This window comes from Trachurus trachurus (genome assembly GCF_905171665.1).
Source record: "Trachurus trachurus genome assembly, chromosome: 7".
In the NCBI taxonomy this organism is placed as follows: domain Eukaryota; kingdom Metazoa; phylum Chordata; class Actinopteri; order Carangiformes; family Carangidae; genus Trachurus; species Trachurus trachurus.
Window position 1 is genome coordinate 15576016 of NC_139901.1, and position 72089 is coordinate 15648104.

The 72089-nt window shown below is 39.6% G+C and overlaps 5 protein-coding genes across 6 annotated transcripts in view; 1 reads left to right on the forward strand and 4 right to left on the reverse strand.

Moving 5' to 3' along the window:
- Window positions 1-6790: 6790 nt before the first annotated feature.
- On the forward strand, window positions 6791-24913 carry gpr153 (G protein-coupled receptor 153). Its single transcript, XM_083975029.1, has 5 exons — window positions 6791-7179; window positions 10761-11190; window positions 18333-18522; window positions 21390-21574; window positions 23702-24913. Exons 1-5 carry the CDS (start codon window positions 6806-6808, stop codon window positions 24533-24535), a joined length of 2013 nt encoding a protein of 670 aa, XP_083831155.1. The 5' UTR covers window positions 6791-6805; the 3' UTR covers window positions 24536-24913.
- Window positions 24914-31727: 6814 nt separating this feature from the next.
- Window positions 31728-32791, reverse strand: her3 (hairy-related 3; the record flags this gene model as incomplete). Its single annotated transcript, XM_083975832.1, has 4 exons — window positions 31728-32197; window positions 32322-32403; window positions 32525-32620; window positions 32738-32791. The coding sequence occupies 4 exons, from the start codon at window positions 32789-32791 to the stop codon at window positions 31728-31730; spliced, it is 702 nt and encodes a 233-aa protein (XP_083831958.1).
- Window positions 32792-39836: 7045 nt separating this feature from the next.
- LOC310988992 (taste receptor type 1 member 1-like) lies at window positions 39837-43323 on the reverse strand (the record flags this gene model as incomplete). Its single annotated transcript, XM_083975833.1, has 6 exons — window positions 39837-40765; window positions 41032-41152; window positions 41341-41544; window positions 41899-42618; window positions 42713-43028; window positions 43286-43323. The coding sequence occupies 6 exons, from the start codon at window positions 43321-43323 to the stop codon at window positions 39837-39839; spliced, it is 2328 nt and encodes a 775-aa protein (XP_083831959.1).
- A 3017-nt stretch (window positions 43324-46340) lies between these two features.
- Window positions 46341-58517, reverse strand: LOC310988993 (taste receptor type 1 member 1-like; the record flags this gene model as incomplete). The annotated part of the gene is made up of 6 exons (XM_083975834.1): window positions 46341-47269; window positions 47614-47734; window positions 47833-48039; window positions 48331-49053; window positions 49575-49881; window positions 58339-58517. 6 exons carry the CDS (start codon window positions 58515-58517, stop codon window positions 46341-46343), a joined length of 2466 nt encoding a protein of 821 aa, XP_083831960.1.
- An 870-nt stretch (window positions 58518-59387) lies between these two features.
- Window positions 59388-72089, reverse strand: part of rer1 (retention in endoplasmic reticulum sorting receptor 1) — a 12985-nt gene continuing 283 nt past the window's right edge. Inside the window, exons 2-8 of one of the 2 annotated variants that reach the window (XM_083976367.1) lie at window positions 70337-70418; window positions 69493-69597; window positions 66614-66710; window positions 66218-66296; window positions 61696-61831; window positions 61325-61379; window positions 59388-59885 (exon numbers count right to left, since the gene is read on the reverse strand). In XM_083976367.1, the coding sequence (XP_083832493.1) occupies window positions 59875-59885; window positions 61325-61379; window positions 61696-61831; window positions 66218-66296; window positions 66614-66710; window positions 69493-69597; window positions 70337-70417 (564 nt within the window). In that variant the 5' untranslated portion in view covers window position 70418 and the 3' untranslated portion in view covers window positions 59388-59874. Of the gene's footprint in view, window positions 61380-61695; window positions 61832-66217; window positions 66297-66613; window positions 66711-69492; window positions 69598-70336; window positions 70419-72089 lie in introns of both variants that reach the window. The other variant, XM_083976366.1, reaches the window with a different exon arrangement.

Here is a 72089-nt window from a genome sequence, read left to right on the forward strand (position 1 = left end):
ATAAGCAGTTTGTTTATTTACCTTCTTGTCTCTGTTTTATTCTTGCAGTATATCTGACTAATTTATTTCACTATAATGGAAAAGCCTAAACCATAAAACATTAATTAAGAACTGAAGCATTTGGAAGAATGCACCTTCTACACCACAGTCTCTTACACACAAAGGCATTATTAATATTTCAGGCTAAATTGATCCTTAAGAATAACCATATTATTTGGAATAAAGTCTTTATGTTTTGGTGTCATGGTTATTATGGTTGAAGAACAGAATATTTTTCCCTTGTTCCAAAACTAGATGGATGTTAACAGTTAATGTGTGATATGAGAAGTGAAAACAGCAATTATAAAATGCACGACACGTCATCCTTGTATCAACACCTCAGTGAATCCATGCACCTCTGTTAACATTCACTATCTTGATAATAGAGCTCAAGTCTTTAAAGCACGTGTGTAATTGTCGGTGCTGATTTCCCTTGTGTAGAGGACACATCGGGCTCGGAGGCCCAGGGGATTGTGGGTGATTTAGCTGTTAGTTCCACTATGGTTAGGAAGCCTGTCACTCAAGTGTTAAAATAAAACCATTGCAACTTACTACCACGATTATTTCTACGACAACTGCTCCACCGTAGCTACTATTTCTGCTAATACTGCATAGTATCATTCATACTGTACATGCTACGAGGAATACTACTTCCCTAAAGCTAATACTACTAGTGCTCAGATAATGTGTAACATTAGGTTTGTGATTTATTTAAGTAACCATCATTTTCTGAAGCTTTTACAAGTTATCGTGGACTGAAAGAAATTCCTAGTCATGGCACTGGGCTCTTAAAAAATATGCTAAAGATGCTTTATTCTCCTTTGCCTTCAGCTTATCTCAAATTGTGCACTTTTAGGAGATATACAGGTAATCTATTTTATAATCAGTGTTTTATATTTCATTGTTTTTTTTTGTGTTTTTACTTCTATTTTTATGCTTCCTGTAGTTCTGTTAAGCACATTGAATGACCTTGTCAATGTGCTATACTGTACAAATGAACTTGCCTTTAGGGGTCACTTTGAGTCTAAACAAACTCAAGTTGTTACTGCCAGTGTTTACAGTGTGTGTTCTCTTCTTGGACGAGAGGTGTTAGAATAAGCCAGACAATTGTCAGAGACATCGTACAGCCAAGCCAAAGGGAGGTATCATCCTCTTCTCCAAACTTTTTTGCTGTTCATAAAAGTAGTGGATTCTCCGAAATACATCAGTAGGTTCAGATCTACCCAGGAGAATTAATTTTTTATAGTAAAAGCTGACAGTTGGAGCAGCCTATTAGCCAGTCTGCTGTAGCTGAACCTAGTGTAATGTAGCTGTGTCCCAGCTTTTGGTTGAGGTGTAAGAAGATCCACTGTCCCCATCGAGATACATCCAACTATGACGCCTTTCAATCAGCTGCCTGAGGACGCTCTCCGGCTCGTGAATCATGTGCAGCGACCCTGGCCACTTTGCAAAAATGTCTACAATAGGCTGCATCAATGGGATGATTTTCTTTCCTGATAACAAATACATCTCCATGTACAATGGTACATAGTAGGTACAATAATTTTTTATGTACATTCGGTCTATGACACTGATTACGCCAGGTAGACTGGCAGTCGCCTGCTGCTCCCAGCAGTTGTTGAACACCTGAAGGAAATCGTGTGAATTGTCCTATGACGTTGGGTCAGAGTTGGTGGATAGATTGGCTTAGAGACAGCTGGAAGAGCTAAGCTGTCAGCATTGCAAATGTTCTCTGTTGCCAAGTAGCAGCAGGTTAGGAGCTACTTTTAGCCTCAAGATGTGTGAATGCAAGCCCTCTCCTTCTTTATAATTGTATGTGGGGTTGATTTTTTATATCTTTCACTCTCTATTTAAAGCCCCAGTATGTAACTTATTTGACTTTTTATTAGCAAAAATCAAATATTGCTTTCATAAATACATATTTCACTGAAGTCGAATCAGACCCGCATACAAATGAAAGCTTTCTCGTACCTTAGAATGAGTTGTTACAAGTCGTTACAAATACATAAGTGGGCGACGCACCGAACCGAGGCCGCCATGTTGCATCGCCATTTTTTACGTTCAGTGGCAGCGTGACCTTAGGTAACCATAGAAATTCACCGGAGCTGTTCGCTCGGGGAGAACGTTTTCAAGTAGCGCCTGTTAAAACTGTCACCACTGTATAGTGTGAGGAAGGACGGAGGCACTGGTGTTGTATTCAGGTGCAGTCAGGTAGACGGCCGTCGGCAAACCAACCGGATGTCATTTTACTCGACGAGAGAACGACGGTAAAACGTGGGTCAGGTAAACAATACGACATCACCATGACAACATACTGTCACGCCTGTATTGTTTTGCCTCGTGCTGGCGGACCACTTGTTTACATAGAGGCTTGTTTATCCTGTTACATGCAGCGTCGGTTGTCTGTCTGACGTCTGCCCGATTTCACGTGAATGCAACATCAAGAATACGTTCCGATATGCAACCGCACCGCTAGATGGGAGTAATTCCTACACATTATACCTTTAAGGCTTAAGATTTCACACGTGCTCCAACTCTTTGCCCATTTTTGGGGCAGCTGTGAGTAGAAGACCAGCTCATTCTGATCTTCAGTAGTTCTTTTCAGAAATCTGTGGGTGATGTCATAGAGGTTATTCCCAAGTATCTTTTGATAGGATAGTCAGAGAGAGACAGGTAATGGGGAGACAGAGAGGAGGAATCACACGCAGCAAAGGGCCGCAGGGGGATTCGAACGGGCCGGCTGCAGTGAGGACTATAGCCTCTGTATATGGGGCGCCTGCCTCACCACTGTCACTGGTCAAAGCTGATGAAGGAAAAATGTAAGATGATGACTGACTGACTGGCATCCAATTTCCAAAGTTTAAATTAACATTTGCCCTTTCACTTTTCCACATTGTTTTACCAACTATAACTATAGTTGCCATGCAAAGCTTAAATAAATATTGACACAGGATTTTTGTTGTGCAATAGTGATGATGATGTTGTTTTGGAATATGATTTATTTAATTGCTGTGTGGACCACTGTATATGTCAGTTGTCTCAGGGGCTTGACTGATTGAGAGCAATGTGTTGAAGTTTAAAATGTGACACTCAAATTTCATTTGGATGTTCATGACATGAAATAAGATTCTCCGGATCTAATTCATAGTCCAGTCTAGTGTTGTACTTGGGGTTGTTTTGCACAGTTTATCATATTGTAGACATAATAAACTGTGTCTGCGTTTTGTGTGTCTGATCTCTGAATATGCACTGTGCAAAAATCATTTTGAAGGCAGTGGAGCACAGCGCCATGCATTTTAATCGACTTCTCTCCCCTGCTTTGCCCTGGTTAGGTGCTGCTTGAGGACACTGTCTGATTTAATTGAATTTTAGTCAGAATGATTAAGAACTGCAACGTAAACATGCACAAACAAAACTGGTAACTTTCTGCAGACTGTGTACAGTCAGTGTTGGCATTAATGGGCCTGTAAACCTCCAGAAGTAATCTATGAATTATCAGTGGGGTCATAAGATACGCTAATGGCCATCAACTCAAAACATTAGATCAGAGATGTCACCAGTTAAAATACCATCCATCTGTTGTATGTTTTAAATCTCCTCACAAATATCTGAGCAGCTCTCAGAGGTAGAAAACTGCAGTTGCTCATAAACATCCTGGAATAATTTTGTTAGACTTCATTGCAATGTATTATATTTAATTGGGAATTGTCATTGTCCCTCTTGAGCGTCATGAATCACGCAAGAAGTTTGCTACCTGCATATGTTAGCTAATTGCAAACATTGCTAGATAAATCAAAGGAGGAACAACTTGTGGGTCAAGTGTTTTCTCTGTAGTGTCTGAATGACTATTATGACTGTTTATATTATAATATTATTATAAACAAATAAATATAAATAAATATTATGATTATTTCTAGCAAACCCCATGGAAGGCACAGGAAATTCAAATCAAGGTTAACATTAAACATTAAACATAGCAAATTTGTGACAGCTAAGTAAGTGATAAAAGTACAGAAAGAAACAGTAAAGGCATTGATGAAGTGATTTACAATACACACAGTGCAGTTACCTTGAGCCTTCAAGCAGAGGAATGTGAGGCTGGTTGGCTTCAGAGTCCATAGAAGGAAAGCACCACATTCTGTTTGTACTGGGGTTGAAGCGTGTCCAAAAGAGACACTCTTTTTATTTTTGCTCATCTATTGGTGTTCAATAACTTGCATTAGTATTATTCAATAATTAGAATTTGATTTGTTATAACTCTCTCAGTCATGAATGAGATCCTCTACAGTCAAAGAAAGTGAAGGGTTTCTTTTTCCTGACATACAAGGAGCTCTACACATCCACTAATATCACAAACTGTGCCTGTGGTGACTAACTTAGGAGCACAAAATTGATCATTTATTTGTTTGGCACCAAATAAGGCAATGTCATCTAAACTATGCCCAGTGGATAAGTTACTGCCCATGATGTAAAAATTGTAAATGATGATGATCACACTGTGCAGCGCTTTTTGTTTTGGTTTCAGCTTTAGGACTCTTCAGAGTCGTGCTGACGTACAAAGCATTAACATTAACAATGACATCATTCCGTTCAGGGTGTGAACAGCAGTGGATCACCTTAATGGAAAGCAGCCAGCATTGATATTACTTGAATGACATGCAGCGAGGTTTTAGATCTTTTTCACTGACAGTAACTGCCTGCTGTGGCTGCCACTGAAATGATGAGTGGTGACAGAGAAGATGTGGGCAGGAAGACCAAAACAATGAGCTGAGAGTTTCTGTAAGGCCTCTGTGGTGTTGAGCGTTGTTCCAGATTGTGTGACGCTTCTCTGGGGGTTCGTCACCGAGCGACCCCTTTCACATACAGTGTATGTAGCCGTCCAATGACTACCTGTATGTACTGAGGGGAAGATGGAGAGCAGGGGTTGGATTATCAACAGAGAGGTGAAGATGCCTTTATCGAATCATACCGCTGTGATGGAGGGGGGTCCTGGAAAGGTGGTAAATTGGAAATTTGACAGGTTTTGAGAGTGAAATTCTCCCCAAGAGAGAAACCATGACCAAACTTCAGTTCAACCTTCACTGTTCATTAAGAAATGCTTCTACTTTACCTGTGAATAATCAGTGGTCTTGATTTGACTTGACCCTCATCTGCCTTTGCTGCTTCTAAAAACATGGCACCAGTGTAAGTCGACTTGAAGTGAGATTCAGCCGAGCCAGTCCAGACTCTTCTCACCTTTCCAAGAACGAGACACCGGCTGGTTGGCATCATTTCCAGTAGGCGTTTGGTGATAGCTGGAGGTTAATTGGTGTTGCTCTCCCAAGTTTTTGAATTTTTTAAAAAATGTATTCATGTTTTGTTTATAAGTCAGCCCTCCTAATACACAGGCCACAGATGCAGGTTCATAGCTTCTTGCTTCCGAATCTGAACTGAATCAAATTGGCTGTTTAAGACACCATAGGAGGGAAGAGGGAGAGAGGAGGATTAGATCAGTGCAAGTGAGAGCAGGGTGATGATGACGTTGTTCTTGTCATTTCCAGTGTCCCCTCTCAGGGGTCTTGCCCACAGCACATCAGTGTTTGGACAAGCCAAAAGACAGGAAATAGATGTGACAACATGCTCCAGCTGTGCCAAGCATTTTTCACTCCACACTGGGGGAACCAAAGTCATCCTCTTCTGGTGATTCTCTGGCTGCAGCTGTGCTGTGCTGGAAATGGACCTCAACAAACTGACAAGCTTTTTTTTGTGTGTGTGTGTATTTTGTTGGGAGCTGTTTGTACGAAAACTGAATAAGATTCTGTTTTCATGTCAATGATTTTACAGGTTGAAGCACCGTAAAATCAGCAGCACACAATGCTGCCTAAAAGATGGTGTCAAATGAAAGCAACGCCTTTGTGACAGCATAAGTCTCTAATTCAGAATATGAATTATAGAAGAATGTATTGATTATGTAAGGACTAATAATTTTTTCTGCAAATTGTCTGCTGTCTAAGCAACGGGCACAAACCCAAAAGATATCCAATCAACGATGATATAAAAGCAGTACATTTTCAGCCCAAGAGCTGGAAACACTGTTTTAGCTTTTACATAGCTTCGCGATTGATAATGCACTATCAAATATCAAAATTATATTGAACATTTTAGTTATTTTAGGATATGTGATTTTATTGTCACATTTTATTTATAGCTCCCTGTTTAACATTAGAGCAGTTTGAATCCACTTCTGTGATCCACTGTTTTCTTTGAAACAGACGTTGCATGTGACTGTACATTTATATTATTCTCTGTCATTTTGCTCATAGTGTTTTTAAAATCAGCCCTGCTGACTGGTTACAGTTTAACCACGTGAAATGGATGGCTTTGTGTATTAACAGCAATAGTTAATGTCAGCCTGTTAGTCCTGGGATAAGGGATTATGACTGATTAGGAATTATTTGACATATAATTTTCTTTACATCCTCTCTCCATCTCTCTCTCTCTCTCCTCACCCCCCCCCCCCCCCCCCCTTCAGCCTCAGGCGTATAAAGGAACAGGCCCAGCGCTGTCATTCTCCCCCTCTAACGTCACCACAGTGTCACAGCACTTTGTCCTTTCCCCGCTGTGCCAAACCCATGGAGATTGCACGTCCACCCAGATAGGATGCCTGCTTTGCCCACCACCCTGCATCCCCTCCTGCCCATCACCACCTTCTCTTTCTCCTCGTGTGTACCTGCTCTTGCCAACCATTCCTTGAGGCGCCCAAGGCTCCACCCTGCCCCACTCCAACATGGTGGATGAGGCAACCGCCATGAAGGATGAGGTCATCAACGCCAACACGCTGCCTTGGCTGGTCTGCTCGGGCGTGTCCATCCTGGCCAATACTTGGAGCATCCTCAGCGTCAGCGCCAAGCAGAAGAAGTGGAAGCCGCTGGAATTCCTCATCTGCACACTGGCGGGCACGCACATCCTCAACATGGCCATCCCCATCACCATGTACTGTGTCATCATGCTGCGCCGTCAGCACTCCAACTACGAGTGGAACGAGGGTCTGTGCAAGGTGTTTGTCTCCACCTTCTACACTCTCACGCTGGTCACCTGCTTCTCCGTCACCTCGCTCTCTTATCACAGGATGTGGATGGTGCGCTGGCCTGTAAACTACAGGTAAGATAGTTTCTGATTCTTCTTGTTCTTCTTAAAAGTTATGTGCACAGTGCCATTTACAGAGTCCTTTCAGACACATGACAAACTTACCTCCTTGTAGTTTATCACACCAGTAGATGTCATCTTGGTTTTATTTGCCCAGGTTTAAGATATCTGTCCCTGTGATTTCTGCCTTGAAGATTTATTTTTATTTGTAGTCCTCCAAGGATTAAAACTTCTCCAGCAACATTTCTCTGCAACATAGACTGTGCTGTAAGAAGTTTCTATTGGGACCACATTTCAGTGAAGACGTGGTTGCCATGAAAACTGTTGTGCTCTGTGGATTATCTCTATGGCTTCATGCCGCAAGAGAGAAGTGAGAAAAAAAATGTTTGATGTTTATGTGAAACGAACCCTTAAAGATTTATCTGCACATTTCAACACACACAGTTCAACTTGTGTTGCCTTTCAATATGTGGCTTTTTCTTAAGTAAACTCACATCAAGGTGTTTTTCCCAGCAAGATCCTGCACAGACACTGATGTATTGAAAATGAAAGACTTTTTGTAGACTCTGATCTGGGGTCACAGATATTTTTGCCTTTTTTACACTTGACATTTTAATATTCCATCATCTTTCTAAAATACCTCCCAGCAGAATTTGTAAAATGACATTTTAACCCCTTGCATGGCTTCCCTTAAAGACACCAACCACAAAAGACACCTTGGAAGACACCATCGTGGCGTTAAAAATCTTGGGCCTCTCCCTGAATTTCTGAGTTGATTCCTCAGATGGGATGGGACTGCTGTTTAGATCACTGTCTCTTGTGTGACTGTTTATCCCAGGGTTTTAGAGGAATGCTCTGTATCAGGTGAAATCTCCCTCCTCCTGCCAACACATCTGCTGGTTGCAGCTATTTGGAGCAATACCATGTGAAACCCTCTTCACTGAGCATCTGCCAGCTCTAGCTTCATTTGGCTCCACACAACAAGTGCTATTACAAAGTAACACTGAATAATAAAGATCATGTTCAGCTCACATTCACAGTCAGCACAATGCTGCAGTAACACCATTTTGGTCCTGTTAGACTCCCCAAGACATCTGCTGTTCACACATAATCAGATGTTCTAAGCAACATTGCTGCTTCCTTCACAACAAGATTTTGATGCTATTTGTGTTTGTATTGAGGGATGCATTAGAGCTGCTTGAACACAACCTGTGCTAAAGATCATTAAACTGTAGCCACAAAGTAAAATTCTGACACACAATCCTTAAACACAATTCACAAGTGAAGTTTGGCATTTTCTCACGTCATTAACATGAAAAATAAATCAATCAATTTGGTTTGTTTTGATCTTGAACATTTTTACACTCTTTTCTATTTCAAAAGTAGTGAGTGACTGTATGTCTTTGATTTTAGTTTGATGTTGTCTGCAGTGACACATTATAATGGTAATTGCCCAGTAATACATCTAAGATATCTCAGCTTGGTGCAGTCCAGCTGTTATGCATGGCTGTCGATCACATCAAGCGCACAACAATCATTTGCAGATGAATGCACTTCTAGAGCAAATACTGTGGCAAAGGCAGGTTGAACACACATGAAAGCACTGTTCATATCTACTGAATACAAACACGCTCCTGTGTGTTATTAAAATGGTGCAGAAACTGGCGCTGTGGTCCATGTGGTGGGAATCAGTATTCTGTTGCCTCGCTCTGCTTTCTACCTTTCTGAAAAACAAAGAGCGATTGTACTTCCTGTGACATCCGGCCCGCAGATGCTCGGCTTACAGCTCGGCGCGGCCAATTTTGCAGTGCCGTGCAGATAAGCAGACATTCAAATAAGATATGCAAACTTTTAAATCTACGCTTGATCTTGCTATCTATATTGCTTGTGCAGCTGTCACTATTGGCAGTTTCCCCACATAGAGATATCAGGCTTTACACAAACGCTTTTATCTCCCTAATCTATTCTCTCATTCATCTGACTGTATTGTCTCATCTCCTGACTTTCCTCTCAGCAGCTCATCTACTTGTTTTCAAGTCACTTTAAACAACGATCCGGTACAGCGATAGCTCAGGTGATGCACCGTGTAATTGCTGTTCATCTTTGATTTAAATTGCTCCACATTTGCCCTGCTGAGCTAGCATGGCTGCCTTGTCTCTGACATTAACACATACCGAAGGCCTGAATTATGAATTCCAACCTTGTACTTCAGCAGCTGTTCTCATCACCCTGCGCTCGCTATCTCTTAGGAGCATTTTCCCTCGCAACGCTCTTTCTCTGGTAATAGATTCAAGCAGCTTGGTGATGTAACCTCCCCATCGTATGCACCTCAGGCACATTCAGGAAAGGCTAGCATTATTACTCACAGTGACAACAAGACCCACTTGTCTTTGCACACAGCCATAGTGCAAAGATGGAGGCTACCGCTGCTCCCTCTGTGCCACTCACATTGTGTCAGCTAATGCATTACTAACTATATATATTTTTTTACTCATTTTCAGTGTGAGTGTGTCTGTGGGGGGTATTTTCTATATGGAGTCTGTGCTCCTCCGGAGGATTTTAATGAGAGGAAGCTGAGGGTAGACTACATGCTCTGGTTCTCTTGAGGGTGACAGATTGGGTTTCCTGCAAAACTGCTCCAAGAAAACTGACACTTAACACGGAGAGAATTTACAGTCTTCTTCCGCAACCACAAATGGAACAGGAGAGGTTCATTTATGTGAACTGTAGTACTCTACATGCCACTTATTAACATATCCACGCTCAATAGATGGCAATTTATAGATGCTGTACTGGAATGACGGTATCTAAATATTCAACAAGCCCTAAAGAAGTGTATGACTTGTTGCTGATGCCTTCAACAGCTCAGCAGTACTTAAGGTGTAAATATCTTGACAGGATAGCAGCAGTCTTTTGTAAAGTTTTGGAAATGAAAACACCAGTCATCTCCTGCCATATTTTTAGACACGCGTGTGCCGCTACAAACCTTGAAAAGTGCCACACCGCGAGGGGACACATACACATTCAGCAAATTGCTCGACTGTAACAATTACTTGGAGGTGAGAGGAAATAGAAATCCCTTCGCACTGAAATAGACCTAGATGACAAATAGACCGAGGGATGTGAAAAGCAATCTTTTGCCATGAGCTAAAGCATTGATTTCCCTCCATTCAACCGCAGTTTATCAAAGTGATGACTGTGTGGGATGGTGCTTTTTTTTCAGCTTACAGTATATGTCTCAGGTGCTGACCTACCATTTTATGACATGTAGAGTAATTTACTGTAGCCTAGATGTGCTGTAGGTTTTTTTTATGCCAACATGATTCTTTATCATCTCTCTGTGAGTTGTGCTCAAACACCTCAGCATGTATTGTTATTATCAGTCCAAGCACCTCCATCGTTTGTGTTCCAAGTCTTAGAACCATGTATAAGTATTACCGTTTTTGAGACCCCACAGTATCTTTGTCATTGTCCACAAATTTAGGACTTTTCCAGGAAGAGCACAGCAGGAAAAAAAAAAGCCACAGCCAATTTCATTTGATAGTCTGAGAGCAGATCAAATTACTTTATGCTAAAATCTATGGTTCTGCTTCCAGGTTGAGTAACACCAAGAAGCAGGCGGTGCACACAGTCATGGGCATCTGGATGGTCTCCTTCATCCTGTCCACGCTCCCAGCAGTGGGCTGGCACGACACAATCAACCGCTTCTACACCTCTGACTGCAGATTCATTGTGACGGAGATTGGCCTGGGCTTTGGAGTGTGCTTTCTGCTGCTGATCGGCGGCAGCGTGGCCATGGGCGTGATCTGCATTGGCATCGCTCTCTTCCAGACTTTCTCCATTCAGGCGGGCCACAAAGCAGACAAGAACAAATTCAATGTCCCCACCATAGTTGTGGAGGATGCCCAGGGGAAGCGCAGATCCTCCATCGACGGATCGGAGCCTCTCAAGACATCACTGCAGATCACATACCTGATCAGTGGGATCGTCTTCATCTACGACTTCCTGACTGGCTTCCCCATCTTGGTGAGTCCACTGTCGAACCAATACTCAAGCAGTGAGCAGCAATAACTGTTGGAGTTGACTGAAAAAACTGTGCAGCCGTTTTCAAAGTGTGGGGCGCCAGAGAATTTCAGGGAGGAGGGTGTAGCATGTGAAAAAATTAACAAGAAAAAATAACCGCAACATCCGGTCAGCTAAACTAAGCCATGTGGCTAAATGGATAAACTTTTAGTAGCTACGGTGAGAGAGACAGAGGGGTGAGCAGAAAATGTCGGAAGTAGGATCCAGGCATGGTGCCAGGATTACATTTTGTGTGAGCCAAGGTCATTTTGACTTGGCCTTGCACTGACAGAAGTTAATATTTCCAAAAGTTTCCAACTTAAGCACATTAGTCTCTTTAGAACAGAAATAAATTATTTCCTGCAGTGGACGGCCATTAGTTTGATATGACACTACAATGATCTGTTTCCACACTCAGTGGCAGGATGTTCAGGGGCTGTTTCCTTTGGAGGAAATTATCGATGAAGGTGTGGCCCCTTTAAGTTCTCAAGTGTGAAGGCTGAACTGAGATGAGATGGTCTAATCTATGGAGGATTTATGTTGTGCAATGTGCATCAACCAGTTGTGTCCATTGTTACCATTAAGTCACAAAGCGTGGCTCTTGTTGCCTAGGAACCTGGACAACATCTAACCTTTTTAAGGCCCCAGATGTACCTCTCTGAACTGATCTAAAAAACAATATTTAAATTTAAAGGTGGCCAATCTGTTGATGACGTTTGACTCACTGTGCACTGGAAATTAATCTTGAGATGGATTGGGCAACAGAAGATCCACCCTTTGGACCTTTTGTTGCCCAGGAAAAAAGGGACATATTTGTCAGCCAAATTCAAAATGGAGCAGTGTAGTCGGGCTGGTGTGACACATTCGTTCCTCAAATGCAGCCCCTGAAGTGGGACACAGCCATGGTAGCTGAGAGGAACACATGTCCTTGTTTGTTTTTTCAGGACATGTACAGATTTTAAGGAAGCGTACAGTTAATGTTATAACTATTATATTGTATTGTAATATATTGTTATTATATAATGCAAATATAAAACAATACAAAAGAACATTGGCATAATGAAACGTACAGAAACGTTGGAGAAGAGATAGGGAGCTGAGATTCCTGCTCGTCTTTGTTTTGATTGTTTCTCTGCTTGCACTTATGTTCCAGATGTTCAGGATGTTTTTTTGTTTGTTTACCAGCAGCTGAATTATACACATCATCCACAGAGGTGTCCTCCACTCCATAACAAATGGATGAAAAAACTGTAAAAACTCACTGAGTAGTATCACTTTAAAAATGTGTCATTCGTGGTGCCCTGGCAGCTCACCTGGTAGACTACACTGCTACAGAGGCCTAGTCCCCCCAACAGTGGCTCTGGTGGAAAACAGTCAGCGAGTCACTGACGTTCTTTAGCAGACACATGTTGTCTTGGGAAGGAAACTGGGAAGGTTTACCTTTTGTTTCTTAAATAACTTATGAACCACACATTTGGGATGTGAATCTGTGTTTTCACCAAAACGGCTCAGTGTACACAGGACAGGATGTCCTCACAGTCTGGAAGCTGCACTGTCTAACATTAACTCAGCTTCTTTCTCTGATTACTTCAGATCCAGTTGTCCAATTTCCTTAATCCTTCACCTGGTTAGGATATAAAGTTAAAGCAGAAGTAAGCAGAATATTTGTGTCTTAAATAGTTATATCTTCCGACGGCAATCACTTACATAGAGTGTTTGGTCCGATGAGGAGAGAGAACGGCATAAAGGGGCGGTCCTCTCTGTGTGTGCAGCCAAGGGATGCGCGTGAATGTGGTGACGTAGGGACGAGGACCAATAGATCCATGACGAGGGCGGGAGCTGCTAACTAACGAAGTTACTGTAGCCAAAACGACCAGATCGCTTACTTCTGCTTTAAAAACCACCAAGAACCACCATGAACTCATGGCAGCCATGTTTGTGACGTCTTTGTCACTCAGATGGGTAAGAGATTGATTGAGACAGCCCTGGAGAGAGAGGGAACTGGGTAAAAATAGAAGAAACTAAGGTGAGAAAATATTTGTATGCTGTTATTGCTGTGTCATTGCTGCCATTGCTTTTCACCTTATTTTCTTCTACTTTTACCCCAACAAACCCCCCTCTATCTATCTATCTATCTATCTATCTATCTATCTATCTATCTATCTATCTATCTATCTATCTATCTATCTATCTATCTATCTATCTATCTATCTATCTATCTATCTATCTATCTATCTATCTATCTATCTATCTATCTATCTCTATATAACCATACTGTGCTGTTTTATTATTTACATGATCCTTAATGTTACTGCTCATGTGGAGCTGTAAGTAGGTCAGACTACATGCGTATGGATGGTATGTGCGTCTTTATAGACAGTGTAGATTATTTCTGTTGCAGCAGGGATAGGGTGAATTCTGACAAACACAAGCTGAAAAAAGTAACAATGATGTTACAAATGATCAAAAATTGTATTATGAATACAGCAAGATAAAATCCCCAACAGTGTCATTTTTCTGGGCCTGTGACATAATACAGTATGTGCAGGTCACAGGTCTGACCCTGTTGCTCCAGTTACAGGTTACAGTTCATCACTGGAGTCATCTTCCATGTTCTTTCTATTAGGGAACTCCAGACATAGAAACTGGGGAAACAAATCTGCATTTGATTCGTAACGTTAGTTCATTGGTTGTCTGTGCAGAGCCAGTAGAAACCTGAAGGCCAAACAGAAATGGGAACAAACTCACAAGTGTCCTCCACAAATGACAGTACTCAGATCATGAGCAATATTGTCTCATCATCAAGCCTCAAGCTAGAATTATCAATTTTATACCTCTTACATAATGTGTGACTTTTCATATGAGGACACAATAACACCTTGCAGGTCTTGGCTTTTAAAGAGATCTCAAATTGGGTGGAAAATCACACTTTCCGTTTCTTTTAGGACGATCCAAATCTGCTGCCTTTACCCAATCTCTGCTCACCAAGAGCTGAGCTATACTGTAACATAGTTCACTGTTTCCCTTTCTCATTTATACAAATAGTCTGTCTTTTAATAAGCTGACAAATTAATATCTGTGTGCACATGTTTGTTTCTACCAGGCACCTCTGTGTTTCTTGTTCTGTGTTACCAGTGTCATCAGCCTTAAGAGCATTAAATTAGCTCTTGCCCTACAACAAGATGAGGTTTAGGGGAGATATTAGTTCATTCAAGATTCCACCAAAAATGAATTTGAATAAAGGTACAGAGAGAGAATGAACTTCATTATTAGATCCTTGTGGGTAAGATTAATTAGTCAGCACTGATGAGCTCACTGGTCCTAAGGCACCACAGCTGCATTTTGTTGCTGCAGTACCAAAAAGGTTTTTTTTTTATGAATTGGTGCATTTTAGCGTAACATGAAAAATGAAACACTATTTCTACATTCATTCATTTTGTGTGTTAGTTAATTAGTGTGTGTCAGAAGGTTTACAACCAAGCTTCATTACTCACATGTTTGAGTTCAGGTTCAGACAGATTCTGGTTGCTCTATATGAAAAGACGGTAGTATATTACTTTTACTGTGACATCCTGTAGTCATTTATCTATGTGTACATAACAGAGAGGGTAGCACAGTACTGATGAAGGATCATATTTCCAGTGCAGCCACAGAAACAACAAAAAGGCCTGTTTGCCATTTTTATGGCCTGATGTAATGAGCTATTTAAATGCATGGAAAGCTGCAACACAAACACAAATGAACATGTGAACTTGTTCTCAAGTGCAGTGTCATACTGAGGATGTAGGAACACAAAGAACAGAATCACCATTGTTTGAGATCTGTTATTGATGTTGTTAGATGTTAAAGAACCAAAGGAAAAAGAAGTTAGGTATATGATTTATATGATGCTTATATTGCTAACATTTTTGGAAGATAGTGTGACTTGTTAGAAACCTGAAATCAACACCAGGAGTCACTAAATGACCTGTTACCTCTTCAAATAGACTTAGTAAATATCATACTGGCCATTGATCCTGTTCATAAGAAAGATTTTCTAGAGTTTGAAACACTGTGGCACATGTATCAGGGCAACGTCACGCTGCCAGCTCTGTCTTTTGCACTGCCCAAACTTTTGTCAGCAGTTCTGACACAAACCTTTCACCTGTGTTTCCCAAATGGCTAATGAGTTTCAAATGAGCCCAGTCCTCCCTTGTTCAACACAGCAAGTCCTTGTTGACATGATAAACAGCGGCACTGCACCTTCACTAACCATCAACTTTACTGTGTCTATTTTTACTTAGTAGCTTTACATATAAATCAATTCCATTATTACACACTGAGTTTCAAAGTGTGACAAGAATCAGAACTCTGTGTTTACCTCCAACGTCTGTTTTTAGACTCAGAGGGTCTGCTCAATAGACCAACAAGATCAATATCTGGATAAGACTTCAGAACTTCATCAAGTCACGTAGTTTGGTTGGCGCTCAAGTTCAAAGTATATGACCAGAGGAGGTGACATCCAAGATAATGAGTGTGAGTTAATCAGTCTGATCAGAGTCTTGGCCTGGTGCATTAGCAATGAGGATTAGACATAGAACCTGTCAACTTTAATGATCAGACCATGTTCTCTAGTCTACGGCCTCACTGAGGTAGGAGAACCTTGTAGGCTCTAAAAAGGCCAAAGGTCGTGGCCAAACTGAGATCGCTTTTCCCTACACTAAGAGGCAGTTCGGTGACTGAATGTAGAGATGAAATTAATGATTAGAATAATTATGCAACTAAATATTAGAATTATACAATAATATATGCAACAAATTATTCAATCAATTGAAATAATAAAAAGCCGCTTCTTTGAATCAGATGATTGTTTAGTCATTTTTGTCCAGTTGGCTCCACTTATATTTCTACCCCACTGATCTACTAAATTCAAAAATATTATCATGCTACTCTCAACCCTTGTTAGCAGATAGTTCAATGGAGTAGTTGGGGAAATCTTTTTTGTTGTGATATATTGTCTCCCAAGGTGCAAAGCTACATACAAGGTTGGAAAACAAGAAAAAAAAAACTTAAATAACTCTTAATGGGACACCTCTGCAGCCAAGTTATAGTTAGCCATGAGTTATATTTTCACCAATTGCAGGCAGCATTTTCCTGCCATTCATACACATTATTTAAAGGAAGAAAATAACCAAATCCAAATCCAATTTGATTTAGATTGTAGGCTTAGGCTACACATTAATATGAACTGGAAGGACATAATAATAAACATCCAGGTTCTACCAGCAAACAGGCAGAGAAGACCTAGGACAGCCAAGAGTCAAGCACAGAGATGGGCACACACAGCCTGCACGCCCATCTGCTTGTGGGGAATAAATCAACAGAGGGCTAAAGAGATGCTGTGCTTTTCAGAAAGTTCTTCTGAAGGTCAGAATAAGCTCTGTGGTCTGAATTCAGTCATTTCTATGGTGGCATATGTATATCTCTTTATTCCTTTGTAAAAGTGACTTTTAAAATGTATTTGATAGCCTAACTAACCAGGAGTGAGACTGTTCTCTGTTTAGCCCATAATATAACATTAGTTTGTTATCTCCTGCCAGGCCTGGTAAGTGTGAGCTGTTGTTGCATTTACCTGCTGTTGTTGAGAGAAAGAACGGATGTTGAACATGGTTATGAATCTGCACTTGTCTCATCCACTCTGCTTATTTAACTTAATCAATGACGTGGCCTGCTGATTCTGTGGAAGAGGTCTAATGTCCTCTAAAATTACCGCTGTATAATAAAAGCCTACATTATTGTTTGAATGACTGACACGATTAAATGACAAAGATGTGTACTTTAACCTGGGGTCATGCAAAAAAAAAAAAAGATGCATAGACAAGGCAAGGCAATTTTGTTTGTATAGCCCATTTTTACCAACAGTTTGTCTCAAAGGGCTTTACATGGCATCATAACAACATCATCTGCCCTTAGACCCTCACACCGAGTGAGGAAAAACTCCCAAGAAAACAAAAGCTGTTTGCTATTTACTGCATAGAAAAAGTTAAATGTCCTTAGTCTTTCCTTTATCATTGTTTAATTTTCTCATTATTCACTGTGATTTGATCTGTAAACTGTTTTGATTCCAATTTAGTATTTACTATTCACAGTTTCAGAGCTGGTCTGGAGCCTCACTAACATTTCTCTAGTCCCAGGAACTGATATGAAGCTCAGGCTAAAATCGGACATATTCACAGTGATTGTACCAAAGTAAAGAGACACAGTTTTGTCTCAGTTTCACAGTCAGTGATTTTGCTCTTCTGTCTTGTCTTTCTTTTCTGAGTCTGATCACTTGTGGCAGACTTTGTGTTTTTGATATAAACTGGTTGATTAAAGAAGTGTCTTCATCCGTTTATGGGTAATTTGGGGAATGTAAATGAGGCTTGTACACATGCACCTAATTTCTCAATGATTGAGATTTATAAAGTGGAACCATGGCTTTATAATTCTAATGGATACAATGCATACAAATAATCGTGTTTTTTTGCTTTCATGCAGTTTTATGCGTCTGCAATCTGAATGTAACAGTCATGTCTGGTACACATTACAGTAAGCAGTCTCATGAGCAGTTAAGGGTTAAGTGCTGCGTTCAAGGACAGCCTGTGTTTCGGGAATGTCCTGTGCTGCTCATCCAGTCACCTCCCTTGCCATCATCTTCTTTACATCATCTGTACTGAATTACAAACCAATAAAAGCAGGTTATTTACCTAGTCATCATTAAAATCATTATTGAAATAACATGAATTGCTTCAGTGTTCTAAAACCAGGACGTCCACTTATATTCAAAACCAGAGTAAAGAAAAAACTGCCACAATATCTCAGTCTTTTTAACATTTTTTTATTATTGCTGCCTTCAAAAGCTAATTGCACAGTTAATGTGCAGTGATGGAGCGTTTGTTCAGTGTATTAGCTGTGTTTGGATATCAGTGACCCTGGTTTCTTTTGTTTACTGGCCTGTCTGCCCGATCCACTTTGTTACTGCAAAAGTTTATCTTTGAGGACTCTACACCGTAAGCAGTCCTCAAGACCTCAACATGGTGTATAACAGCTGCTAATGTTTTTTCCTACCCTTTCGTGACACTGTGCAGGTGGTGAGCTTTGCCAGTCTGAAGTTCGATCGCTCCTACAACTGGATGGTGTTGTGTGTGCTGTGGTGCTCCATTGCCCAGTCCATCCTGCTGCCCATGTTCCTCTGGGCCTGTGATCGCTATCGGGCTGACATCCGCATGGTGTGGGAGAAGTGCGTTGCCATCATGTCCAATGACGACGTGGACGAAGGTAAGTCACTTTCAGATGTCTACCTCCCGTCCTGCCCCCTTTTCCCATCCTCTGCACCCAATGATGTGAATTATTCCTATTTCCACAGACAGTTCAGTAAGTGTTAGTCGGAGCATTAAGGAGCATTTTTTTTGTCCTGTTGAATGCTCTGTGCGGCCATGTCACATACTAATTAAATATACTAATTAAAGACAATTGGTGTTCCAAAGATAACAGACAAATTGTTTATGAAACCTTAGTGAAACCCTGGTGTAATGACCAGGCATGACTCTCTGAAGTCTGGGTTTGGAAATGGAAAACTGGAAACTGGACTGTCTTTGGTTATAGGAATTACAGTGACAAATGTGAAGGCTTTTTCTTTTAGCCTAGGGAGCAGTTGTACTGGGGAAATTAAGGCTATCAAAATTGCAGGAGGGGAACAGAGGTTTGTATAAAAAAAAAAATTAAAAAAAATGTTTAGTCATTTTCTCTACTGTGTAGCCTGATGTTTGATAGAGATCTCCACCTCTGGTCTTTGGGGTACGGTTGTGTGATCTCTGTGATTTACAGTCAGCTGAGAGCAGCAGAGGCATGCTGTAATTCACAATGCGAAATTTAAAATGAAGTTTAGACCACAAATCCAGTGGTGGGTACCATTAATGTGTAAAACATGAGCTCATAAATGATCAGAACTGCATAAGAAAACAAGAAAAACAAACATTTCAGGATATTGCAGAGCACTTGTGCATCGCTGTATATTAGCTTTTCTGATAATGACATCACAGGACATAACTTAACATGCATCCAGTTACAACATAACACTTTATGCAGAAAGTTAGGACTGAGGTACTTAAAAGGTGGATTAAAAGGTGGTTAAAGCATTTCTATGGATGCTTTGAAGAAGGAAGATAATATATTCCTGGTATCTAGCTCATGATGTGGGTTTAAATTGCTCCTTGACTCTGAAGCACCCACAACTGCTACCCCACATACTCACCTGCTGCGACTGCTTTGCTTGGTGTACTAAATATTAAACCATGCAAATAGAGTCTCTCATCAGTTTTTCAGTCAGAGCAATCAAATGATGAGTCAAACAAGACACTTCTAGTGTCTAGCCACATCTTTATTTTTATGGAGACCATGGACAGTCTGTGTTAGTCAGACTGATTTTGGCATATCTCAAATCTTTGATACAGGACCACCCCGATATGTTGTATGCACAGAAAATTGCTACAATCTGTTTATGCAAAAATTTGATAAATGGTAGACGTGATTGCCTCGTGTACTTATTCCATACATACACATTTAATACTAATTCTAAGTTGTATATTGTTGTAGTATGGTATAATGTTATCATGTGACCTATCATGTGACCAATTGTCAGGAGATGAAACTGGAGTACCAAGTGTCTGTGTAATACAATTTCCTATACTTAAGTCCATTTTGCTGTTTTTGTACATGCTGTGTACTTTATCAACTGTTTTGTTTTACCATGCTATAAGATTGCTGGAAAAAAATAAAGAAAAGTATATTGCTTTACAAAGGACATATTTACCTTGCAGCACTCTTTTTTTCAATTGAGTGCATTTAAACCTCTAAAATGCTCTGGCAGGAGAGGATGCTAAAATAAATGGTTTACCATTTATTTGGGAGGATCCATAATGAAACTGAAACAAATGTACTAAAGCCTAGAGGCATTTTCATGTCATTATGATGGTCATATTTCCCTCAGGTCACAAAGGGATAAAGCCAAATTGTTTTCTGATAGAACTGATATAGATATAAATGAATGATTTACATGTATACACTTATTTTCTTATTTTCCTTTTGTTTGTCTTTAATTTTCTTTTATTTGTGTGACGTGGACTCTGACCTACTCACTATTGTGAATTAAAGAGCAAAATGCTTTATATTGTAGGCAGAAATTGAGGAAAGTGTTCCAAGACTTCCATCTATTTGATGTATTCCACAGAGGTGGAAAATGAAACATTTCGCAGAGAATCACAGACACTTCACAAAATTCGGTCCCAAAATTAGGTCACATGATAATCATAGAAAGGCTTGTGGACTGGGTCCATGACCAGGTCTCCATGGTTCATGCAAACTAGTGACAGGATGAACCATCTGTCTTTTTCTCTATTGGCACTGTGTAAACTCAATCTGACCTGAACCCCCTCTCTCCTGTTTCTAACCCTCCAAACCTTTTGATCCTCTTCCTCTTGACACCCTCCCCAATAACCGCTCGCTGTCCAGCAGGAGCCATAAAACAACACAGGGCAGTCCATATTCTGTGTGATAATTAACACTACCAGTTCTCTGCTTTTTTCCAGAGGGCTTGCCATGTATAACTCATCACAGTTGTATGTATAAGGATTGTTTCCTGTTTTTCCAAAGCTACTGACTTGCATGCCAAGCTGCCTGTGCAAATAGCCACTTTCATCTTCCATCTTTTGGCCAACATTTTCCTTAAGATCAGCATTTAACACGCATCTCCAATTGATCTTTAATGAACATGAATGCAGTAATCGGGAAAATCGATTTGGTAGATAGGTATTTCTACACAAAGAACGCCTGACATTGTTTAATTTTGTTGTTAAGAATGTAAGCCCTGTACCTTCCTTAGCTTCTTTTTTTCAATGGTTACTGAATTCAGACCCAGTCTGGGGATTTTTTTGTCCCCTTCATAAATATATGAATTATAATTATGACAAATTTTTGTTAAACACGTTTTTTGAGCTAAACCTCATTTTCCTGTAGAGACAAAATTCAACAAATCAGAGAACAATTGAACTTGTCTCTCTTATCTATTCGTCTGTCTGTCTGTCTGTTTTGTGTATTGAGTCCGTTGCTCTCTAATCCTGACGCTCGTGCTTTTCTGCACTTTGCAGAAAACAGCCAAGATGGAGGAATTCATGCCGACTTAATATATGACAGACCATATGACTATAGCTCGGCGCCTGAAATCGTGACGATAGACCGTAATGCCAAGTATGAGTTCTCAACCTTAGAAAGGGGGGTTCTGCAAGGGTATCCATTGAGGGAACAACAGGAAGATAAAATGCAGTATTTGCAGGTATATTTTATTGATTTTCTTCATTTGTTTTACTTGATCAATTGAACTATTTTTACATTGCTAATGTGCATGATGAAATGGCCCTTTGAGCCTTAACAGTATCTTGCATCTTGCATTTTGTGATGCTACCTATGCCTCTTATTTTTATTTCATTTATTTTTTGGTCTTTATACTTGAAACAAAACTACACTCTGGCTGACTAATGTTTGGTAAATATGACCATCGACAGTCCCATCAATATCAAATATGCTTCGTTTATCAAGTAGTGTGTCCTAAGCATGGACCTACATGGAGCTGAGCACATTTTTTGTCAGAGGGTAAGAGTTTAGTAACTGACTTACCTTCTGCGTTTCAGGAATCCCTCAAGGTTCAGGAAAGAACTACAAATATCTGCTCATGTTCTACCCAAAAAGCATTGTGTCCATTGGATCCAACATTCATCCCAGTCTGCAGAGCTGCCAAATGCTTCTATTTAGCCTGCGTTAACACCAAAGCTTGTTCAAACACACAGCCTTCAAGGGCAAAATCCTATTTTCTCCTCTGGTTTCAGTTTAACTCTGTAAACCAGGAATTCTGGCCCACAATCAGATATCGGATGAATATAAATGAAAATTACTAATTAGAATAGTAACAATGATAATGATGAAAATCTTTCTGGACTTGGCCTGGAAGACTGTGGTGAGCGTATGTAAAAGTAGAAGCAACTGATGCAACCCACACAGTATGAACCCGAACAAAGCATCCTAACACTGTGTCATCTTTGTCCTAAACAACTTAGCAAGGGCTTCGCTAGTTTACATTTACTGCAATTATTTACATATTGAATAAATATACGTTTATTTTGAAATTGGTATAACACCCCACATTTCCAATATTATAATAGACATTTCAAAAAACCGATGTGACATTCCCTTTAAATCCCCTTTAAAGAAGCCTTGAAACAGAGATGTATACAGTAGCTACCACTTCATTACATCAAGTCATCACTCCATCCATTGTTTTTGTGTCCAAGACACCATAACATCAGATTCCTTTGATTGCAAAGTAATATTTGACTGTGTTCCTCCTCACTGTATATGCGTGACTGTAAAACGAATGAGGTGCACTCTTTCAGTTACAGGGCAACTGGCTGAACAATGACACAGTCACAGTATTTTTGTTGCTGCTGGAGGGTTTGAGGCCCAGTTAGACCATGAATCAACAAAAACCTATCAAATCATAATCAAGTAGCACCTCCATTTGAGAATTGCTATGGCACTTCTCAAGTGGTTTGATTGCAGAATAAAGCCTCTTTGGCTTAACTGCTTTGTTGTGTGACTCTCTGTCTGTCTGTGTCTGTCTGTCTCCCTCCGTCCCTGTCCTGCTGAGTTATCCTGCATCGTAATTCATTCTAATGCTTGTGCTGCCCTCTGCTGTCCAGCCCTTCCAACTAACACCCTCAATGCTACTGTATCGTCTGCTGTCTCATTTCTCTGCATCTACTAAAAGCCGCCACAGGGGGGCAGGCTGATATCAATCTTGTGGCTCTTGACATCACCTTGACAAACCCTCTCTCTCTTGCATAGTTGTCAGAACAGAATGGAATGTGAGTATAACACATAGGAAACTATCAACCTGTCAGTCACATCACCAAACAATGACGGTGGAGAGTAGTCGTCGGTGTATGGTAGAATGTTAAAATAAATAAAATTGCTCTTAGCACCTCGGGCAAACAGCTTGCTCATGATAGGCTACATGTAGGATTTTGAACACACTGCAGTTGAATCGGTGTACAAAAGTTTTTTTTCTCTCCGAACTGCATGTCACCAAACCAAATATATGCAGAAAGCAGTTCATTGGGATTCCTGCTTATTAAGTGACAATCAGTCTTCACAAAAATTAACTAAATCAACAAAAATTGCAGTGCAATGTCAACGTGGGGCTCTCAGCCATACAAGCTTGAAGAATCCTACATGTAAAATATCTAATCAATGATAATAATGTAGGTGAGATCTACAATAACGTTAATTTACTTACAGTGCAGGGCCACAATGCGTACCTACTCTGTGTTGTACAGTTCTAGGTGAGTGAATGTCAAAGTAGTCTAGAGACTGAGGGGTTTGGTCTTGGTCTGTGTCTTGCATCCAGGTGCCCCCTACAAGAAGATACTCCCACGACGAAACAGACATGTGGACCAGCGACAGGATCCCCTCATACCTTCACCGATGGGGCTCCACCGAGGACATGATAGTGAGTGCCCACTACAGCTCCACCTTGCCGCGCCACGAGAGGCGCAGGAGCAGCCTGGTCTCCTACCCCGAGGAGAGCCACCATCACCATCACCCACATCGCAAGCGGCGACGCTCTGAGGATAGCATGCACTCCCTCAAGCACCTGCCCCGCGTGGTTTGCGGCGGGGAGCGCTACGAGGATGAACTGCGGTGTTTCAGCCGCGACGAGGTGATCAACTTTATAGACGAGACTCCACTGCCGAGTCCCAGGAAGAGCCCGCGACGCGCATCCACCATCTCACTCACCCCCTACGTGTACGAACATCACACAGTTATCCTTCCTCACTTTGCGCTCACAGACTTTGAGCGTGAGCCTCAAGCGCTCCGGCGGCTCTCGGAACACAAAAGGAGCAGCAGTCGGGGGAACACACCCGAGGGTTCCCCGAAACCAGACAGACCCGGTGGAAAGAGGAGCCACGGGGCTTGTGGCTCTGGTAGAAGTTACCGGGAGTGCCTGCAAGACGGGAAAGAGCAGGGTCAAGTGTGCTCACCGGGGCGATGCCAGCAGACTGTAGGGCACTCTCCCTGTAGGCCCAGGACAGGCGGTGGAGCTCGTGCTGACTGGGGGCATCAGAAACACCTGAGCAAGGCCGAGAGTAAAGGAAGCACAAACAGTTTTGTAAGCACACCTCTGGCATCGTCCTCGGGTTACGTCATATTTCACTCTGATTCTGTAGGCTCCACTACCTAAGAGTTCTCCCATGTTAAAGTCAACATTATTAATAAGGTTATTATCATAATGAAGCCCACCTGAAAATGGTGGTTATAAGAATTTAACTATTGGGCCTTTTTACTACTGCCACTGCTGTTTTACTATATATACCACCAATAAATATCCGTGAAATGGCCATGGGAGTTTTGGACATATTTTCTGAATGGGGCCTAAGGTTGAGTTAGTATGTAGGCAGGTCAGGCGGTCACATTATTCACCTTTCACATCACAAAATGTCCATTGAGGACACGTTTTTTTTTCAGCACTAACACAAAGAAACTGTTTTTCAATGGTGTGAACATTCCTACATCTTGTTTTTGCTGTTTGGTGTTGTTTCTTATGAAATGCTCAAAGAGTTGGTGGAGGTAGTTGTTAGGGTGATGTTTTTATCTTTTTGTTTTTTTGTTGTTTTTTACTTGTTTTTGCACTTAGAACTCTTTACTCACATTGTATTTCATTTGGCCTGTAATGGTTTTGTGTTTTGTTGTATGAACACGATTGCTTTCATGAATACTGCCCATTCACCTTGAGACTGACTCAAGGGTATGCAACATTATACATGTTTATCCTGTTTTAGTAACACGTGGACACATCGGTTTTCACAACACAGGGAAGGCTTTCTTTTCTTTCTTTTTTTAGAGTAACCCGAGAGTGGTAATCCTACACTCTGTCAAGCCTAGCAGTTTTACACCTTAATGTGTGAGTTATTGAGATATAAATGTAAAGACCCCCAAATTTTTTTATGAAAATGTGAAGTCAGTTTTTAAAAAAGATTGTCATGTCATGTATATAAGGAGGAGATAGCATTTATGGTTTTGTTGTTCTTTTGGTCTATAACCCAAACCCACCCCAGTTCTTGCTATTGCATTGTTTATGTTTACTGGTGTAACATGCAGGTTGTAAACTACAATACAGCAGTTGCACACCACATTGCATATTTACATGAGGAACGCCAAATTAATACACCAGAAAATTGTACTTTTCCTCATTAAGTCAGCGTGTCAGCTTGGCCTCATCTACTATTTGTTTCAGTTACATTAAAAAGCACCAGTAATGATTTTGAAAGTAGGTGGCCAAGAGGGAACCTATATAAAGATGCCTTCGGCTTACTACATGTAGCATATTTTAAGAGCTTGTGTGAGACCTAAACCCAGATAAAATGTTAGCAAAACTTACAAACATTGATAATAAAATGGAAATGGAGTGTAACTGCATACACATATACACTTTGACTGCTAATGGTCTTGACTTTTCTCTGATTTAACTAAGCCCCCATGAAGTATTGAATTAAATCCCCAAACCCTCAGTAAGGCATTCTATAGGAAAATTAAACTGAAGACTCTTGTATAACCTCATATTTAGAAAGGCTGATTATTTAAAGTCAAAGAAAAGTGCAAAATGTCAAGGATTAAAATGCCACTGAATTGCTTCCTAATGCACCATAATTGTGAAGAAATTTTCACCTAGCTAGCGCCGTTACTCAAAATGTAGTTCACTGGTGGAATGAACATTGCAATGTAGCTTACTTTACAAACTCCACTGTTAAATCAATGAAGCATTTCTGTTTAGCAATTGGCCGACTAAAAGAGTGAAAACTCTTCTACTGACAAATAATAATATAAAAAACAAACAGCTTTAAGCGTTGACCTCTCCTGGAGAGTAACTGCTAACATGAATGTATTTGCACAGATTAGATGTACATTCTCAAAGAAATTAGTAAGAGATAAGATGAAAATATCGGCATTAATGGCTCCAGCCCCCCACACTTCTTTGATGGACGGATGGACAGATGGTTGGATGGATGGAATATCCCCTTGACAGCCTTATTAGTTGTGAAACTTTTTTGCTACTACCATCCAAGTAATAAAGTTGCACGTGTTTGACATAGGCTTTTTAACTCATCTGCAGGCATTTAAATGTTTACTTTGAATTCTTACGTAGTTGTGTATTCCCAATCACTGCAGCTTATTCAATTGGACAGGTGAGCTGAGATGTACATTTCTTTGGAAGCGTAACATCACATTCCCCTGTCAAACTTTGCTATGTCATAGATTTTTGGATTTTGTTGTGTTTACAATATTTAAATATAATTTTGTAACTTATTCAAAGATTTATGACTCAAATATGAATGATGTTAAATGTTATGATTTTCTTGTTCAGATGATGACTTTGTTAAAAAGATACGACTGATTAAATTCACAAGATGATGCTTCAGAGAGTGTTTTGCACCAGATGGATTTCTGTTTGTTATGGTTTTTTACTTGTCGTTGGGAAGGGGTACACATTAGAAAGTTTCATTTCTTCTTTTTGCTTTATGTTGATTTCCCGTCTCCCGCAGGAGTTGAGGCACACCATGATGAACATTATAAAGTAAGATGCTTAGTGGTTTTCACCATGACTGCATTAAAGTGAAGCCCATGCAGGACAACAAGACTAAGGCTTAGTGTCCATTGCAAAAAATTGAAGGTACATTTTTACACATGACTCCTATATTTTGCTCATGTAGCCAGTATTTTTATTTTTATTTTTTTGTCTTATAAAAAATGGTGCAACCATAGATTGACACTTTATTAATCTCTAATGGAAAATGTAAGTGTCCAGCAGCTCATAATGATAATTACTAATCAACAGTACAGTAGTTTAATCGTTAGCCTCTGTCCTTGGCTGAGCTGCTTGATGGCCTCCTTGAATAAGGACCCCCGCAAAGGTGAGTAGAGGTCAACTGATAGTGGGTTTTTAAGTCCCTGTCAAATTCCTGTCTCGAGTGCCCACCAAATCAGTCACAACTTTACTAGTGTTGAGTCCTCATTACCTGTGACTTCTCAGATGATGTCTCTGGGAATTAGTTCCAATCCTTGTCAAATCCCGATTTTCTTGCACCTCTTATGGTTAAACATAACACTTGAATACCTTTCCAGAGAGGATAAACATTCCTTAAAACACATTCTCTTTTTGTGAAAATACAACAAAAGACCATATTTGAACATGTCTAGAAAAACCACAACCCTCAGATGAAAGCACTTTTACCTTTATCCATGAATAGATATTTTGAATTACACTGATTTTGTAAACATGAACAAAATATTGAACACATTACATTGTACAAGTGCTGTAGTAAGGGCTAACAGTGGACGCTTACCGTAGTGTCGAATAAAAAACCAACCATGAGAACCAACTTCTTCTTTCATGTTGTTAGTGGAATATTTTAATGCTCATATTGCTCTTTCATATCAGTGTAAATAAATCACAATTCTCCACAACACCATATTTCACCAATACAAAGCGTTGAGTGAAGGTTCCTGCCTGCGTGTCGTGTCTCAGTGGACGACAGTGCCTCCTACTGGGCAAAGGTGTGCACTACACTCCCCACCACCACCACCATTTCTGGGTCCTACAGAGCACGTGGGTCACACTGAAAGCTCAGGGGCAGGTAAGTAAAAACACCAGTAACTTTTGAGCTCGGTAAGAGGAGCTGTCCATGTCAAGGACAGTATCCTATTTGGACTTCTGCCATGAAATTACAATACAGAATCAATTTTGTGCTACATTAGTCTAAATAATCTGTATCAAATTTGAATAAAGGTTTCACAACTGTGACCAAATGACCAAGAGTCTTTATAATTTCTGAGATGTAGGTTGTGTAGGTAAGATAACCGGATTTTTGTGGAAACGCAGAAAAAGGCATGTAAATGCCTGTAGGCTATTTGACATTTTGGTGAATAGAATTAAGGTTTTTGAAGGTCGAACATTTTTTATTTTGCATTCTGCGTTAAAGTTTTACCTTACATTTTATCTAGCCTTCACTACAGTAAGAAGTGTAGCAGTCCTGTATGTGATTACAACAGCCACTTTCACTTCAGTATTCAACCACTATGGCTGTGCAAAACCGCTATGAGCAGAGTGGCGCAGCGGAAGCGTGCTGGGCCCATAACCCAGAGGTCGATGGATCGAAACCATCCTCTGCTATGTGTTTTCTGACTTTTTACTATCGTTTTAGTTCATTCTCAAGGAAACGTCCGTGTTTCTTTCCCTTGACTTTACAGAACTAATGCGCTTGGAAAACAGTTTATTATTACAATTAATGCGCATTTTAATGTTAACCCCAAATTTAGTCCCAAATTTTTCCCAGACATGAAAATATCCAAATCATGTGCCATTAGCAACCCTTTGAAATAATCAATCATTGTTTTGTTTTTTTAATTTTCATGGAAAAATAGGAGAAAAAGTGTGTGGGATATACAGTATGTAGGCTACTAATTTTACATATCCATATTGCTTATACTCCAGCCCAATTTTAATTGGGCTGTACTACAGAACTTTTTTTTTTAATTTTTTTTTTTTTACTGTTACCAGTGCCAGCATACATAACAGATGTGTGTGTGCTTCATCACATGTTAGTTTGGCTATTTTCAAAAACATGTAGAACAACTAAAAGCAAAAACAAAAAGACACCTATCAACATTACCATTGTCACTTTTGTGCAACATTTAAGACATGCATATTGTAACTTTGTTATTGGATTTAGGCTACAGTTTAGTGCAATATTGCTTTAGTGTACTTTTCATTTTACCATTGTAAATGTACATTTTTAGTGGAATATTGACTTATTGACCTAGGGGTCACTCAGAATAGAGGTAACCTGCATAACCTCAGTCTTTTGTTCAGGTTAAAATGCAATTTCAAAAGACATAAAACCAACATGACTACAAAATGCACATTTTAACAAATTTGATGCAAGCTTTTAAAACTGTTTTTTAAGAAAATTCATGAATTGCTCATCTTGCCAACCCTAACAAGTAAAGGGAATGGTCCCTGGATTTGTCACTGATTTTAACAAAACTGCTAATAAAAAAAGCCTACTAATGACATCACAATGATTCCTCACCCTTTTCCCTAAAGATCTATAAAGGAGAATATGGGAAATCCACTGCCTCCTTTAACTCATCAGACATTTTCTGATTTATCTCATGAGTTATTGGCCTTTACTCTAAGTCCCTGGTATGAATCTTTACAGAACTGCAAAAATGCCCTATGGTCAGGTTTGTCATGTTTGGTGCCCCAGTGGTCCCCGTTTAGTTTTTAATGAAAATCATCACTGGTATTAGCAATTAGGAAGGATAACATTAGTGATGATGAGTGACACCAGATGTACAGATGAACTTTATTTGAAGCTTCTAGTTTATGATGGTACCTTGCCTATATTGACCAAGATGTTGAGAAACAATAGGCTATTTCATAAAAGTCTGTATTGATACAGCTAGCAAGTGACCCAAGTTTAAATGTCAGAAAAGGAAGCCATTTAAAGACATTTTCCTGGACCAAAAATGGACGTTTCTGTAGAATATCCCCTCTACTAACAGCAAAGTGCTGCCTCCTGACAACTGACTGCACAGGGCGTTAACAGAGACTCTTTGCCTTAGCCAAACTTTAATTCCACGCTGTGCTGTAGGTCAATCTGGAAACAGCCTGGAACCTCTGCTCAGACCTTTTGTAGGTTCACGCTTAATTAATCAAGGAGTCCTTGAGTGAGTCACATGTTCTGTGTCCGCATGTCAGTAAGAGATGGACTAAAGCAGCCTAACACTGTAGGCCTATGATGCTGCAGCAGGGAATATTCGAGGGTTATGCTGTTGAACCTATAGCACTGCTTTATTTATAGTATCAGTAAAATAAAGAGGGTACTCAGAAGTCTCACTTCATCCACGTCTGCTCTCTTAAGAGCGCTTGACTGGTCCTAATCTAATGCTAATAAGTTATTATCTCACTCCCTTCGGTTCTCAGCTCTAATATAATATAGGTTGACATTAGGTTACTTAAACAATGCTGAGTGGAGTTCATAGAAATTCTTAGAAAATGTATTCAGTTTGGAAGTCACGTGGCACTGCTTTTCTTGAATAATAAAACATTCTTGGGCCTTCAGTGCAGGTTTGACTGTGGGAATGGAGAATATTTACAGAGGGGATTTATTTATTATTATTAGATGGACAAACCAAAAGAGAAAAGTTAGAATGACCATGCAGGGGAGTTTGGGTTCAGTTGTTAACTTGAGGACATGCCATAGTTAACATTTGCAGCAGGCAGTGACTCAGGACACCCATGTGCATTGCAATGCAATAGTGCCCCTCTTCCACGGAGAAGCGGTCTTTTCAGCACATGCCATCTCAAAGAGCTGTGGGCGTTGCAGCGATTCTCCTCGCTGTGAGGTGCCATCCTTTCCGGGGCTGCGGTTTAAGAATGGAGACACTTTATGACACCCCCAGCTAAACAGCGGAAGAAAACTTTAGAGCGCTTTAAAAGAGCTGAGTGATGGACAGGTTCTGTGTCATGGGCCTGTGGCATATGGCCTGTAAAGTCCAGCTTTATGTGGGTGCACTGCATCAACCTACAGAGCATGGGCCGAATACGACTAGACTTCAACTACTACTTCTGCACTAAACCTGCCTGACATTATTTTCAGATGAAGGTTGATTGGTATTTTATGAATTGGATCGATGAACAACAATTCAATCAATCAGCTGTCAACCTCGATCAGAACTGTAAAGCACCTGTAGATCAACAGGGTTTCTTTAAGTCCATGCAGAGCAGACAGGAGGGAGTGCTGCGTGTAATTTGCAGCCTGTAGGAGAAAATTGTTGCGCTGTCCAACAACATCTTGATTTACTCGCTGCTGTTTCGGTAATTAAGCGTGAAAACAAAGAATGGAGGAAATGTGTGCAGAGCCGAGCCCAGTGGATCTCGCTTGTTTCTCTATATAACACCTCAGAACCATTTTTTAATTGTGAATTTATCCAATGTAGCCTACGTCTCTATAAACGTGGCACAAACTCAGTGTTTATAGCCTTAGTCTATATGTCTAAAATGTTTGACACAATTCAAATCTACTTTGCTCATACAAAAGAAACATTAACTCACTTATTTAATGGGCAAAAAACAAACAAACAACACTATTTTTTCCCCACTCTGTCAACTAGTCACCTACATTGTGAGATCAGGACCAGTTGTACCACGTTACACAATCCTTGACCTTTATAGCCTACCAATAATAAGAAAACACATTCTTTATTTTTGATCATTTTATTAAAAAATAAAACATACAGTTGTACAGTAATTCTGGAAATCTATACATTATAAACAGTCAAACTATAATTTAGGATATCTAGTTGTAAAAGTTCTACCAAGGCCGCCACACGCTGTGCTGAGTGTGTGCAGCTTGATCCCTGCCACTGACAGACACACACTTCTTGTGACTGGGACTTTTCCGTGGGGGCGTCGCAGCAGCTACGGCGCGTTTGGCTCCAGGTGAAGGTCGTGCGTCCTCGCTGGATAGACGACAGGACGTGCTGCTTCTGCGGGGTTTCAGGACGTTCAATCTGCCCGTGTTTCCCTCCTCAGGTCCCGCTGCAGATGGATGAAGCCTCCGCGCCTCCTCCTGCGTCTCAGTCTGGCCCAGCGCGCCGCTGTCCATGGTGCTGGAGACTTCCCCTCGTGCCACGGAGCGGCAGAGTTTACCGGAAAGCTGCGATAACATCCAGCGGTCGCCTCCGTTCAAGGTGTCAGTCATCACCAGGTACTGGTTGAGGTTCGCCAAACAATTACGGAAGCCGGTTTGGTAATCAGAAAACTCGGAGGCAACGGCGGAGCCTGCAATAGAAAGACACCTTAAGGTCAGAGATGCACAGAAGCTGCATAAGTTCATGATAAATGTTCCCAGTGCTTGAATACTGGTGTCTCTGTCTACTACTGTGAGGATGAAGTTATAACTCACAGCTCTGTATCTTTTGGAGGTTCCTCAGATGTTTCACAGTCAGCTCCAGGATATCAGCCTTTTCCAGTTTGCGCTTCCGAATCTGTGTACAGATATGAAAGATCATATTATTAAGATATGGTTCTTCTCATCATTAGCCCACTGTTATAAATTGCAACTAGCAATGTATTCAACATTGTAAAGCTTCTGACAGCCATACGTACATTGGTGCTGTAGTAGCTCTCCAGAAGAGATTTTAACTGGTCCAAACACTTGTTGATGCGAGCTCTTCGTTTCTTCTCCATGAGTGGTTTGGATACCTGTTACAAAAAAAGAAAAAAAGTAAAATGTCAAGTTAATATTTCTCCAACATTCTTCAGAGGAATTCAGATTTTCACCTTAAATTTAAATTCCTGTTGTGATTTTGCTCCACACACCTTGTGCCCAGAGATGGGTTTAGATTTTTCTCCGCAGTCTGTAGTAGCCACCATCCTGTTAGTCCTCCGTCTGGTTTCCTTGAAGTTACTTTCTTTGCCTGTGTGGCGCGCGCGAATGATGGAGTTCACTCCTGAGTGGATTTATATAGAGACACCCACTTAACATCTCAATGCAAACAGTCCCGCCTGTCTCCCACTCTAAGCTGAAGGAACACTGGCGTCATTTGACAGACAAAAACCTGAATCATTTTTCAGCTGCTTAAAACATTAAATATTAATATTAAATATACACAACAGCACTGACATCACTCCCGCACTTTAGATAATATGGCAGCTTTACTTCTCTTAATTGTGTTTTTTGTCTTTAAATGTTATTTATTTATATTTATTTTTATATTTTATTTTTCATTTTGTTGTTGTTGCTATTTGTTGAATTGACTCACTATTGTTTTTAACAAGTTTTTAAAACCTTTTTAACAATCTTTTATCTGACCTGGGGGGACTTCTGCACAAGAATTCCTATTCCTATTGTACCCAGCTTGCTGCACAAAATGGCGAAATAAATTTCTTGAATCTTGAGTCTTGAAAACATTTATATATTTACCTTGAATGTTCCATAGTCTTGTTTTGTTTTGTTTTTAACACGAATCCATTTCATGTTAAAATGTGTGTAGGAATTCTTTTCTTTAATTTCTTCAGTGCTCAACTAACAAACTGTTCATTGAAACAGGACCTGAAGTTTGCAAAGAAACTGTCCGACAAACGTTTATAGGAGCCCAGAGACATGCAAATATAGTCAAGTGCATCACAGGTTGTATGATGTGCATAAGGATTGATACATTGGTGCAGTAGTTTAAAGACACAATGCTGATTGTGCAAATATTCAAGAAACAACGTGTGGGGCAGAAAACTAAAGAGAAGCGTAGAAATCCTAAACATAATGGGCAATCATATGGTCCTTCCAGAGCAGCGTGGGTGCTATTGCCTCCTATATTGGGTCTTTTATATGCGAGTTTCACGCCACCCGCTCGAAGGCAGCACCGTGGTAATTTCCTGCGTGTCCCCACAACATTTCAATTTTCTGGTGGTGGCCACTTGCAGACAAACCACTCTACCTGCAGAGTGTTGTGCTATAACCTGTACTATCTCACCAGGCAAAGGTGCAGGTGCACATCTGTGTACACACAGACACTAATCATGTAAGGGTTTGAAAAATAGTTAACACTTGGGGGATTCTTTGGCTTTTGTGCGTCTCCACTTTTTGTTTTCATACCAGGCGCGCTGAGGCACCGAGGAGAATCGCGGGCCGCCCCTTGTCCTCGGTCCCTCGCCTCCCGATTTTCCACACTGCTCCCTGAAAGGAGCGGAGGCTTGGGAAAAGTCATACTAACTGAAACAATGTGTTGACGATAGGCCCACTGCAGACCACTGCCCACATCATGTGCGCACTCACTGACCATCTGAAAACACCAGATGGGGGCGAACTAAAGATATCCATCCTGGTTGTGATATGAGGCAGAAACTTAAAGGGGTTCAACTGTTGATTATGTGAGCTCTGTAGATGTGTTATTCTGGGGGTGCATGAAAAAATCCTTAAGAAAAGACAGATCACTGTTTCAGGGGGAAAAAAATATGACAATGCTGAGAAACCCATGATAGGTTGCTGTCCTCTTGCCTGCTCCGGTGCACAATGCGTGTGTTAAAACGGGTGAGGGCCTGTCTGAAGGAGGGTATTTCTATTCAGTCTGAGGAGAAGCGCCCGTGAAAAGAGGCCAGTGTATAAATGTGCGCCATTGATCTTTTCTTTCACGTCTGCTTTGTGACCACAAACGTGTGGACATCAAAAGATTCCTCCACTTGTTAAGCGAACAAACATAGCTGCTTCTCTCGTCATCCAGTTTTGACTAAATAGCTAAACCAATTGGTTCCTAAGGGCTGCAGTGAAAATAATCATAACCTTGCAGGTTTAAGTTGTAACTGTAACTATTTGTGCGCTGACAAACATCTATGGCCAAAGTTAAAGTCAACCATATTGCTTTACCTTGTTTTTTTTTTCCCAAAGTCGATGCTTGTTTGCTGAAGCTTGATTGAGTGCCTTGCAAAACCAAATCAGAGTTTCATATGGAAGTGCTGATATTTCACGGCTCCTGCCATATTAGTACGACACTAATTGCGTAAAATGCACCGAAACATTACAGGCCACAGTTGTGGTGCCACATACTGAAGCATTTAATTCGGTATGAAATTTGGCGGAGGTGTCCTGGTGTTAGTGGGCTTTCTGCTGTCTTTTGTCCGCATTTGAACGCCGCATTATGTGCGCCTTTCACGCTCAGTTTTTCAACACAAGACCGTGGAGCGCAGATTTGGAGACGCGGCATCACAACAGTCGCCTGTCTTGTTATTCTGCGCCACAAGGGGAGAAATTTCACCGCTGATTACTCGGTATAATTTCAATTAGTGTTGGCTCTCCGCTCTTTAGGGGTGGCAGATTTGCTAAATGAAAGGAGGGGTTGTTTTTTATTAAAATAAAAGAATGCAGCCAGACATAAAAACAGTGCAAAACACATCAGAAGTCGTTATGTCACATCTATCCATAAGAATAGCGCGACGAGAAACTTGTGTCCCAATTTGACGTAATAATGCAAGTGCCATTAAATGACAAGTTAAGTGTATGTTTATAAAAAGGCGCGGGCTCTCGCTCCACTTTCACTTTTCAGCCTCAGGTCATTCATTAACCCAATCTGACCTTTGTCATGGATGCCTGCCGGCGGGGACCTGACAAAGCTGCTGTAATAATTGGACTATTGGGGAACTTGTTAACAACAATTAGTGAAGCAATTATGCAATTACTGCAATAAACTATTTCTTCTCAGAGGGAAACTGCGACATTTGCAAACCAATGGTTATATAGGCCTACACCAAACGACAGCCTGTGGCTTTAGTAAAAGAAATGCAGAAATTACACCTGAGGAGAAAATAGATCCTATGAATAACAGTAGACAACAAATGCGTTTTCAGCGGCCTGTAACTTTATTTTAATACAGAATAGTCTCATGTTTCTAGATTTAAAACCAACAATTAATGTTTGACATGCTTTAAATATTCATTGATCAATGATCAGACAAACTCATTTGTCTTTAAGCTGCAGACTGTTTACAGAAGATGATAATAAAATAAAAAAACACCTTTACTCAGTTGCATCCTGTTATCCTAGTAAACGCATGCTTTTATAGACTATACCATGTTCTGATGTTTCAGCAGAACCGTCCTTAATATATGCAAACACAGGCCCGTGACTCGGCGCACCAGGAGCGGAGCAAATCGATGTACCGCCTTCCATTCACACGGACCCGAGGCAGCACTGGTGTGACCAAAACGCTCATTGTGAGGAACAAGGTCACAGTTTACAAAAAGAGCAGGTACGTGGACATGTGCACTGTAAAAATATTAGAAATATAAAGAGGATTTTCTCCACGGCCACGCGACGGACCTGTTGGCGAAGCTCTGATCAAACATCAAACAGACATAGCATCATGAATTTCTATAGACTGGTCCACGGGTTATTTAAAGACTTCTTACTTTGCTTTGGGGACACAATGGCCGCTGTTCGCCCGTTTGTGCCGGGGTTACCGCATGAAAAGGCGAGAGGTGCACATTAACATCGCTTAAGGTTTTTTCAAGGGACGAAATGAACTGACTGGAAAGTAACTTTATAACTCGCTGGAGGATGAAGCCTTTGTCGAGCTCTGAACTGAAAGACATAAGTGCCTAACAAAAGGAGGGCACCATTGTTAAACACTAAAGCGCATGGGTATTGATGCGCCTTGAATTGCAAAACATCTGCCATTTACTCTGAACGACTTGAGCAAAGATTTGAATGAGAATAACCAACCATTCCTCAGCGCACTGTCTTTGGCCGAGGCCCGAGCCTTAAACAGGGATATGGCCAACATGAAGATGAAGCGTTCAATTGGAGATTAAAAGCAAATCAAAACAAACCTAAGAGGAAATCATTGCGCCCTTTTCTCCGTGTTGACTGACTCCCTATAAGGCAACACCGTCATCATCTAGCCTATAATATATTTAGACTGTTATTTTGTCTAAATGTAGTCCAGCTCATGGCACTTGATGGATTTATAACCTATCCAGTCCTATCCATCTATTTACCCATCTGTGGATTAAAACAGGGTTAGTTCTGAACAATAGCACATGGACTAAAAATTAACTCCATCTAATTGTAGTTGCTGGCAGGGGCCCTGGTCTGGATGTAAATATAATGAAGCCCACTCAAAAATGAATGCATTTGCTTATGAGTTATAGACTTGTTAATAAACCAGTCAGTTTTCTTTAAGACAGGGGTATAGCTACTGCGCCTTTCTCTAAAACGGGTTGAAGTGTAAGGTAATAGGAGGCACTATTTCATCATTAATTACACCAAGGGTCCTGTCCATTGAAAAATAAAATATGATAAAATAAAAAGACAATTGAAGGACAAAGTCGCAAATAGCCTCCATTTAAAGTGTGTTTTGTTTTTGCTGTGGGCGCAAAAGGCAGTTTCAGGCCAAGTTTTTTTTTTCCCAGGACTTTCCCTTTATCCGACCAAAGTGGAAAATTGAAAGGTACAAGTGAAAAGCCACGGGGCGTTCCTCCGATTTTCTTCGCTCCGTATTTTGTGGAACTTGAATATGTGTCCCCTCAGCAGAAGGGACTTTAACAATATGATTCTTTAATAGTAAAATTAATCAAAGCATGTTCGCCATTAAAACTTAAAACAAATGCTGCTGCAATAGTGTAAGTAGCTCATCTTAGTTTTAAACATGGAGACTAATTTAATTTCTATAGGGCACTCGTCATGCACCTTGCAACTTTATTATGTTTAGATTTTATTTAGACATTTTAGTGCTCACAGCAGACATTGAACTCGACTCAAGAGGATGAGACAGCTGCGCAACAATTTTCTGGCAACGTGTGTGGCGAATGTAATTCTGAAATTGGTATGAAATCGTCAATTTGTTGGTGTCAGCGTTCAGCTTCACAGACGCACCATATGCCATGCAAAGTGGCACCATTTACCAATTCGTTCCTAGTTTCACGGTCCATCCTCCCCTTCTCCTCGTCAGGAAGCTGAATGGCCACAACAAAATGGCAATTTACCCTCTGGAATGGTCACATACCCCCTGCGGCAAGGCTCCAGGGGCGAAATCCGCACTGAGACGCTGACGGGGGTGGCTTGTGACGCATCCGGTTGTGTATGATGCATTGCCATAACAATTGGAAACATATCAGTTACTTAATACATGCTATCTGGAATACACAAAAAAAACTAAAATATTTGACTTTGAAAACCATCTCTCTGACCTTTCATTTTGAAATTCTGAAGTTTCAAGTTGTGCAACTCCAAAAAATGTAGGTGTACAGAGAATTTAGGTGCCATCCATCCCTTTTGTGCAGATCTGAATTTTTGTACCTGAATTTTACCCAGCCTCCTGTCTTTGAGTTTTTACGCAATTAAAGTATTTAATTGTCATTAAAAAAAAAAGAGAAAAAAAAAGATATACAGTATTTACAGTTGGAGACATTATTGCATCATCTTCAGTGATTTACACAGTTGTGTATTAACTCCAAGCTGGTCATTTAGGTTGACATAATTTCAAAATGAAAACAATTTTTTTTCACACTGCTAAGATCTTATGAAATATGGAAAAATACGATCAAAATGTAGAAATAGAAAAATAATAATCAAGATAATCAAGACAAAAAATGGAAACAGGAATTACCCATAAATCTGTTTTTAGAGGTCAGGCCTGCCATCTAGTGTTTACATGAAGGGACACACCGAGTTCATGATGTGATGACATGATGAGGCGGAGAGTAGCTTACCAATGGATTCATTTTTCAAAATCCCAGTGATTAAGCAAGAATTGTCCCAAACATAAAGATCACATAATGGTTTCTGTCTGATTATAGGGGTACAGTATACATCAACACCCTAATTTCTTACCCAAATATTGTAAGGAATCAAAATAAATCTATTCAGACAGTGCAAGGGGAGTTGTTAAATGGAGCCTTCATTTTTTTTGATTAGAGCTAACCCGAACCCTAACCACAAGATAAATGTATACAGGCCAAAAAGGGAAGCAGACATGTAGGACTGAATAGTGTTTATTACAGCAAGTTATTTGTTGAAAAAAATCATGAAAATGGTTATCTTTACCAAATCTGCATAAAGCTACCATACTTGCCAACCCCACCACCGCCCTCACTTCAATATCAACAAAAATATTTCAAACAGACTTATTTGCAACAATTAAGGTTTGAAAGATAAAATTAGATAGATGTGTTTATCATCAGACGACATTAGTGGAATCAAAGAGTCACCTAAGTAGTGGAATTGTTGTCTATCCTGTTGACAGTGAGGCAGTGCCATGTGGTGAACAGGGCTTAAAGGAAATTGCAGTTTTTTTTTTAATTCAATACATTTTTATTGTTGTGTAACTGTATATTTGCAGGGAAATATTTTAATTAATATACACTTTTCAGGAGATTGTCTTTAAATGATCTTAGGCTATGAAATGATAAGTCGACTAACTTTAAAAGATGTAAAAGAATTAATTGACCATCATCCACAATTAATAATTCAAAATTTTATATTATTTTATATTTTTAGACATATTTTACAATTGACTCCCTGTATCCCTGTTGTTCATGATAATGAATTACATTCCATGTTTATGACATAGGCACATGAGTTGTCTATGTCCTCAATGAAGATTATATTTTCAGTATGGATGATGTAAATGCTTGTCTAGCAAGACCATCAAAGTCAAGCAAGAGGAGGCATAAAACTGTTATTTCATCTTCAATTTTCTTTCTTTACTAGACAACCTATTTGGAGGGAAAGCTCTATACATAATTATTTGAGTCTTCATAATTGAGCAGTGCGTTTGTTTCTGGATTAGTGTAACAGTCAGAGCAGTGCAATATTCCACACTAGAGACACAATCAGCCATATAAAAGTTATTTATAATCTAAATTGCCTATATTGTGATCATTGGTAAATGCTCCTTTTTGTAGCACATATAAAGACAGATGCAGGCATCTACTGGCTAATTGTTTTGGTATAGTTCTGAATGAGACCTTGGAAGTACTGCTGTGTATTCTTTTGGGGTTGAAAAATGATGATGTAACATTTTGGGAGGAAATACCACAACAAAAAGGAGTAGAGACTGGAGAGTACTGCCAGAGCGTTAAGGGGATGGATGTACTTTCCACGGTAAAGTATAGCCACGGTGTTAAAGATGATCCAGGTGAGGATCAGGAGGAGCAGGCAGAACGTTATAGCTTTGGCCTCATTGTAGTTTTTTGGGAGGTCTTTTCCCATGTAGGAGAATATAAAGCAAAGGCAACATAGAAATACAAGAAAAATAATGGAACCAGAGTTTGCAACCAGATTGACATCACAGCTGAGGATGATTTTGTCTGGATAAAAAAGTGTTTCATTGTAGGGCCTGGGGGGTTCACAAGAATTTCCAATAAGACATAAAATGGCCTGAATAAAAAAAGCCCCCATGATGACCAGCCATTGTCCATGATATTTCATCCACCAACCGTGGAGCTTAGGGAATTTGGCAGCTATTTTGAAAATGCAAACAATTTGAAAAGAGCGCACAACAAAACATGCCTGACAGACAGTGTAGAACAAAATGAACGGTAAAAACCTTAGGAGACAAGAAGAAGCTGTTGGCTTGTCAAAGTAAAAGAACACACTCAGACTACAGAGACTGAGGCAGCCTAAAATGAGGAAGCACATTGGTCCTCCTGCAGATCTTACAACTGGGGTGTTGTAGTTGATGGCAAAGAGAACAGACATGGCTACTATGAGGCCCACCAAGACCCAGGCTCCAACCATGATTATCACGGCCCCACTGTCTGAAAATGCCATGAACTCCACCACCCGCAGGCTGCATGACGTACTTCCATCTTCAGACCATTCTGTTTCCTCACATTTGATGCAGTTGTAGGGATCCTCTGTTTTTACAAAGGAGAGGGACAATTTCTCAGAAAAAGTCATGGTTAACATTTAAAAAATAAAGACAGACCAGAAGAGAGACAAAAAGGAGTAAAGATTACAGCAAGTTTTGTGCCTAGAAAATATAAAATGATAAAGAGATGATGAGATCACAATGTTCTGCAAAAAAAACAACACTTATAGTCGTTGTTATGTAGTGTATTTCAGGAAGGGAAGATTGCAACTATACTTTCTGTAGCTTGTGTAATGTGTCATGATGATTTACCTGTGCTGTTCACATAAGTGCCATTTGGACAAATTTCGCAAGTGAAGCAGCATTTGTAGATTCCATCTTGTTTTTTTATATGTCCCACTGGACACTCTGGGGAACATAGTGAAGTAGGCACCTGTACAGCACAAGGGGTAGAGGCTTATAAGTGAGAAGCGCCTATTAAGTTACTATTCCGTAATGAAAGACAAAAATAAAAAAAACAAGCACAACTATTTTCTAGCACCATGCACTGTATATAACAATACAAACACTGTTTTTATTATACTACGCATGAGACGAAAGGAAAAAAATAACATAGCCTACTTCTTTTGTGTACCAATTGATTTCGGTGTTGTTGATGAAGAAATTGATGGATGGGTGAAAACGATAAAAGCCGATTTCCTGTGGGTCACCACTGCTGTTCCAGAAAACAATAGAGTATATTCCAAACTTGGGGTCGCCAGCCTCATTGAACTGAATTCTTTCATTTAAAAGTGTAAAGTTTGACTTCCTCAGCTCGGCAAGAACCTGTTGCAGGCACACAAACTTAAGATGAGTATTTACTTGCATGTATTCATTAATATGCTAATACTTCAGTGGGGAGGGGCGATTAGATTTAAACTAAAGTTGTTCTTGATAACAATAACAAGGCTATCTTTGAAAAGTAAGCAGAAATTATATGGAGCAAAAGTCTGGCTAATCAAAAACTAAGTTCTTGAAATACTGTAAATATTTGTTTGGCTTCTGTGTACTGTAAGGCAGTTTTGAGTTTTTTCAGCTATGTCTTCATTTTTTAAAAATGTTTTTGCTCGTTGGACTTCATAACAATGAACTTGTATGTATGCTGAGATGAAAAATTGTTAGAACTATTTGTGTACTCACCATATGTGGGTACACTGTAATACTGTCATTACATGTACCAGCTCCACACTGCAAGACGTTGTGTAAGGCATGAGCTATGGCATACACAGCAGAATAAATGGGAAAAGAGAAAGACGGGTCTGTAGCAAGGACATCTTCTGGACTCACGCTGCAGTTGCAAACCTGATTACAAAACCCCTGCCCTGCATTTTCCCAGTGAGTCTGGATATTGGATGATTTGATAAAATCATTGAATCCAGGGATCGTCACCACTGACTGAGCCACCCCAAGTACAGTTCCAATATTTTGTACTCCTTCGTTCTTAGAGAGTTTCTTGTTTAAGGACCAGGTATCTCCTGCTATCCACACTTTGTTGGTGACATTAAGCTTCACTGCTGACCCAATGAGAGCTTCTGCAGACATTACAGGAGCAAAAACAATAATGACATTTATTCTTTGTGCTTGTATCTGTTTAAACATTTGGGAATAATCAGAGTTGTCGTTGAAAGTTTTGGTGTACGCCAGGCAGATCTCAGTGTCCTTAATCATATTTCTGAATAACTCCTGGCCATCACTGCCAAAATTGTTATCACTGTTGAGGAAAGCAACCCAGCGCCAGTTGAAGTGCTGTATAATGTTAATGATTGCTTCAATCATGTCACTATTGGGATGGACTGTTCGAAAGAAAGATGGGAATTTTGATGTTTCTGAAAAAACAGAAGTAGAAGATCCATAATTGACCTGTTGAAAGAGAACAAACAAAGGAAACCATTTTAAATGAAAGAAATTATATAACTGATATAATACAATCTGTATGGCTGACAAAAAAACTAACCATAGGAATGAGATCCACCATGAATAGTGGTGCCACAGTCAAGGCCTGGTTGCTTGTAAATGGACCAACAACTGCTATCACTTTGGACACATTGGCCTTATGTCCTTTGTGCTTGTGTGGTTCACCCCAAGGATGGATCCAGCCATTGACTGATAGGAGGTTGAAAATATCTGGAAAATTGTGTGTTTCTGAGCAGTGGTCAAATATCTCATAGCCAAGAGATATGTTTGGCAGTAGGTTGGGTGAGTTGTTAATTTCCTCTACAGAGAATCTCATCAACTGAAACCTCCGATAACCTGAAAGAACGAACTTCTGACTGAAGACAAATAAAAAAACAGCAAGAAAACAGGGTTAAGAACTTGAAATTGTTAAGCATTAAAACCGTATTGGTAACAGTGTTGTAACTATAACTGACACTGCCATTTTCACAGAGGTAACTCACACTAACTTGATTATTTTTTGTTACTAAGTAAAGCTTCCCATATACCGTACAATATGATGTAATAACACTACAGTTTTGTATTCTTAAATAGTTTGATCTTGGCATCCACAAAGATTAATTGTAAGACTCACCTGGCACAGTTGACGGCTTCTGGTCTGTCCTGATGCATCGGGGCGTCGACATAATGAATATCAAAAAGTCCACCTATTAAATAATCTCCTTTCAGCCGAAACTCTGAAGGTTGGACAGTGCACTGAGGCAAAGCATGTAGAAGAGACCATAATACACACAGAGGAGCAAAGAAGTGCTTCATTGTTGTGGTAAATGTTCACCATTCTGGTGCGAAATACGTGGAGAGTTGCCTCTGCCTTTACTCATTTATGAGACGCAGGTGATGGTTATGCTCCAGTGATTATTTTCATGCACGTGGGAATGAAATTCATACCTATACATGGTTGGAGGAGAATTTACAAATTATTATGCAAAAACATCTCAACGCCTGCTGAACATACTTCCTATGATGTATACACACAATCATCAAAGTTACTGCCTTGATGAATGACCAACAACTCACCAGAATTTGAATTCAGGCAACCTCCTGGTGGAAGGGCGGAAATCCTTGTTCTGCTTGGTAAGAGGGAGCAGAGCCTCATCAAGTGAGACAGATTGCACAGTGAAGTTGTGCTGATTCCATTGAGATGTAATAACTTCATTGATACAGCACACTGAGGCACTGTCTTATGTCAGTCTTGTCTGGGAGATTGGACAGTGGTCAAAAGGTTTGAGACTGTGAGTGGCAGGAGTTTGAACCCACACAGGAGAGACATAAGGTGATAAATGCAATGTAAGATCCAGGGCATCTTAGACAATACCAAACAACCTCTACACCACATTCAGGTTTCCATCTCTTATCCAGGGACCAGGGCCAACTGAAGTTTTGAACTACATTAGAATAAGCACACCGTTGTGAGGTCACCAAGTACTTTTGTTGGTACAAAACATTTGCCTTTCGGTAGAAATAAATTAGAACCAGCCCTGTGATTAGCTCTTAACACTGCCTGGGTTTGTTGTCTTCTCACCTTTTCTTACATTTTCATCCTTACTCTGTCTCCGGTGCAAATTAGATTTTCCTTAAAGATTGGGCTGAGTTTCTGCAAAGGGCTGCTTTTTTTTTTCTTTCTTAGAAAACGTCCCTACACACATCCCATGTGCCTACTGTCCATACAATACAGACTATGATTATTACCACTACTAAGAAAACATTATTATTCAGGTTACATGCAAGCATAAAAACGTTTTAGGGATATGTGAAGATTTTTTATGACTGCAAAAATTAAATTGACTTAAATACAAGAGGATGGAAAACCACAAATAAAACTGAACAAGTAGACTTTAATGAGTTTCTTGTAAGTATTTCCATTGCTATAGTCAACATTGCCATTAACAGATGTTTTCTTTCCAGTCCTGAGAGCTTTGGCCAAGTTGGGTATATAAAGAAATTAACTTTGATGCTGAATTGCACCATTTCTTCCAGACTGGTGAGTAACAATTATTATTGCACTTAATATATAGATGTTTATTTGACTGTTCTTTCTTGGGTCCCATTGTCTTAATGTAATTCTTCATTGCATAATGCTCAGCAGTGTCTTATTTTCTTGATACATTTAATAACTGAAACAACTTTAAACTCTTATTGTTGCAGTGAATGTTTTAAAATTGAATGGACCTTCAGAAAAAAATAAAGCAAATCCTACCAAGTAAAGATGAGCTTGTAGAATCACACAGAACACAGTCACAAGCATGCACATGCACATAATATTAATATATTTGGTTTATGCTAAGGTCACCTCATCTTACAAATTGTCCCTGCATGATTTAATGTTGCCACACAAGTCATTTGAAAGATGAACATTTGCAATCACACAACAGATGAAAATGACTAGAATGGCTACTCATCATAGCCGGCTCAGTGGTTTCTCACCACAATTTGAATTCATCCTGGGTGAGACACAGAACTCCTGTTCATCAGCAAGGGCGGGGCCCTCACCAACTGAGACGGATAACACGGTGCGGTCAAAATGGTAAAAGACATACAAAGATGAATCAACAACGACCATTATTAGCAATAAGACTATATAAAATGGAATCAAATTAATCTCAGTTTGAAGCATACATCTCTATACAACAATGTATAACAGTGTAAAGCAAAATGTAACTTCTTCATTGTCTGCCATCTGGTACAATATGGATAACCTACACTGTCTAGTCAAGTAAGATGTGTCACAATAGTGTTTGGTACTAAGCACATTTGCACTTTAAGTTGAGGAGCTGATCACTTCATTTGATGTTATAAGTTTCCATTTTATTCTTCTTGACCACCAGAGGTGAAGCTTTAAGCACTGGATCTCACATATATGCACAGGTTGAGTATTTGATTTTTTTCAACAGTGTCAGCTGTGACCCCAGATCAACTGAGGGCTTTACTGCACTTATAGGCTACATAATGAATTGTTTGAAATAGGTTATAGAACAATACATTTACTCTAACGAAATAGGCTAAGTAGTTACCCTTGAACAAACTTACAACAATATTATACATTTGTCTATATAATAGTTTGTCATGTTGACAATACCACAGTGTATTATTGTGACTGTGTGGTGAGATTAGTGATACAGCAACAAACAAGCACATGTCAATGAATATCTTTATTTAATCAACTTTATGAATTAATCATTTTTATTTGATTCACTATTTAATATTGTGAGACTGTATATAACATTGTGTCCATTTAAAGTATATTGTTAATTAATATGCTAATAACATTACAAGCACATATTCTAATATGCCCCACCTGGGTCTTTTGAAAGGATACAATAGCAAGTGTTCAAAAAGATAATCTGTAGCTTTGTGTTTAACTGACAAGTGTGAGTGCAATTTGATCTTGAGAAAAATGCTAAATTATTCCTTTAATGAGAGCTGTGCAATGGATACAAACTATGCCAACTATGCCAACAATCCTTTGATTACAGTGTCTGTATACTTTATTTCTGCTAATTTCAAGACATGATACATTACAAACCGTAGTTTAAAAGAAGCAAATCACAAAGACTTTCACTATAAAGCTTAATCGTTAGTAGAAGGCCTAAACATGAACTTTTCTGTATACTCATATTTACTGGAGGCATCTACTGGCTAATTGTTTTGGTGTAATTCTGAATGAGACCTTGGAAGTACTGCTGCGTGTTTTTGTAGGGTTGAAAAATTATGATGTAACATTTTGGGAGGAAATACCACAACAAAAAGGAGTAGAGACTGGAGAGTACTGCCAGAGCGTTTAGGATTTGGATGAACTTTCCACGGTAAAGCATGTATTCAGTGACAAAGATGATCCAGGTGAGGATCAGGAGGAGCAGGCAGAACGTTATAGCTTTGGCCTCATTGTAGTTTTTTGGGAGGTCTTTTCCCATGTAGGAGAATATAAAGCAAAGGCAACATAGAAATACAAGAAAAATAATGGAACCAGAGTTTGTAACCAGACTGACATCACAGCTGAGGATGATTTTGTCTGGATAAAAAAGTGTTTCATTGTAGGGCCTGGGGGGTTCACAAGAATTTCCAATAAGAAGTAAAATGGCCTGAATAAAAAAAGCTCCTGCAATGACCAGCCACTGTCCATGATATTTCATCCACCAACCGTGGAGCTTAGGGAATTTGGCAGCTATTTTGAAAATGCACACAATTTGAAAAGAGCGCACAACAAAACATGCCTGACAGACAGTGTAGAACAAAATGAATGGTAAAAACCTCAAGATACAAGAAGAAGCTGTTGGCTTGTCAAAGTAAAAGAACACACTCAGACTACAGAGACTGAGGCAGCCTAAAATGAGGAAGCACATTGGTCCTCCTGCAGATCTTACAACTGGGGTGTTGTAGTTGATGGCAAAGAGAACAGACATGGCTACTATGAGGCCCACCAAGACCCAGGCTCCAACCATGAGCAGTATAGCCTCACTGTCTGTGTATGCAATGTACTCCACCACCCGCAGGCTGCATGACGTACTTCCATCTTCAGACCATTCTGTCTCCTTGCATTTGATGCACTTGTAGGGATCCTCTGTTGTACAAGAAAACACACAATTTGACTGAAAAAATATAGTTAACTTTTAAAAAACAAAGACAGACCACAAGACAGACAAAAAGGTGTAAGATTATACAGTGCTGTATATGCCCCTTTCATGAATTCATCATTTTGTATTTTGTATTTTCAAAATATGTGCAATAATCTTGAACATTTAAATGTGACACATACGCAATTAATAAGAAATCAGGAAGGGGGAAAATACGTTTTCACAGCAATGTATATTACAGTGTCTGACCTTGACCTTGAATGTTTAATAGTTGTCAAGTATAGAAACACTGCTTTTACTAATTTTCCTGTTTTCATGCATAGTCATTTACCTGTGGTGTTCAGATAAGTTCCATTTGGACAGATTTCACACGTGAAGCAGCAGTCATGGATTCCATCTTGTTTTTTTGCATGTCCTACTGGACACTCTGGGGAACACAGTGAAGCTGGCACCTGTACAAAACAATTGTTTAACAGCAAATTCAATTTAAGAGAGGACATTGCTGTGAAGGGTGGAAAAGTTTGAGATGGAAATAGGAAATACAACTTACTTCTCCGTCTGTGTACCACTGAATTTTGGTGTTGTCAATGAAAGAATGCACTGATGGGTTAAATTTAAAAAAGCCAATCTCTTCTGTATCTCCATTGTGGTTCCAGAAAACAATAGTATAGGATCCGAACTTGGGGTCACCATTCTCATCAAATTGAATGCTTTCATTCAAAAGTGTAAAGTTTGATTTCTTCAGCTCTGCAAGAACCTGATGTGAGGACACAAAGTTCAGTTGTACATTATTAAAATCAAAAATGTTGTGAAAAGGTTCCTAGAAAAACATACATGTCTGTGTGTGCCCCCCTTTTTAAGCTTTTACAGAAAGGATTTTGTGAATTCTAATTGATATCAATTCAATTTTATTACTGAGTTTGACACAACACAACAGATTTTTTTTTTGACAAAAAAAAGGTATATCATCAGCTTAAAACTTTAATTATCAGAAATGTTAAAAATTCAAATGGTTAAATTTGATATATCCTCATATTTATATACTTACCGTGTGTGGGTAGACTGTAATATTGCCATTGCATTTACCAAATCCACATTGCAAGACATTGTGTAATGCATGAGCAATGGCATGTACAGCAGAATAAACAGCAAAAGAGAAAGATGGGTCCATATAAATAATATCCTCGGCACTCAGGCTACTGCAGTTACAAAACTGATTACACAACTGCTGCCTTGCATTTTCACAAAGAGCCTGCCTTTTGGGTGATTTGATAAAATCACTGAAACCAGGGATCATCACCACTGGCTGAGCCACCCCAAGTACAGTTCCAATATTCCTGATTCCCTTCTCTTTGGGGAGCTTCTTGTTTAAAGACCAGGTATCTCCTGCTATCCACACTTTGTTGGTGACATTAAGTTGTATTGCTGACTCAATGAGAGCTTCAGCAGTCATTTTAGGAACAAAAACAATAATGACACGTATCTTCTGTGCCCCTATGTGTTTGAATATTTGTGAATGATTAGAATCGTCGTTGAGAGCTTTGGTGTACGCCAGGCAGATGTCGGTGTCCTTAATCCTCTTTATGAACAGGTCACGACCGTCTTTGCCAAATTCATCATCACTATAAAGGAAAGCAACCCAGCGCCAGTTGAAGTGCTGTATGATGTTAATAAACACTTCTATGACGTCTTTATTGGAATGCACTGTTCGTAGGAAAGATGGATATTTTCGTTTCTCTGAAAAGGCAGAACTAGCAGCTCCATAAGTGACCTGTTAAAAGAATTATAGAAAAATTATTATTATTTTCACTCAAACTGAATTGTCATTTCTATCAATTGACAGCTTTTATTACTTAGTACAGTGGTTCTCAAAGTGGGGTCCGAGGACCCCCAGGGGTCCTTGAGAGGGTTAAAGGGGGTCCCCAACTTTTTCTTGAAATTCTACCACTTTGTTCTAGATTTTTTTTTTATTATTATTTTTTTTACAACTTTTCTCTAGAAATTATATGACTTTTCTTTCAGAAATATCACAAGCTTTTTCGATAAATTTCTATAAAATCTTTCCAAAAATTCATGGCATTGGCCCTAATTTAAATGTACATTGACTAAGAAAGTAATGTTATTCAGTCTCATAACAAATATTTGTGTATTTGTTTCAAAATGCTGACAAATGGGGGTCCGTGGTCTAATTTGAATCAGTTTAGGGGTCCTTGCTGTAAAAAAGTTTGAGAACCACTGACTTAGTACACATATCTCAAAAATATGTTCCAACACAGTACTTGACAAACTTGCCACAGGAATGAGATCTGTCATGAATAATGGGGCCACCGTCAATGTCTCAGAGCTTGAAAAAGGGCCGACCACTGCTACCACTTTGGACACACTGGACGAATTCTTGTATGGCGTCCCCGAAGGTTTGATCAAGTCATTGACTGAGATGAGATTCAGAATAGCTGGAAAGTTCTGTATATCTAAGCAGTGGTCAAATATCTCATAGCCAAGAGATATGTTTGGTAGTAGGTCGGTAGAGTTGTTGATTTCCTCCACAGAGAATCTCATCAACTGGAACCTCCGATAACTTGACAGAATTAAGGGTTTACTGTGGACACAGAAAAGACAGCCGAAAAGTGAGATTGCAACGTGAACAAATCCAAGGTAAAGCCTGTTATGAAACTCACCTGGTGCAGTCAATAGATTCTGGTCTGTTCTGTTGAACAGGGTCACTGACATGATGAATATCAAAAAGTCCACCTATTAAATAATCTCCTTCCAGCTGAAACTCTGAGGCTGGGATAGTGCACCGAGTCAAAGCATGTAGAAGAGATCCCAGCACACACACGGGAAGAAGATGTTTCATTGTTGTGGTTATCATTCATCAAGTTGAGGCGAAGATCAAAGGCATTAGTCTCTGCTTTTAAGAAGCAATGTGGTGCTTGTGACAGCCAGGAAACCCCTACCTGTCATTTCCATGCATGTGGGTATGCCTGACTTGAGATAAGCACATACTTGAACATGATTGGTGGAGAATTCACAAATTAGGATGCAAAAAACATAGAAGCTGCACTTACTCCTGTCATGGACAACCAACTATGACAGAATGAAGTGATACACACACACACACACACACACGCGCGCGCGCGCGCACACACACACACACACACACACACACACACACACACACACACACACACACACACACACACACACACACACACACACACACACACACACACACACACACACACACACACACACACACACACACATCTATTACATTACATTTATGAGCGTGTGGAATTTGATTATCTCCAAGAATCCATTAGCTTAAGATAAAGTCCAGCATTTCTCAGGCCCATTCCATCATTACTGCAGCATTACTAGTCTGTGTGTCTGTATGTAATTGGGCAAAACCAAAGGAAAATGTCCTGCCTTGGCTGGACAATAAAGTTTTTTTTTTAAAATTCCAATCCAAAAAGTGTTCTAAACTTCCCTTGTTCTTTTTTTAATATATTGTGGAACTTTGTGAAATTCAGCTGGCACTTGAACAGAGGATATATTTTTTTATTCTGTGATTTTCTCTTATGAAGAAAAATAACTATCAATTAAAAAATATGTAGGTATATATATTTTTTTATTTTTTTTATAAATGGCAGACCTAAAATTGTATATATATATTGTCCATCAAACTGAAAGAGTGAAAAGTATAATGAAACATAGTTATATCATTGCTTGTATAAATGTCTTATGAGATAAATGGTTTATGGAGGACAGGGGTGACAAGAGGTGAAACTGTGGTAGTGAAATCACATGAGGCCACAAACAAATACTCAAACATCAATTAATTAATGGTCAGTGCCAAATGCTATCCTGTAACAAATAAGTTCTGCATGACTGCATGGATAACTGACCACACAGGAAACAATTTGCAGACATGCTGTGGATGACAATGATGGATGACAGGCCATTAGCTGTGCCCTCAGACAACCTGATGAAATGGCCTGAAAAGAGTTTTGTTTTAGTGCTGATACAACAGCATATGAAGAAAAAAAAAGAAGAAAAAAGTGTTGTTTGTTTCTGATAACTATGCCAAAAAAAGGTGACAGTGAGGTGGGGGACAGGGGTTGGGGGCTCTTCCTAAATCTGCTGGTTAAAGAGGCTGTTCTCCACACCACAACAACGGCATCCAAAACAGTGTCAACATTTAACTAAGTCCACACTCTGGCCTGTTCAGGGCCGCTATGACAGCAGGGTTCAGGATTTTCCCATAATGAGCCCTTCTGCGCCTCAGTGCTCTGTATCTGCATCCTGAGGGGAGTGGGGTCAGGTGGGAGTTCAGTGGTAGTGTGATGTCCTGTTCTATTGAGGTTGCAATGTGTATAAAAGTAATAGCACACCGATCATGATCAAGACGCGTGTTTTGATATATAATTTGTATAATTAGTGAACCGAAATTTGTCCGGAAGATGAAGAAAGAAAATAGGTAGGAAAAAATCCACACATTAACAATAGTGCTCGGTGCGATTGCCCCGTGGCCCTAATTATTACTATAAATCTGGAATTCTAATTAATATTGTATCTATTCCTTATAACCAAAACCAAAATAACATTAAAACTACATCAAATGATATGTCTTCTTCCTGGGGAGATATGCTACACTGAAGATTTTATAGCAGTAGAATATTTTAGTGTTATAGTCTTAACAGACTGAATTATAAATTTAAGTTTCCCAAATTTATTATAGAGCATCCATTAAGATTTAAAGGACATGAAGTTAAATATATGATTTGCAAGAGACAAAATTGCCAATGTTGGAGTCAGTGTGTATGTGATGTGAACGAATATGTTTTAGAAAACAGACCAAAAAACAAACAAACATATTTTAGCCATTGTACATCTTTAATTTCTTAATTTAACAGGTTGCATGTGCAAACAATGTCACCAGTGGAAGTACAATAAGATAAATAACTATGCATCCATCTACAGTACAAAGTGACATGGCAGAGTTTGATTATACAGTTTTAAAAATGACTGCTGCTATAGAAATAGTCAAATTCAATAAAATCAAAATGCATTAGAGTTCACATTTTTACAGTGGAAGTACAGGAGGTTAGTTATTATGATGTTTCTGATACTGTCTTGGAAAATGTAAAAAATGAATTCATACATTTCGTTCAAAACCACAAAATGTCAACCTCATGGTGTTGCTTGAGTCAGGTGATCACCATTCAGTGGGATCTATTGTTGAAGAACCATAATGAAAAACGGATTAAAAACTGGACTTTTGTTTTTATCAATGAATTTTTGGGATGTTACACTCAACAATTGAGAACTTTGATCTCAGTTGTGGCGATTAAAGCAGAAGTAAGCGATATTTTTGTGTTACTATAAGTCTTAAATAGTTATATCTTCCGACGGGAATCACCTACATGGAGTGTTTGGACCGAAACACGGGTCTCTCAGTCCCTCTGCTCTGCTCTGAGCCGAGGAGAAAACTTTTCTTGTATCCTACAAGTTTTATCCAATGAGGAGAGAGAACTGCATGAAGGGCTGTGTGTGCAGCCAAGGGATGCGCGTGAATGTGGTGACGCAGGGACGAGGACCAATAGATCCATGACGAGGGCGGGGGCTGCTAACTCCATCGGCTGACAAGAAGTTATGGTGCGTTCAAGGCAACCCGTAACTCGTGTTTTTCCGACCTGTGAAGTCGTACCAGTTCGATCTGGTGCGAGTTCACGGGTCGGAAAAACACGAGTGGCCGTTATAGTGCACTTTCACAGGCAACAGGACGGAGAAACGCGAGTTGCGGGTTGCCTGGAACGCTACAAAGTCGTAAGTCGTGACTTGAAGGCTGTAACTTACGGTTTCAAAAGCCTGCCTGGAATGCAGCATTAGCCAAAACGACCGGATCGCTTACTTCTGCTTTAACATGTTTATTCTAACAGGCCCAATGGTTATTTTTAATCAATAACACCACTTGTCACTGTGTAGCTATTTCTTACCAGGCAGATGAACTAATGACACAATTTGTATTTTAGGCAGCTAGGCTATAACAAGGCTAACAGTTAGCCTGCCTAAAGAGGCATTATGAGCATAGCACACCACACCTTGTCAACAATACAATGTAAAGACCAAATTTTATTCAGAGAGAAAAGCCAATCAGTTCTCAAATCAGCTAAATCCTATACCAACTGATTTCTGTGGCGTCCTCCCCTAGCATTACCTCTAGCCACTTGCAAACTAGCAATCCGCTAATTTAAGACAACAATTCACTTGCTAACTCAATGATATGACTAGTATTACCTCTTTTGGACAAATGTTTTTCTCCTTTTATATGATGAACTAACTACTTAAAATTGTTTTTTTTTTTTTATTAATCTTTATTTTATTTTTGCAGACACAACAAGCGGTCCATATCAACAACAACAGACATGATAAAACAGATTTAAGAAAGAGAAAAAGACATACACACAGACAGATAATCAATTCTCCACATAATTCATAAGCAGGCTATCCCACCAGTGTTTTCTAAGCATGGAGGAATATCTATAGCAGCTCCTATCAGGGCTGGTCAAAGCCCAAATAATGCTGTTCCCTGAGTCATCCAAGCGGCACATAAAACGATACATTAAATTTCTTAGAAGTGCTTCACAATTGGGTACATTTAAATTAACAAAGAGTTGGCTCGCACTGTGCCACCTGGGCACCTGAAGCAACAACCTCAGTCCATCATTGTAGGCCACTATGAGCCGCCGCATACTGCTTTTCTTATAAATAGGTGAGCTGTATACATTGGTGTACAGAAAGATCTAAACAGGGAACATTTAACATCAACTGAGCACAAACTAAACCTACGAAGGAGCATATTAGCTTGAGCATATTGCTTAGAGCACTGCCTATAAATATCTCTATCATCATGCCAATAATCAGTAAGAAAATGCCCAAGATACTTTGTCTCCTGACATGTCATGAGCGGATTATCATCTAGAAAACACTGAGGAAACACTAATTTCCTGTCCTCTTTGCTCCTGACTATCATGGCATTACTTTTCTTGTCATTAAATGTAATGTCATAAGCATTCCCATACTGTGAACATACCTTTAACAAACTTTGTAGGCCAGCACTGTATGGACTAAAAATAACCAGGTCATCAGCATACATTAAATGATTTACAACAGTATTTCCAACAAGGCAGCCTGTGTTACATGTGTTCAGATGTTTTGACAGGTCATCCATGTACATTAAACAAAATGGGGGACAAAATGCCACCTTGGCGAACACCATTATTTACATGAAACGGGGCCGACACAACATTGGCCTTGTGGCTCTTTTCATACTGAGCAGAATGTGGGCTTAATCAGTTATGACTGGTTATATTGGCTGGATTTGAAAGAAAAAAAATTACACCCTTGATGCACCTGCTTTAAAATCTACTTTAAAGAAACTATTTATCAGTCAGTTTATCAACAATTACTGGCTAATTGTTTTGGTATAGTTCTGAATGAGACCTTGGAAGTACTGCTGTGTATTCTTTTGGGGTTGAAAAATGATGATGTAACATTTTGGGAGGAAATACCACAACAAAAAGGAGTAGAGACTGGAGAGTACTGCCAGAGCGTTAAGGGGATGAATGTACTTTCCACGGTAAAGTATAGCCACGGTGGCAAAGATGATCCAGGTGAGGATCAGGAGGAGCAGGCAGAACGTTATAGCTTTGGCCTCATTGTAGTTTTTTGGGAGGTCTTTTCCCATGTAGGAGAATATAAAGCAAAGACAGGACAAAGACAAAAGTAAAATCACAGAACCAGAGTTTCCAGCCAGACTGACATCACAGTTTAGGATGATTTTGTCTGGATAAAAAAGTGTTTCATTGTAGGGCCTGGGGGGTCCATGAGAATGTCCACTTAGAATTAAGATGCACTGAACAAAAAAAGCCCCCATGATGACCAGCCATTGTCCATGATATTTCATCCACCAACTGTAGAGCTTAGGAAACTTGGCAGCTATTTTGAAAATGCAAACAATTTGAAAAGAGCGCACAACAAAACATGCCTGACAGACAGTGTAGAACAAAATGAACGGTAAAAACCTCAAGATACAAGAAGAAGCTGTTGGCTTGTCAAAGTAAAAGAACACACTCAGACTACAGAGACTGAGGCAGCCTAAAATGAGGAAGCACATTGGTCCTCCTGCAGATCTTACAACTGGGGTGTTGTAGTTGATGGCAAAGAGAACAGACATGGCTACTATGAGGCCCACCAAGACCCAGGCTCCCACCATGAGCAGTATAGCCTCACTGTCTGTGTATGCAATGTACTCCACCACCCGCAGGCTGCATGACGTACTTCCATCTTCAGACCATTCTGTCTCCTTGCATTTGATGCACTTGTAGGGATCCTCTGTTTTTACAAAGGACAGGGACAATTTGTCAGAAAAAAATTTGATTGGTGGTGGTTAAACAGCTGAGTAAGACATAAATACCTTTACTGATTTTCTTGTTTTCATTTACCTGTGATGTTCAGATAAGTTCCATTTGGACAGATTACACATGAGAAGCAGCATTCATGGATTCCATCTATTTTTTTTGCATGTCCTTCTGGGCACTCTAGGGAACAAACTGAAGTAGGCACCTGTACAACACAATTGGTAAGCAGTAAAATTATTGTAATTGTTTTTATTTAGAGGGCAAACAAGAAGAGGAGAAGCAATAGTCAAAACAGCCTTTTCAATTTCAAACCAGAATTAGCAAAATGTAATAATTGTAAGTTGTATATGTAGACAACACTGGAGAATGCAACATAAACAACCATCAATGGGTGACTTGATGTACGTAGCTTTACTGAAGTAGAAAATGCAATCACGACCTTCAACAGCACCAATGTCAAACAACAACAACAACAACAATGTCAAACAGACTTCAGAAGAAATTCATAGTAAAACATCTGGATCTGCCCCAAAATTCAAAGGGTTCCTCTCAAATTCAGCAGCCTAAACAAATAGACAAATGGTTGAAAACACAATCTCTTTGGTGGAGGTACTGTATCAACATTAAAATATTTTTAACACATCATATGCAATATCAACTACTGATAGGAAAAAAACAAAAACAACTTACTTCTCTATCTGTATACCACCGAATTTTGCTGCTGTTGATGAAGAAATGGGATGATGGGGGGAATTTATAAAAGCCAACCTCCTCTGCATCTCCACTGTGGTTCCAAAAAACTATGGAATAGGCTCCACCCATGGGATCACCGTTCTCGTCAAACTGAATACTTTGATTTAAAAGTGTAAAGTTTGACTTCTTCAATTCTGCTACAACCTGATGTGGGCACACAAAGTTCATAATACGTAAATGAGTTTACAAATTGAATAAACTGGGTTTAATACTCCTCCCTGGAACTGCAGCGTGATGCCATTCATTTGAAATGTCACTTCCCTAAAACTTGTCTGAGACTCTGGGTATGGAGGACCAAAAGTGACAAATCTCAAAATACATAATAAGCTACTTGACATTTTAATTCAATTTTAATTGATTTGCACATCTTCATTTAATGTGAAAAACATTTAGTAGCAGCGGCTTACAATGAACAAGCTCGCTAACATTAACAAGCATTTGCATTTTGTTTAACAATTTCATGGGACGCTGCCTGTATAATGGAGCTGATCCCCAGCAAAGTATTGCAAGCTCAATTATTTTAGTGTACTTACCATGTGTGGGTATACTGTAATGCTGTCATTACAGGTGCCAGCTCCACATTGCAAGACATTGTGTAAGGCGTGAGCGACGGCATACACAGCAGAATAAACGGGAAAAGAGAAAGATGGGTCTGCTCCAAAGATATCCTTGGCACTCAGGCTGCTGCAGTTGCAAATCTGATTACACATATGTCTTGCACTTTCACAGTGATTCTGACTTTTGAAGGAATAAATAAAGTCACGGAAACCAGGGATTGCCACTTCTGATTCAGCTACCCCAAGTACAGTTCCAATATTTCTGATTCCTTTCACCTTGGGGAGCTTCTTGTTTAAGGACCAGGCGTCCCCTGCTATCCACACCTTATTAGTGATATTTAGTCGTATTGCTGCCTCAATGAGAGGTTCAGCAGTGTATTCAGGAGCAAAAACAATAATGACACGTATCCTCTGTGCCTGTATCTGTCGGTATATTTGGTTGTGATTTGTTTCATAATTGAGACCCTTGGTGTACGCCAGGCAGATCTCAGTTCCTGCAATCTTTTTTACGAACAAGTCTCGCCCATCATTGCCATAATCATCATCAACATTTAGAAAAGCAACCCATCGCCAGTTGAAGCGCTGTACGATTTGAACAATCACTTCTATGACATTTTGATTAGGGTGCACCGTTCTAAAGAAAGATGGAAATGTCTGTTTCCTTGAAAAGACAGAGCTCGCAGCCCCATAGCTGACCTGTTAAATGAGAGATAAATGATTTTCAGTACAGTAAACTCTTGAACTGAAGCTGTTTTATTTCAGCATAGAAAAGTTGACAAATTTACCATAGGAATGAGATCCATCATGAAGAGTGGGGCCACTGTCCGTGTCTCAGTACTTGTATATGTGCCGACCACTGCTATCACTTTGGACACATTCTTGTGTGGTTCTTCCCATGGTTTGATCAAGTGGTTGACTGAAATGAGATCCAAGATTCCTGGAAAACTGTGTGTATCTGAGCAGTGGTCAAATATGTTATATCCTAGAGATATGTTTGGCAGTAGGTCAGTAGAGTTGTTGATTTCCTCTATAGAAAATCTCATCAACTGAAACCTCCTGTAACTTGATTCAGTTAGGGTTTCCCTGTGGACAGAGGAAAGGTTCACTGTGGCTGTACAGACATTGATATTTATAAGAATTTCATGGAACAAAGCCTGATGTCGACTATGAGTATACATCCATATCTTTTACACAGCAATACATTGGATTGATTGGAAAACCAATCAGTTCAATTCTGAGTGAAACAATAGTATATGACAAATGCATTTTAATGAGTTTCAACTTTAGAGGATAGGCTACTCACCCACTTACTACAAAACTCACCTGGCACAGTCGATGGCTTCTGGTCTGTTGTTATCAACACGGGCACTGATATAATGAACATCAAAAAGTCCACCTATTAGATAATCTCCATCCAGCTGAAACTCTGAGGTGTGGACAGTGCACTGAGTCAAGGCACGTTGAAGAGATCCCAGTACACACAGAAGAAGAAAATGTTTCATCTTTACGGATTACTGTTACCAGTCTGATGTGTCTTTGAGATCTGCCTTTGCCTCTGCCAAACCGAGACACTGGAGATGGTTAAGCCTCAATCATTTACATACACGTATATGTAGTCATACCTATACATGGTTGGAAGAGAATTTACAAATCAGTATGCAAAAGCATCTGAACTTTTGCTGAACAGACTCCCTATGATATAAACAGAGCACAGTCAATATGAACAGTACTTAATGTCTCTATCATGAATAACTCCCAGAGCATATTCATTCCTTTATCCAAACTCAAAGTGTTGACATAAAAATGAGAAATATAATTATCTTAATTTTTTTATGGGAGATACTGTCCCTCTCTAACATTTGGGATTTCTGCATTTGCCTTCCTCCATGTCAGCCAAGGATTAGACGGGTCAAAACTAATGGTAACCATGTTGTTTAAGTGCAAATAAAGTTATAGAGAACAGAGATATTGACAAGTCAGTGTTTGCAAGACTAAAAGTGGCCAATTATAAATGGTACACATCAATTCTGTTAATTTGCATTGGTATCAGTTTTGCACTTTATCTTGCATTCCTCTTAAGTGGAAAATGTCAAGTGAACAATGAACTGTACTGAAATGAATTTGACTAAACACAGACAAGTGCCGAAATACAAATAAAAACGCAAGGTGCTCCTGAAGGTGATGTGTGGTGGTTACTTAGACACGAGGAAGTGCAGGGACACTCACACGAGCCAAGGATATAATGACATGATTCAATGACCCTTATTAAGTTATACCTAAAATAAAGGCACTGTGAGAGTGTAAAAATAAATAAATATGACATCAAGGTCAAAATGTGAAGGGAAGACACCAATATAGTTTTGAAGGGACACAGCCTCTTTAATAGCATTGGAGTGAAAAAATTACACTTAAGCTATTAAACTCTATTTTTTAATAACGGTAGCACAAGAAAACAAGAACATGCAATCCATGAGAAAGATATTTAATTCATCAAATCTAGAACCCAATTAACCAGTTCTGCTTTCAATGGATTTTTAAAATAGGAAACAGTATGGTGGTTGGAAGAAAAAAAAACAAAAAATAAAAATAATCTCAAAAAAAAAATTCATATTTTAAAATATATATATATAGATATATACAAATCCTCCAGACAATCCTTTGAAACAAAAACTTTTTACAGGAAAATGTTTTGATCCCTTACTACAGTGCTGATCAAAGTTGAGTAATGACAGATAATCCCCAGCATTGTGATAAAAATGGAAAAAAGAAAAAAAAAATCAACAGGTTAATAGAAAAGAAAGTGTGATCGCCACCCACTTCATCCATTTGTTTTAATAAAAGCTCTCAATCTCTGTTTTCTTATGTTTCCTCTGCAAAAGAAAGAGAACAACAGTTTGCTTGGAATGACTATTTACCATAACTTTTTTTCAAAGTAAACACAGATTATAAAGAACTACAACAGCTAATCTACACAAATCGAATGGACCCCAGACTTTGAAACACAGATGGGTAAATGTTTCAAAGAGAAAAGGTTACTGGGGTATATGTAGAATTGCTTTATTACTAGATTAGACCTCGTTATGATGAATTGGACGTGAATACTGGTTGTGAACTCTGAGGACAGTCTGCTTTATCTTTTAAATAATTATTCACGCAACGGTGTAGAAATCTGAGGTAAAGCAAATTCATCAACTTGCCATTTCAAGCTAAATGCCCCCAAAAATGATTTAGAAATTTGGTTCATATGGGTGCTCGACAACACAGTAGTGTCCCATCTGTTAAACTTTACAAAGGCGCATAAATAGAAAGAACTGATTTAAAGGTAAACTACAGACTACAGGAAACTAAAGGGGTCAGGGTTAGTAACATTCGCCTTGAAATATGCATTCACTGATGTGGGTGGCTGACAAGTCAAATAAAGTCAATGGTAATAATAATATAATAATATTAGCAGCCAATTCAAGATAAACATCAGTCAAACATAATGTGTGCTGAAAAGATCAATTGTGATGGGCCTTTTTTCCCTTCTACCTGTCATGAATGCATATTCAAATGTAATGTGACTAGTCTCTTCAACGTGTCTTCATTCAGTACAGAGGACGACTGGCTGACACCTAAGCCAGAGCAGCTGCACACTTTTATCACAAAAGATGAAATTATAAATTATAGTCTTCAGATTTCATCTTAAACATCATGTTATTTTGCTATTTAACACTAATGACTTTCAGTATATAACTTGTTACAAATAAGTATAAACCAATATATTAATCAAAAGTGGGCAGATTTATTTCATTTGGGACAAGAACATGTACTGGAATCAGATAATTGAGGAGGGGGAGGGGGACATTTACCAAAAAACATTTCACTGCAAATAATTCTTTTTCAGTGTGGTTCCTTCTTGATGACTTTATACTTACCCCATGGGGTTAAAAAGGCAAAAGGCAGCATTTTGTTTTACCTACTACTGAACAAATTGCAAATCAGCTCTAAAAATGAGGTTTGGGGTCCTCAAAAACAAAACAAAATGAAAAACAAAAAGAAAAACTACTTTTTAATAGACAAAGGCAAAATTTCCAAACTAATTTGATCCATGCTGTTCATATCCTCATCCAACACTGTGAACCATGGATCAAACTCGTATTTTTCATGTTATCTTTTCATGTTACTGTCCCACTTACAAAAAAAGGAAAACAAATCTCTAACCCTTGTCTCTCCTCACCAGCTGCGACTGATAGATTTCAAACAAGAAGGAGGGGAAGGCTAAGTGGGAGGTTTTAACTAGCAAAAGGTTTCGCTGTGTCGTCCTTGCCTTTGTATGTCCTCTTCCCGTGTGTGAAGGGTAGGTATCTGTACTTGATCATATGCTGGAGTGGATGGAGAAGAAAAAGAGGAATTAACAACAGGTATTTGTAAATAGTGCTAAAACAGTTTTCCTAACTAAACCCATGTGATAGAAGAGTAAAACTACTGCTGATTTTATCAAGTAAATAAAAAAGAAGGAAATAGTGCTTAAAACCTGGCACTCAAAATTAAACACGCAGTCAAATAAAACTTATCCAATTGACCCTTTGGGATGAACCACAGTGTTTGTATTACACAAGTGTGACTTCAGTACAGCTACACTGTTAATGTATGCAGTGCATGTAAATGTAAGCCAATATATGTTTTGTCTTTTTTCACCTTGATCTGCCTCTTCATGGTGATGCAGAAGAGCATGATGAAGTACATTACAAGTATAGGCCAGAACACTGGCACATTGAAGGCATCAAAAAATGTGCAAATCATGGCGATGACGATGCCTTTTGTCGCAGAATGCCTAGAAAGAAAAATAACAACCTCAGTTAAGACAGTGTAATCACATTTGTTTAGCATAATTCAACAACATCCTAAGCTATAGCTCAGTCATTTACTGAATGTTTTATGAATGCCCATAATGTTCACAGTTTAGTTAAGATTTGATTTTCACCACTATTATTTCATTTTTCAGTCCGAAATACATAAGTGGTAGGGATGCCAAAATTACATTTTGCCACCAGTAGTGATATTATCTATCATCATGAGACTCTTTACAGTATTAGCCTCACACACTTTCCCACGGCTGAGATGTTGTTTTGGTTGCCTGGTGGATATACTACACAGCACACTGTCTCTCTCCGCTGCAGACACTTCAGGTTAGGTTTTAATTTCTTTCTATAGTGCCGGGTGAAGAGACAGCTACAGCACCCATGTTAATTTTCCAACAGGTTGCCATGGTGGTGAAAATCAAATCTAAACTAAACTTAAAGCAGAAGTGAGTGATATATTTGTGTTAATATAAGTCTTAAATAGTTATATCTTCCGACAGCAATCACTTACATAGAGTGTTTGGACTGAAACACGGGTCTGTCAGTCCCTCTGCTCTGCTCTGAGCCGAAGAGAAAACATTTATCGTATCCTACAGTTTTTATCCAATGAGGAGAGAGAACGGCATGCAGGGCTGTGTGTGCAGCCAAGGAACGCCGTGAATGTGGTGACGTAGCGACGAGGACTGTTATGGTGCGTTCAAGGAAACTCGTATTTTTCCGACCGTGAAGTGGTACCAGTTCGATCTGGTACGAGTTCACCGGTCAGAAGTTACGAGTGGCCGTTATAGTGACTTTCACCGGTAAAACAGGTCGGAAAAACACGAGTGGGTTGCCTGGAACGCTACAAAGTCGTAAGTTGTGACTTGAAGCTGTAATTTACGATTTCAAAAGCCTGCCTGGAACGCAGCATTAGCGAAAACGACCGGATCACTCACTTCTGCTTTAACTAAAACCTTAAAGCAGAAGTAAGCGATCCGGTCGTTTTGGCTAACTTCCTGCCAGTCGATGGAGTTAGCAGTCCCCGCCCTCGTCCCTACGTCACCACATGCACGTGCATCCCTTGGCTGCACACACAGAGAGGACCGCCCCTTTATGCCGTTCTCTCTCCTCATTGGATAAAGGTTGTAGGATACAAGGAAAGTTTTCTCCTCGGCTTACAGCAGAGCAGAGTGACTGACAGACCCGTGTTTCGAACCAAACACTCTATACAAGTGATTGCTGTCGGAAGATATAACTATTTAAGACTTATATTAACACAAATATTCCGCTTACTTCTGCTTTAATATATTTAAACACAGAATTTGTTTGTCAAAGTTTGTTGAAGTCAGAAGTCAGACACCAAACAATAGGTTCACCGTGAACCATTCACAGCAATGTTTTCCTATCAGTGTGCCTAAATCCTTCTCATATCTGCTCTGGGTAAAAAAGAAAAAAAAGATTTTGCCTCATTATGTGGCCAGAAAGAAACTGTGTGGATCAGTGAACTACACTCAGCTCCAGAAACAAGTCGCAACGCAAATAACAAGCTTCGACATATTTTTAGGCTAACGGGGAGAGTTATGATTGAGCCTTCAGTTTCATAATGCAACTGTGGACAGATTGAGGTCACTTCATCATGAATGTCTCTAAAACAGCAGTACAAACCACACTCTGACCTTCTGTGTGCTGCACTATGATATTCTACTTGACATATCCACACACCTGAAGCTCATTTTCAGTTCGTTCTGCCTGTGTGTAAAGAGCAGAGTCTATGTGCGATGTTCTGACACCTTTGTAGGTGCATATTACTCTTGACAGTGGCCCTCAAAACACTGCACCACACACTTCAGACTAGTGTATTTGACACAAAACAACAAGTTCTGGATATTGGAGGGAATTCTCATGGAAGGTATACACACGTTTTTTCATTACTCTAAAAATACAGTCTAAATTCACAACATCCATTACTTCAGACTGTTGGCGAAATTGTGGGGAGCACCATGCGAACCACTCACACATTTTCTATTTTTGTCCATCACTAAAACCTTTTTGGAAAAAAATTACAGAATCTTTCTTTTCAATTTTCCAATTAAAAAAAACATTGGAACCAAAATGCATTGTTTTAGGAATAACACCAGCTGAACTTACAAAAGAAAAAGACAAATATTTATACAGAATACTTGGAATAGCAGCTTTGAAGCAAATAACAAGAAATTGGCAAAAATCTATCTCGCCTTCTTTTAATAACTGGAAATTAACTGTAAACAATATTCTGGAAATGGAAAAAATTACATACAAGCTGTGTCTCAATTCAGGGGCTGCAGCCTTCGGAGGACCCAGCCTACACGGTCTCCGGAGGCAACGGCTTCGGAGGCTCCTCCGTCGGCTGCATCAACGGTCGGTAAATGGGACGGTCTAGCCTTCAGAGCCTTTCCTGATCCGAACGTAAACAACGGCCGAACGTAAACAACGGCCGGACTTTAAACATTTAAAAGTGCCGCTTGTAACGGCTCTACCGCTCCTCCTCCTCCTTTTTTTTTTTTTTTTTTTCAAGAAGTAGAATCAATACAAGGGCAGTTATCATTAATATACTAATAAACAAACCATTGAACAGCAGCCAGGGGGGGGGGGCTTCAGGCTATTAAGTGAATAGAGAATAAAGAGCACAAGTAATGTGTTTTCATAGCTTTCTTATTAAAAGTTGTCACACACACCTCCGCTCCTCACCTGTGCAGCCAGAGCAGAGCAGAGCTCAGCTCAGCAGCGGGCAGCCACACCTCCGAGCCGGCCGCAGAGCCGGGTTACCGTGGCTACAGCACAGAGCTGCTACGTTCGATAGCTAACGGCTAGGTTGCTAATAACAACAACGGTGCAGCAAAGCATCTTGGGATACGGGAGGCCGCGAAGGATAGTAGCGATGCATCCTCCGAATGCAGGGCAAAGGAGGACGCATTTGGAGGCTGCATTTGGAGGACCCTTCGAATTTGGACGAATTGGGACAGCCTTCGCGCAGCGCTGTGACGTAATCAGCCTTCAAATGCACCCTCCGAAGGATGCAGACCCTGAATTGGGACACAGCTACAGAGTCAGAAATCAAGAACCAGAATGTCTGAAGAGATGGAATAAGTGGTTTGATTATATAAATAAATAAATAAACGGTTTTCAGCCCTGAAGAAATGTTTATTAGATCTCTGAAGAGAACAAATTTGTGTATGTATATATTGTATTTTTGTTTCTATTTTATGCCCCTTTTTTTTTTCTTTTCTCCAACTGTCTTTGTCCCCCCCCCCTATTATTAATATTCCCCTTAATAATATTATTATTAGTATCTTATTTATTTATTTATTTTCTTATTTTACTTTTTATTTTATTTTATTTTTATCCATTTATTTTTCATTTTTCCTTTGATGTTTTTCACACAAAAAAATGTCATAAATGTTGCAGGAACGTGCCAGTGACTGATAAGATATGTGCTGGAATATGAACTTGAATTCTGCAATAAAGTATTAAAAAAAAAAAAGACTAGTGTATTTGCCATTTAAACAACCTGGGTGCTGAATATGGATAATGACTGCGTGTTGCATGTTGGATACCTAGTGATAGCAGATTCTGGGAGGCACTGAAGAAAGAAAGAATACTATCTATTTATATAATTGTTATATTCATATGTTATTTTTCTTGGCAGCTTATTTTATCCCTAATGCTGTGTTTCCTCTTAAAGTTCTCTAGTAAGTGCTTTGTATTTTATTTTCAAAAGGTCTGGTTAACTAAGTATGTCTACAAAACAACTTTTGAAGAAGCTGTTCTGCACAATTACAAATACAGCTTAAAAAGTAATCACAATTTTAAGAATAAAATCATCATTCATGTTTCCAAACTCAACTCAAATGTTTTTTGCACAGTGATGAAGATAATGGTAAGTAGAGTGGGTCAAAGATTATCTTTACATATACCAAACAAATTGCAGCTTTAGACTGACAGATGCAAAACCACTCTCTTCCTGCTTTAGACACGAAGACTCATACTTTGCATAAACACAGGAGAGACAAGGTTTGACACAAACTAAAAGACCCATAGCTTTGATTATTAATCAATAGCATGTGCCTTGACACATCAGTTTTTAATGGCTCAGATATTTTAATTGTGGCTGTGAAGGTTAGTTCACCAATGATGGTTTTTGGAGTTAGACGTTTATCATAAAGTCATAAAGATGATCTATGGATGATGGGAATGAAGATGAGAAGCTGGAGACTTCTTCATTTACAAATGAGCTCTGCACGACTTAACCTTCGACCGCATTATGGACATTTGAATGAATTTATTTTTCAATCACTCTGTGCATGAACATGATGGGAACCCACACCATGAGCTGGACTCACCAGAATTTGAATTCAGGCAACCTCCTGATGAAGGGCCGGAACTCCTCATTCTGCTTGGTGGGAAGGGCCGGGCCCTCATCTGCATTAGATACAGGTCAAAGGATGATATCGTGGTTTATAAACTTGCAGAAGAATAAATTATGATTTAGCATTAAGATTAATAATACATCAAAATCCAAGCTAAAAGACAGAAGGCACTATCGTGTTGGCAAAACAATTCTTTTTTCTATGTTTATGTGGAGCTAACATTAGTGTAGATGCCATTGTAACATTGTGTGTGTGTATATAAAAACATGGGTGCACAAGACGGGTAGCGACTAAAGAGGTAACTTGCTGCTCACCACACATCATGACAACGCTACAAAAAATGTATCTAATTTAATTGAGTCAACTTGCCTTCGTCAAGCAGTGAAGGATCCACTTTTGGCGATAGAAAAGCGATGAAGAGGTTGAGATGATAGATGCCCAAAGCATATGTTACTATATACCAACCCTGAAAAGCAGAATAAGGAACATCGCCACATTAGAAGGTGTTCTGCAAAGTCAGTAAATTAAAGTGCACTTTTGTTAATGTAAATTATACAAACTACAAGAACAATTTGTGGAAGGAGAACAGTTAAGTAGATAAAGATAAATAAAAAAAACAAAGATCATGTCAGGTGAATTGGATATGAACTGTAGTGTTCAAACAGGCTGATACATATAATGCAAGTGTACAAAGAACAATAAAAATGTAGAGAGCAAAAAACAAACAACTGGCCCACACAAATATACATTTGAAGCTTTTAAACATTTGACCACACTTTGCTATTGGGTTAGGGTGTAGCCAGAATTTTGAGTGTTAAGCTGGGGTCAGACTACACGATTTTTTTGTCTTTCACGATGGTCTCCATGTCAGACTGAACAATCACAGTGGCATAAATTCTTGCCGTGTCTTGGTCGGGAGACTGGCAACACTACAAGTGGCACCCCGACTAATCATCGTTCATGACTGATCACAACCCTGTACGACAGTGATCATCAACTGGCGGCCCGCGGGCCGAATCCGGCCCGCCGAACCTTCCAATCCAGCCCGCGACTGAGAACTAATAGTTAACAAGTAACTATTATATTTCTCGGTCTCTGTTGGTGTGCGCCTGTAAGTCAATGCGCTGGGACACGGAGACACGCGCTCAAAGTGTTAGTGTGCGCCTGTAAGTCAATGCGCTGGGATAAGGAAACGCCTCGGTACCCAAAGCAACGTGCATGAAAGTTCAGGGAGCTGGCTGGACTGCAGGGTTTTCCCTGCCTGTCTGCAGAGCTGCCTGGGTGAGTTTGGCCGACGCCTTGGTTAAACCGGGTGTGTACGGCGGCCGTTCAGATGTAGCCTCTTTTGCGCACTCAAACCCATTCAGTGTAGATGCGTGTCATGCGCGCTCACAATCCAAAAACGATGTGGTAGCAGCGCGTGTTTGATGCTACTCTGTTGTTTTTTTGTGCACGTCCATGGCGCACAGCTGCGCGGACTTCCCCCTCCGGTGTTGTGTCCCGGTTCCCCCTCGGCCTGTGTCTCTCCTACTGTTTCCCACTGAGCTCTGCCTGTGTGTGTAAAAACGTCGCCTCCGAGATGTAGAATGTGTACTATAGAAGAGAAACACTACTGACTACTCAGGGCTACTGACTTGCAGGCCTATCATCAGAACCGATTGTCAGCCTCCTTTCATATTTAGGCTGAAAATCACAGGGCAGGTCAGCAGTGTAAAGCTCCAGCATGTGGGAGTATCTGAAAGTCCAGCTGTCAAGATTTTTCATTTTATATCATACCAAACACAAAAGATATGTATAAATGAAAATGATGAGCTTACAGGTAAAATAGAATATAAACAAATAAATTATTAGGCAAAAAGGTGAAATTAATTTCAATCCCGGCCTATTTGAATGTCCGGCCCCCAAGGTGTCTGTTGAGAAAGATTCTGGCCCTTCAACAAATATAGTTGATGACCCCTGCTGTACGAGTTCATAGGCCGCCGGGGAGGCGTCACAACAAACTGTCAATCATGGATACTGTAGCACTGTGTGATAGCGGTCTTTTGCTCAGACACGAAAATTAAAAGGAAGAAGAAATGATAGTGGAGCCGTTCCTGGGTCTGGTGAAGAAGACAGTCTGACTGTCTGTCCTTCACGGAGAATGTGGGGGATATTAACAGATGTGTAAACCTCAACATGTGTTCAGGCACACTGAGGAAGACGTTGTCGAAACCGGCCTGTGTGTGTTAAAGCAGAACTATGCAAGTCGGCCGGAAATAGCTCGCTCCTTCGTTGGTTTCTCTTTTTTTCCCTCTCCGGGGCTCCCCCACAGTTCTGGGAGGCACATGTCACTGTCGTAAAAAAAAAAACTTGCCGCCGCCACCACCCCCTCCACCCCCTACACGTGCTTGTGTTTACTGCTGAAGGTAGAGAGCGGTGTTTGCTAAGCAGGGAGCTAATGCTAACACGGAGCTAACGCTAATACGGCCACACACAGACAAAGACACAAAGACACAGACATACACACACATGAATAAAGGTTCCAAAACGCGAAGGCGTGTGTGTGTCATGATGTATTACATTATCTTATAAAAGATCCATGGTGTGTGTGTGTCTGTTAGCATTAGCTCCGTGTTAGCCACAAGCCGAACTTCATCAGTACAAACATTTCATGTTTCCATGGTTTCCTCCGACTTTCCGAACTCAAACCAATCACGATTCATGACATGCATGACGTCATCTGCGTTCTTATCTCGTACTGCCTTAAGCTGTTTTATTTATCACTCATTCACAAAACATAGATAGTAGTAGTGCAGTAATCATAGAAACAACAGGGTTAACATTACATTAATAATAACTGAAAAACAAATAAATGATACAGAAAATAAATAAATAAATAGAAATATTGTGCACATGAAGCACATGTTCACTGGGCGTAAACAATGCTTCAGAGCGCTCTGTCATCCTATTGGTCAACATCAAGGTTCACGCTGTAGGAGATGTCAGACTAGGCGAGGAAATAAAAAAAATTCTAACATACAGCGTCCAGCGTCGTACGCTGGTCGCCAGTTATGTCACACTACACGTCAGTTTGTTGTTCCCGATGCTCATAACCGGGCATGACGCTGGAAATGTGTCGGCCACAACGAAATCGTGTCAGTCTGTGTTACTTTAATCACACCTACGTCTCATGGAGCTCACATGTTCTGACTTCCCTGTGCAAATGACAATATACTAAAATGTCAAGTGTGACAGAAATGAACAGTTACCTGTAGTATGTACACTCTGATCAGGTAGACACCAATGAGTAGTAGAGTGGCTGCCCATCGCGCTGCATGGAATGGTGTTGACTTGTCTAGCCATGACTGATAGATCTGTTAAAATGCGCAACGAAAACAAAATGTCACCATCACACAACCATGAACAAACACTACTAAGCCTAAAGCTGTTTCACTTTCATTTTGATATTACTGAAACTGACTGAACACCCTGTGACAATGATTGGCCTAATTTCTGCCTAAATGTAAAGGAAAATATTGTTATGTGAATATGTGTTATTCCATGAAGCCTTGTCTTTCCCTGCTTGACTGACAAAAAAAAAATCATTGGATAAAATGACGCCAACTTGTCACTTACAATCAGAATGTAGTGATGGCAGTTTTAAAAGACTAATGCCACCTCTGAAAACAAAAGTTACGGAAAGACACTACAGAATGATAATGTTGACTATAAAGAAAAGAGGAATATGTGAAGGAAAGTGAAAGTAAAATGTTTCAATCGAAAACCTAAAGATATCCCTGCAGTTTATCTGTTTCTTTGATTTAACTACAATTACTGGCAAATATTTCCTGTGAGTGTTGAATGTTATCTTTGTGTCTATGATAATTTAAGCAACTTGATGTGCACTGTGATACCAGGTGCAGCATTACACAAGCATTTCAGGAAAAAAAATGCTACTGGCCTAGCTAAATTCATTCACTAAGTGACTTCAGTCACGATCAGTTGAATCATACAACATGATCATCATACAATTTGTCATTTAGGACAAGGTATCAAATGTTTTATTCTTAATAATGCAAATGATGTGTATGATATAAGCAATGGACATGTTACCTGTCCAACCCGTGTGAAGAAGGCAGCAACTACAGATGGTTTCCCATGGATTGACTCCCCAACACTGTCCCCTTCTGACATTCTAGAAGTGAAGATACGTGTTGATTAGTAATGCATACAGATAAAAGTTACCCAACTTGATTGACTGGAATAGACTACGTAAAATGTAGGGGCAGTATCATCATCGAAGATGTAGTTCCCTGTTCGTTTCACTCTCATTTGAAAGAGCAATGTGTTGAGCTGCTACACAGCTTTCGCTGTGAGACAAGATATACAACTTCTTTTATAATCCATAATACTGTTCAACAACAAATAGGAATACAAATCAAACAGATTTATTAACATAAATATAAAATTATTTTTAGATAACAAAGACCCTTCAGAAATACACTATATGGTATTAGGTGTTAAAGTAATCTACATTTCTGCAAGGCTTTTTCAACATACCGGTAATCAAAAAGCCCATGTAGTTTTGAAAGGGATTATAGGTGTTTAAGGTCATTAAAGCCATAAAGATAGAAACATGACATGGTATCAAAGCTCTAATGCTGAAAGTAGTCCCAAAAATAGATGAAACAGTAGAAGAGGTCAATGTTATTCCTGTCTCTACATATTAGTAGTTTTGTTCACAATTCCTTTTGCCAGCTTTTCACTAAAGGTACGGGCAAAACAATCAATTTGCTAAATCTAGGTAGGCTAATAGGGGAATGCACTCAGATTTGTGACCATTGTTTATTTTTCATGATTAGCCAATTCCAGCTGTGAAGAGCATTACTCCCGTGCCATCCTCTGTGTCATATATTGTTTTGGTTAAAAAATAAAAATAAAAAATGTTTTTTAATGGAGTGGACATGGTGTTGACTGCCAATACTTGCCCGGTCGACTTGACTAGTGCCCAGAAAGATCAGAATGATATTTGTGTTAATTGCTGACATAAAGGAAATGGGGTAGAGAACACAGACAAACCATCGAAATCTGATAACGACTCTGTTACACTTAACAATATTGCTTCTCCCTTTGCACCCTTTACCCTTTAACTTATCAAAAATCCATTGAATTGATAACGACACGATCGTGAATATTCTGGGTAAAAACTGATAGCTGAATGTTTGCGTTACCGTTTGAGGTCACGTAACACACAATTGAATCCTGACTGTGCTATGTTGAGGTTGCGAGTACAGTGCAATTTAAACATGAATGAACACGTATTTCATCTTAACAAAAACGCAGGACCGTGTTGAATTGTTCGAGGTTGTTGCTTTGCTAACGTTAGCTGCCTCCCTAGCTAACAACGTTAGGCGTCCGGGAAGCTAGCTAAACCGCAATATTATCAAAACAGACGCTCTGGAGAAAACTATAACGTGGCTGCGATAGAAATAGATGATGCAGTAGTGGTTCCTGTCGCTTCTTCGGTGATATTGTTTTGAGAATACTCACGATAGCTTACAAATTAGCCGTATGAATTGCTAACAAGCTACCCAAATGTACCTTGCCCTTTGGCCCAAATTGCAGTTGCTCTGGGTTGTGTAGTTTTAGTAAAGCCTCAGTTGTCCCCTGTCGGCCGTTAAAAGGATTCATGCAACTACAATTCCCAAAATCCGAGCGTATAAACCTAGCAAAATCAAATGTAGTCCACGACTCGTTTTATCTCCATTTCAAATAATGTGCCTAAGGAAAATATTGAACTACAAGTACCAGCAATGAATTCGATAGTTTGACAACTCACTTCCGGTGATACGATATTACGGTGCCA

Excerpts from the sequence above, each read along its gene's own strand:
- gpr153 (XM_083975029.1), top strand. The coding sequence starts at position 6,806 with ATGGTGGATGAGGCAACCGCCATGAAGGATGAGGTCATCAACGCCAAC. Across the intron at positions 7,180-10,760 it reads CGCTGGCCTGTAAACTACAG|GTTGAGTAACACCAAGAAGC; the intron begins GTAAGATAGTTT and ends TTCTGCTTCCAG. Across the intron at positions 11,191-18,332 it reads TGACTGGCTTCCCCATCTTG|GTGGTGAGCTTTGCCAGTCT; the intron begins GTGAGTCCACTG and ends GACACTGTGCAG.